This window comes from Meles meles, chromosome 4 (genome assembly GCF_922984935.1).
Source record: "Meles meles chromosome 4, mMelMel3.1 paternal haplotype, whole genome shotgun sequence".
NCBI lineage: Eukaryota > Metazoa > Chordata > Mammalia > Carnivora > Mustelidae > Meles > Meles meles.
In genome coordinates this window covers 116,330,998-116,396,182 of record NC_060069.1, presented here as the reverse complement: position 1 = coordinate 116,396,182, position 65,185 = coordinate 116,330,998, and the positions used below count along the sequence as shown (strand labels likewise).

The 65,185-nt window shown below is 37.2% G+C and overlaps 2 protein-coding genes and 2 pseudogenes across 2 annotated transcripts; 2 read left to right on the top strand and 2 right to left on the bottom strand.

Moving 5' to 3' along the window:
• Positions 1-5,013: 5,013 nt before the first annotated feature.
• On the bottom strand, positions 5,014-5,673 carry LOC123939921 (annotated as a pseudogene).
• A 2,985-nt stretch (positions 5,674-8,658) lies between these two features.
• LOC123940754 lies at positions 8,659-14,830 on the bottom strand (annotated as a pseudogene).
• Positions 14,831-19,380: 4,550 nt separating this feature from the next.
• LOC123940505 (olfactory receptor 5K4-like) lies at positions 19,381-20,310 on the top strand. Its single transcript, XM_046003361.1, has one exon. It carries the CDS (start codon positions 19,381-19,383, stop codon positions 20,308-20,310), a length of 930 nt encoding a protein of 309 aa, XP_045859317.1.
• A 10,924-nt stretch (positions 20,311-31,234) lies between these two features.
• Positions 31,235-32,164, top strand: LOC123940472 (olfactory receptor 5K1-like). The gene has a single exon (XM_046003317.1). The coding sequence runs from the start codon at positions 31,235-31,237 to the stop codon at positions 32,162-32,164; it is 930 nt and encodes a 309-aa protein (XP_045859273.1).
• The last annotated feature ends 33,021 nt before the right edge of the window (positions 32,165-65,185 follow it).

The following is a 65,185-nucleotide window of genomic DNA, read 5'->3' as shown; positions in this document are numbered from 1 at the left end:
CATCACCCTGATCCCCAAACCAGGCAAAGACCCTACCAAAAAGGAGAATTTCAGACCATTATCACTGATGAATATGGATGCTAAGATTCCCAACAAGATCCTAGCAAACAGGATCCAGCAGCACATTAAAAAGATTATCCACCATGACCAGGTGGGATTCATCCCTGGGTTACAAGGATGGTTCAGCATTTGCAAATCAATCAATGTGATAGAACAAATCAATAAGAGAAGAGAGAAGAGCCACATGGTCCTCTCAATTGATGCAGAAAAAGCCTTTGACAAAATCCAGCATCCATTCCTGATTAAAACGCTTCAAAGGATAGGGATAGAGGGAACATTCCTGAACTTCATAAAATCTATCTATGAAAGACCCACAGCAAATTTCATCCTCAATGGGAAAATGCTCACAGCCTTCCCGTTGAGATCAGGAACATAACAAGGATGCCCACTTTCACCACTCTTGTTCAACATAGTATTAGAAGTCCTAGCAATGGCAATCAGACAACAAAGAGAATAAAAGGTATCTAAATTGGTAATGAAGAAGTCAAACTCTCTCTCTTCACAGATTACATGATCCTTTATATGGAAAACCCCAAAGACTCCACTCCCAAACAACTACTACTCATATAGCAATTCAGTAACATGGCAGGATACAAAGTCAATGTACAGAAATCAGTGGCTTTCTTATACACTAACAATGAAAATACAGAAAGGGAAATTAGAGAATCAATTCCATTTACTATAGCACGGTAAGATACCTGGGAATAAACCTCACCAAAAAGGAAAAGGATCTGTACTCGAGGAACTACAGAACACTCATGAAAGAAATTGAAGAAGACACAAAAAGAAGGAAGACCATTCCATGCTCTTGGATCAGAAGAATAAAAATTGTTAAAATGTCTATACTGCCTAGAGCAATCTATACTTTTAATGCCAGTCCGATCAAAATTCCACCGGTATTTTTCAAAGAGCTGGAGCAAATAATCCTAAAATTTGTATGAAATCAGAAGAGACCCAAATTGCTAAGGAAATGTTGAAAAACAAAAACAAAACTGGTGGCATCATGTTACCTGATTTCAATCTTTACTACAAAGCTGTGATCAATGAGACAGCGTGGTACTGGCATAAAAACAGACACATAGACCAGTGGAACAGAGTAGAGAGCCCAGATATGGACCCTCAACTCTATGGTGAAATAATCTTCGACAAAACAGGAAAAAATATACAATAGAAAAAAGACAGTCTCTTCAATAAATCGTGCTGGGAAAACTGAACAGCTATATGTAGAAGAAGGAAACTCGACCATTCTCTTACACCGTACACAAAGATAAACTCAAAATGGATAAAAGACCTCAATGTGAGACAGGAATCCATCAGAATCCTAGAGGAGAACATAGGCAGTAACCTCTTCGATATCAGCCACAGCAACTTCTTTCAGATATGTCTCCAAAGGCAAAGGAAAGAAAAGTGAAAATGAACTTTTGGGACTTCATCAAGATCAAAAGCTTCTGCACAGCAAAGGAAACAGTCAACAAAACAAAAAGGCAACTCACGGAATGTGAGAAGATATTTGTAAATGACAGTACAGACAAAAGGTTGATATCCAGGATGTATAAAGAACTCCTCAAACTCAACACACACAAAACAGATAATCATATCAAGAAATGGACAGAAGATATGAACAGCCACTTCGCCAATGAAGACATACAAATGGCTATCAGACACATGAAAAAATGTTCATCATCACAAGACATCAGGGAGATTCAAATTAAAATCACATTGAGATACCACCTTACAACAGTTAGAATGCCCAAAATTAGCTACACAGGAAACAACATGTGTTGGAGAGGATGTGGAGAAAGGGGAACCCTCTTACACTTTTTGTTGGAATGCAAGTTGGTGCAGCCACTTTGGAGAACAGTGTGGAGATTCCTCAAGAAATTAAAAAGAGAGCTTCCCTATGACACTGCAATTGCAATAATGGGCATTGACCCCAAAGATACAGATGTAGTGAAAAGAAGGGCCATCTGTACCCCAATATTTATAGCAGCAATGGCCATGGTTGCCAAACTGTGGAGAGAACCAAGATGCTCTTCAACAGAAGAATGGATAAGGGAGACATGAAAAAATGCTCATCATCACTAGCCATCAGGTAGATTCAAATTAAAACCACATTGAGATATCACCTTACAGCAGTTAGAATGGCCAAAATTAGCAAGACAGGAAACATCGTGTGTTGGAGAGGATGTGGAGAAAGGGGAACCCTCTTACACTTTTTGTTGGAATGCAAGTTGGTGCAGCCACTTTGGAGAACAGTGTGAAGATTCCTCGAGAAATTAAAAATAGAGCTTCCCTATGACCCTGCAATTGCACTACTGGGCATTTACCCCAAAGATACAGACATAGTGAAAAGAAGAGCTATCTGTACCCCAATGTTTATAGCAGCAATGGCCACAGTTGCCAAACTGTGAAAAGAACCAAGATGCCCTTCAATGGATGAATGGATAAGGAAGATGTGGTCCATATACACAATGGAGTATTATGCCTCCATCAGAAAGGATGAATAGCCACCTTTTGTAGCAACATGGACAGGACTAGAAGAGATTATGCTGAGTGAAATAAGTCAAGCAGAGAGAGTCAAGTATCATATGGTTTCACTTATTTGTGGAGCATAACAAAGAACATGGAGGATATGGGGAGATGGAGAGGAGAAGGGTGTTGACAGAAATTCGAAGGGGAGATGAACCATGAGAGAGTATGGACTCTGAAAAACAACCAGAGGGTTTTGAAGCGGTGGGGGGTGGGAGGTTGGAGAACCAGGTGGTGGGTAATAGGGAGGGCACGTATTGCATGGAGCGGTGGGTGTGGTGCAAAAACAATGAATACTGTTATGCTGAAAAGAAATAAATAAAATTGGACAGGCACATGCAGAAAAATGAAATTGGACCACTTCCTTACACCACACACGAAAATAGAGTCAAAATGGATGAAGGACCTCAATGTGAGAAAGGAATCCATCAAAATCCTTGAGGAGAATGCAGGCAGCAACCTCTTCGACCTCAGCTGCAGCAACATCTTCCTAGGAACAACGGCAAAGGCAAGGGAAGCAAGGGCAAAAATGAACTATTGGGATTTCATCAAGATCAAAAGCTTTTGCACAGCAAAGGAAACAGTTAACAAAACCAAAAGACAACTGACAGAATGGGAGAAGATATTTGCAAACGACATATCAGATAAAGGGCTAGTATCCAAAATCTATAAGGAACTTAGCAAACTCAACACCCAAAGAACAAACAATCCAACCAAGAAATGGGCAGAGGACATGAACAGACATTTCTGCAAAGAAGACATCCAGATGGCCAACAGACACATGAAAAAGTGCTCCACGTCACTCGGCATCAGGGAAATACAAATCAAAACCACAATGAGATATCACCTCACACCAGTCAGAATGGCTAAAATCAACAAGTCAGGAAATGACAGATGCTGGCGAGGATGCAGAGAAAGGGGAACCCTCCTACACTGTTGGTGGGAATGCAAGCTGGTGCAACCACTCTGGAAAACAGCATGGAGGTTCCTCAAAATGTTGAAAATAGAACTACCCTATGACCCAGCAATTGCACTACTGGGTATTTACCCTAACGATACAAACATAGTGATCCGAAGGGGCACGTGTACCTGAATGTTTATAGCAGCAGTGTCTACAATAGCCAAACTATGGAAAGAACCTAGATGTCCATCAACAGATGAATGGATAAAGAAGAGGTGGTGTATATACACAATGGAATACTATGCAGCCATCAAAAGAAATGAAAGTTTGCCATTTGCAACGACGTGGATGGAACTAGAGGGTATCATGCTTAGTGAAATAAGTCAATCGGAGAAAGACAACTATCATATGATCTCCCTGAGATGAGGACATTGAGACGCAACATGGGGGGTTAAGTGGATTGGGGAAGAATAAATGAAACAGGATGGGATTGGGAGGGAGACAAACCATAAATGACTCTTAATCTCACAAAACAAACTGGGGGTTGCTGGGGGGAGGTGGGGTTGGGAGAGGGGGAGGGGGTTATGGACATTGGGGAGGGTATGTGCTATCGTGAGTGCTGTGAAGTGTGTAAACCTGGTGATTCACAGACCTGTACCCCTGGGGATAAAAATACATTATATGTTTATAAAAAAAAAAATTGGAAGGGGAGGCGAACCATAAGAGACTATGGACTCTAAAAAACAACCTGAGGGTTTTGAAGGGTCAGGGGTGGGAGGTTGGGGGAACAGGTGGTGGGTAATAGGGAGGGCACGTTTTGCGTGGAGCACTGGGTGTTGTGCAAAAACAATGAATACTGTTACGCTGAAAAAATAAATAAATTAAATTTTTTAAAAAAAGAAAGAAATTAAATAAATAAAAATTTAAAAAAGAAAACAAAAAAAAGTTTAAAAAAAAAGAAATATCTGAGACACAGCAATAATATGGATTTTCTGGGAAGAAAGCATTTGCTGTGATCCACTCCTCCCTTTCCTAGGGCTTGGGGATATCCCTCAGGAACTGATGATCTGGTTTAATCTTGTGATGTGTACTTCCAGACTATAGAATAATTAAAGTGTTTGAATAGTTAAACATCTTTTAAACAAATAGATGTTTAAACTAAACTAATTGAATAGCTTCTTCCTGCGATTTTGTCATAGCCCAACCCAGAAGCCAATCCTAGCAACAAGAACAAAAATAATTTACATTAAGTGTATATTTGCAACTGTCATATATATTATATAAATATATATTATATTTATTTATATTATTTATATTTGTGGGAGGCCGCAATAAGGCTTGAGATGAGAACCAAACCAGGCCCTGACTTGTGCTTCAATTATTCTAGTATGATATGAACACATGGAATAAATCATTAAACCCTAGGGAAAGTATAACTGGAAAATCTTTGCACACTTACGGCATATAATCTGCATAATTTGTGATACTTTTAATGAAAAACAGAACAGATAATAGTGTGAGATTTAAACACTTCTCTTTAACATTTTTCTCAGTGAATCTATGATTTTTTTTTTTTATTTCTCAGGCTATAGATCATTGGATTTAACAAAGGAATTATGACAGTGCAAAATAGAGCCCATCATATCTTGATCATCTGATTGTGCAGATCCAGGGCATACATATCATAAGAGAAGAGGGCCATAATATGAAGACACAGATAAAAGATGGGCTCCATAGGTGGAAAAGGCATTTTTATGCCTTGCAGAGACTTCTTTCTTCAGATTGTGAAGAGAATAAGTGTATAAGAGACTAGAACAATCAGAATGGTAAATACCTGTATTGACCCAGAGAAAATAAAAACCATCAGAACATTAAGTGAAGGGTCAGTACAGGAAATCTTAAACAATGGCATGATGTCACAGTAAAAGTGATATATTATGTTAGAATTACAAAAGGTTAATCTGAATTAGAAACCTATATGAATTAAAGAATGAACAAAGCCACCTACAAATGAGGAGACTAACAGCCAGGTGCAAAGTCTATAGATCTTAATCACTGGGTAAAGTAATGGTTTGCATATGGTTATATAGTGATCACATGCCATTGTTGCCAAGAGCAAACATGCTGTGCTTCCCTGATGCAAAGGAAAAAAACTGTATCATGCACTCAGAGAGAGAGATCATCTTCTCTTGGCTAGGAAGTTGACCAGCATATCGATTTGGGCAGAAAGCTCATGAGAATTGGCCAGCATTGTGCAGCAATTTGGGCATGCCTGCATGGTGTTTGGAACATGTTCTGCTAGGTGCTTGTTGTGACCCTTGGGGACCAGGGGATGGGCCCACGTGGCTCCCCTGAGGGCCCCGCTGAGTCAAGCTCCCTGGGAAAGAGTTGATCAAGGGGATCAGACTGAGAAACAGGCTCCAGTTTTGTGGCCTTGTGGCAGCCTAAGTGGGGGTGTCCTCTGTGGGTATGCAGGTTTCTCCCACTCTGAAGGTTCTGCATAGCTCCAAATGGCACAGATTCCTACTGGGTGGCAGGTGGAGCCCTGGGGTATGGCTCAGGGGTCCCCAATCTGGAGGGTTTAGGGGCCAGGGCTCTGGGGACAGAAACCTGAAAACCCAACTTAGATTTCATGTTAGGGCCTAGGGACATAGCAGGCCCGATCTGCCAGGGTTGAGGCGATTCCCAGGGGCAAAGTGGAGGACAGGGGCAGACAGGGCTTCAAGCTCTGGGTTTCTGCCCTGGGGGCAGCCAAACATGGGGGTGGCCTCCAGAAGCATTCTCCAACTCTGAGGGTTTTGTGCAGCTCCAAATGGCACAGTTTCCTCCTGGTAGCTGGCAGAATCCTAGGGTTTGGCTTAGGGGTCCCCAATCTGGAGGGCTTGAGTGCCAGGCCTCTGCAGACAGAAGCCTGAAACTCCAACCAAGGGTTAGGGTTAGGGCCTAGGTGCAGGTCAGGCTTGATCTCCCAGAGCTGAAATGGGCTCCCAGGGAGGCTGAGTAGAGAGAGGGGTTGGCCACACTTGCACCTGGTTCTTAATGTGCTTTCCTGCAGGGTTCCAGCCACGACCACTCAGGACCATGGGCCAGGCCTAAGTGTCTCCCCTGAAGGCCCATACCACCTGAAGCAAGATCGCCGGGGTTTCAGGCCAATTATCATGAGCTATCTGCCCAAATCTATATTGATTTGGACAGAATTGGTCCAGTGTTGACAATTGACCCAGTGTTGTACGGTGATTGGGGCTGCACACAGGCCTGGTGCTTAGAGCTCTTTCTCTCTAGGTGTGTGTTGTGATCATCTGCAACCACCAGCCGGGCCCACATGGCTCCACTGAGGTCCCACTCTGAGGCAAGATTTCCAGGGGCAGAATTGAGGGAAGGGCTCAACTGAGCTTTAGTCTCCAGGCTTGTGGTCTGGTGGGGATGCCAAAGGTGGGGGTGGTATCTCACTCTGGTCTTCATTGATTTCCCCACTGATCAATTATATTGAAAATATTTGTGTGCCCTACTTGACATCTATATATATGGTTTCCTGAAGTACCTGTTCAAGTATTTTCCTTTTTAAAATTCAGTTACATATTTATTATTCACTTTTGAGAATTCTTTACATACTCTTGGTGCAAAGCTCTCATCAGGTGTATGATTTGAAAATATGTTCTTAAGGATCTTGATCTTCTTTCCTCCCATAAGATCAGTGTCTTATTCTGATTTGACCTAATAAGCAAGAAGTAATAATTACTGTAGACTGTAGTATGTACCTAAGAAGAAAGAGTCCAGAAGGATTTCAGTAACTCATTTCAGCATAACACAAAATCCATTAGGAGTGTTTTAGGAGACTTCAGAGTTAAATCAAGGTTTTGGGGGGATGAATCTCCAGTAATGCAAGGGAGAACAAGTATATATGTGAATACATGTACACACATATTAAAGATGTGCATAAAATGACTTCGGGACTGAAGTCATTAACTCTAGGGCAATTATAACTGCAAAAATTATTTAAAATCAGTCAACACAGGGGTGCCAGAGTGACTCAGTCAGTTGGGTGTCTGACTCTTGCTCCCAGCTGGGGTCTTGATCTCAGGGTCATTAGATCAGGCCCTGTGTTGGGCCCCACACTAGGCACGGAGCCTACTTTAAGACAGCAACAACAACAGGGGAAGCTTGGTGGCTCAGTTGGTTAAGCTAAGTTGGTTCTGCCATTGGCTCAGGTCATTATCCCAGGGTCCTGGAATGTAGCTCCACATTGGGCTCCTTGCTGTTTCAGGAGTCTGCTTCTCCCTCTGCCCATCTCCTCTACACCTTTGTGCTCTCTAGCTCTCTCTCTCTCTCAAATAAATAAACAGAATCTATAAAAATTATTTATAACAACAACAAACTAATCAACACATAGCAAATATATAATCTGCCAGGGATATATACAATCTATATGTTTGAAGATATCTACTTACATCATTCATTTTGTACATATTCTATAAGAATAAATATATAGATATATAGAGTTCTAGATATGTATACCATTAGTAATCTGGTCAATATAACAATCCATGAAAAGATGCTGAAGTGAGATATTATTTAGTCAATGTTTTGGAAGTAAGAGAATATTAACAGGATGTAGAAAAAGTAACAAGATTACAACAAATGACAGAAGTGAGGAGACTTAGTGTGAAGACCTAAGTTATAACAATAGAATGCTGTAGGTAATCAGTGGTGAGAGAGGAAGGGCAGAGGTGAACCTGAAATCTGATCACTCATTAAACTTTTTGGTCTCTGTTCACTCAAATACAACCCTGACTCCAATGTGGGATAAATGGAATGTGAGTCTTTGGGGCACATGGCTGTATGTCAGTCAAATATACCATATTCAAAGTCTATTTAGAGAAATTACCCTATTTCAATGCTTAATGCATTTATGAAGCCACATTCAAACATGCAAACATGTAAAATATTTTATTTCCTTTTAAATTATTTTTATGTCATGAACACTTGATTAAAATTCCCTCTGTGTTTTGACTACATATACATATATTTGTTTTGTAATCTCACCTTAAGTCATTTAAACATTAGGACAATTATAACTGCAAAAACTGAACCCTAATCAACACAGAGCAAGTATGTAATCTGTACAGTTTGTCATTCTAGTGAAAAGAGAACAGATAATAATGTGAATTCTAAGAATTTCTCTTCAACATTTTCCTCAATGAATCTATGACTTTCTTATTTCTCAAATGGTAGATAATTGGATTTAACAAAGGAATTATGAGAGTATAAAATAGAGAGTCCTTCACATCTTGGTCTTCTGATTGTGTAGATACGGGACACACATTCAAGAAAATAAGAGCACCATAGTATAAGGAGACAGATAAGAGATGGGCTCCACAGGTAGAGAAGGCTTTGTTTATGCCTTGTAGAGACTTCTTTTTTTTTAAAGATTTTATTTATTTATGTGACAGAGAGAGATCATAAGTAGATAAAGAGGCAAGCACAGAGAGAGAGAGATGGAAGCAGGCTCCCTGCTGAGCAGAGAGCCCGATGTGGGACTTGATCCCAGGACCCTGAGATCATGACCTGAGCCGAAGGCAGCGGCTTAACCCACTGAGCCACCCAGGCACCCTAGAGACTTCTTTTTTAAGATTATAAAGAGAACTAGTGTGTAGCAGACAAGAACTATCAGAGTGGTGAACATCTGTATTGACCCAGCAAAAACAAATACTATCAGATAATTGATAGAAGGGTCAGTGTAAGAAATCTTAAGCAATGGTATAATGTCACAGTAAAAGTGATGTACTATGGGAATTGCCTAAGGCTAATCTGAATAAGAAAGAACTATGAATTATGGCATGAAAAAGGCTACCTAAAAGTGACAACACTAAGTGGATGCACAGTGCATTGGACATAATCACTGGATAATGTAATGGTTTGCATATGGCCACAGAGAGATCATATGCCATTGTTGCCAACAGAAGGCATTCTACTTTCATACTTACTGCAAAGGAAAAAAATTGTATCATGCATTCTGAAAGAGATATCATTTTGGTCTTGGCAAAAAAGTTGACCAGCATCTTGGGGGATACTGTGGATGATATCCAAGCATCCACAAGTGCCAAACTCCTGAGGAATAAGTACATGGGGATGTGAAGCTGAGGATCATCCCATCTGAGAGCAATTAGACCAAGGATCCCCACAATGGTGAGAAAATAGATAACCAAGAACACCAGGAACAGGGAGATTTGCCACTATGGTTCATATGTGAGTCCTGTGAGAATCAAATCTGTCAGCAATGTTGTAGTTCCAAGTCTTTTTCCACGTTCCTTTTCCAAATCCTCACTGAGTGTTGCTGAAATGAAATTTAGTAAATGGGAAAATGTCACTCAATTTCTAACATGAAAATATGGAAAGGAGATGTGAAATAGATTATGCACATTAGAATACCATCTCAATTTTGTGTATTGCCTCTCTGTTGACTGGACTCTATTTTGAGGGCTTCAGATACTGCAATTATTTCCATTTTTTAAATGTGCAGCTATGAAAAAAATTAGAAAAATGAAAAATATTGTAGTAAGTCCTAAATTTATTGGATAGGATTGGTGTGATTTGGAAATTGTATGTTTGGGACATGGATATAGGGTGAAGAGAAAAAGGAGCTTGATGGGTTTCAGTAACAAAATGAGCTAAATGCCATGTGAAGGATCATGAATATTATTCATCAGGGAATAAGCATGCACTGAAACTTAAAAGAAGGGAGTATTACTGGTAGATTCTTTTTTAAATGAATATACAGAGATGTAGAAAATAGGCTGCAGAGAGTTTGAAATTAAGGTCAGGAATACTAGTTAAAAAGTTACTACTATTCAGTGTTCTCAAACCAGAACCTATAGTAAAGCTTCAAATCTACATTTTGCATAAAAGGTTACCCAAAATGTGTAATACAGGGAACATTTTATACAAAATATATATTTGAGGTTTTATGGTAGACACTGATTTAGTGAAGCAAATACTAAGGCTAATAATCTGTATTCTACTTGAACTCTAAGTGACCCAAATATATGTGACATGACTGATTCATGTTTGAAATGACATTGAGATTGATGGGAAGATGAAGGGACAGATGGAAAAGTTCATAAGGTAGATGCAGTGCCAACTCACTGAAAAAGGTACAGAAGTTAGTCCCTTCTACCCAGGTACCAGACAGGATCACAATCTCCTCAATGTCTGGTAACAAGACTGCCAGTCATGGTCCCCGCTGCAGACTCAGCAAAAGCTACATAACTGGTTACAAATCAGCACTACTGTAGTTCTGTGGTAATCCTACTGACATGGGGAACCAGCAAGGAAAAGAAATTTTTACCTGTTAAAATAGTCAGTAAAGACTGGAAGAGGTGTTTGCTCCCTCAAATCAACAGACACCAATGCAAGGCTCTGCAGGTCATAAAGAACCACACAAACAGACCACCACCAAGGGAAACTAATTAAGCCAGTAATTGATCAAAGAAATAGAGATCTATAGTTTTTCTGACAAGGAATTCAAAATAATTATATAAAAGAAACTCAAAGAAATACAACAGAACGGGTAACTAAATGAAATGAGGAAACAATGCACAAATAAAATTAGAAGTTAAATAGAAAAACCATAGGGGCGCCTGGGTGACTCATTCAGTTGTGTCTGGCTTTGCCTCAGGTAATGATCTCATGGTCCTAGAGTGAAGTCACACATCATGCTCCCCACTCAGCAGGGAATCTGCTTGTTCCTCTCCTGCTCCCTTCCACACTTGTGTTCTCTCTCTCTCTCAAATGAATTAATAAAATATTTTTTAAAAATAGAAACCATAAAAAATAACCAAACAAATCCTGGATCTGAAGAATACAATGACAGAAGTAAAAATTCAATAAAGAGTTTTAACAAGAAATTTAATCACTCAGAAAAAATAATCAAAACAATCAAAGAGGGATTGTATGAAATAAGCCAGTTAAAGGAACAAAAACTAAAAATAGAGTGAAAAATCTATGTTAATTATAGGATATCACAAATTAAATGAAAATTTATTTCATTGGCGTTCCAGAAGGTGAAGAGAAAGAAAGGGGCTGAAAGCTTATTTAAAGAAATAATAACTGAAAACTTCCCAAATCTTGAGAGATATGGATATCCAGGCACAAGAGACTCAAAGGACCCTAACCAAGATCAACCCAAAGAAGACTACTCTGAGACACATTATAAACACAGTGTCAAAGTAATAGACAATAAGAGAATTTTGAAAGTAGTAAGAGCAAAATGACTTGTGACCTACCAAGAAACCCCCATAAGGTTAGAAGCAAATTTCTCTGCAGAAACCTAGTACAGCAGGAGGAGGTAAAATGATATAGTCAAAACACTGAAAGGAACAAAAAAAACAAAAACAAAAAAAAAAAAAAAACACCTCTACCAACTAAGAACCCCGTAACTGGTAAAATTACCCTTCAGAACTTAACGAGAAATAAAGACATTCTCAAACAAACAAAATCTAAGGGATTTCATCACCACTCAACTTGCCTTACAAGAAATGTTAAAGGGAGTTGTTCAGGAGGAAATGAAAGGACACCAAGAAACAACATGAAAACATATAGAAGTATAAACTCATCTTTAAGGGAAATGTGTAGGCAAATTTTGAATACTCCAATGCTGTAATGATGATGCATAAATCATTTCTCATTTCAAGTATAAAAGTCATAAAATAATAATATTAAAAATATCTACAGTCACAATAATTTCTTAATAGATACACTACAGAAAAAGATGCAAAGTGTTAACATTGCAACAGCATAAAAATGTGGAAACAAAAGAAACAAAAGTGCACTCTCATATGCATTTGAAGGTAAGTTTTACCATTTAAAATAGACTGTTAGATCTATAACATGTTTTACTTAATCCTCGTGGTAACAACAACAACAAAAAACCTATAATAGGTACTTAGAAGATAAAAAAGGATCAAAGCATACCCCTACAAAAAATAAATCACATAGGAAGACAACAAGAGAGGAAGAAAAGAATAAAGACACTAAAAAAAAATCAGAAAACAATTTACAAAATGGCAACAGTAAGCCCTTAGTTATCAATAATTACTTTAAATGTAAATGGACTAAATTCTATAATCTAAATACAGAGTGGCTGAGTGAATAAAAACCAAACAAAAAATAAGATCCAACAATATGCTACCTATAGGAAATTCATTTTAGCTTTAAAAACACATACAGAATCATGCAAACAATAACCAAAAGGTCTACTGTGATAACAGATAGGATAGGATTTCAAAATAAGATAGAATTTCACTTAAAATCAGTCATAGAAGGAGAGGGAGAGAGGTGAGGGGATAGGTGAGCCTGGTGGTGGGTATTAAGGAGGGCATGTATTGCATGGAGCACTGGGTGTGGTACATAAACAATGAATCTTGGAACACTGAAAAAATAAAATTAAATTTAAAAAATAAAAATAAAAATATAAAATCAGTCACAACATAAAGTCACTATATAGTGAGAAAGGGTTCAATTCATCGGGAGGATAAAATTGTAAATATATATGCACCTATCATTGGAGCACATGAATATGTAAAACAAATATTAACAGAAATGAAGGGAGAAACAGCCCTTATGAAATAGAAGAGAACTTCAATACCTCACATTGGATAGATCATCCAGACCAATAATCAACAAGTAAACAGCATACCTGAATAACACAACAGACAAAATGAATGTAAGAGCTATATACAGGACATTCCATTTAGTAGCACCAGAATATACCTGCTTCTCAAGTGCACATGGAGCATTCTGCAGGATAGATCATAGGCTGGGCCACAAAGAATCCCTGGCAAATTTAAGGATATTGGAATCATTTTAAAAAGAATATAGAATCATATGCATATCTTTTCCAACCACAATGGTAAGAAACAAGAATTAGTAATATTAATAAAACTAAAAAATTCAAAAATATGTGGAAACCAAAAACACACTATTGAACAATCAATGGATCAAAAAAGAAATCAAAAGCATCTTTAGAGAACAAAACTACAACATGCCAAAAATTACAGGATAATGCAAAAATAATTCTAAGAGGGAAGTTTATAGTAATAACAGTATACATTAAAAAAAACTCTACCCAACATTAAATTTCAAAGAAATAGGAAAAGAAAAAAATTAACCCCAAAGTTAGGAAAAGGAAGGAAATAGTAAAGATAAGAGCAGAAACAAGTAAAAGACGCTAAATGGCAATAGAAAAGGTCAATAAGACTGAGTTTGTTTTCTGAAAGATGAACCAGAGCAAAAAACCTTTAGCTCGGAGAGCCTGGGTGGCTCAGTGGGTTAGAGCCTCTGCCTTCGGCTCGGGTCATGATCCCAGGGTCCTGGGATCGAGCCCCATATCGGGCTCTCTGCTCTGCGGGGAGCCTGCTTCTTCCTCTCTCTCTGCCTGCCTCTCTGCCTAGTTGTGATTTCTCTCTATCAAATAAATAAAAATATTTAAAAAAAAAACCTTTAGCTCTATTAAAAAAAAGAGGAAGGACTTAAAGTTGTAAATGAAAGAGGAGACATTATGGCTGACACTACAAATATACAAAGAATCATAAGAAACTACAAGGAACAATTATAAGGAAGCAAACTGAATAACATAAACCGATGGATAAATTTCTAGAAATATACAATCTACCAAGCCTGAACCATTAAGAAACAGAAAATGTAGACAAACCAATAACAAGTAGGAAGATTGAATCAGTAATCAAAAATCTCCCAACAAAGGAAAGCTCAAGAATAGGTGGTTTCACTGGGGAAGTTTACCAAACATTTAATGAATTAATGTCAGTTCTCAAACACTTCCAAAAAGGAAAAGAATATGTTCAAACTCATATTTTAAAGAATTACCTTGATATCAAAATCAGATAATAATACTAGAAGAAAAGAAAACTACAAGATAATATCCCTAATGAATGTATATGTAAAAATATACAACAAAATTCTAGCAAACTTAACAGGATCCATTAAAAGGATAATATATCATGATCAAGTAGGATTTATCCCTTGTATACAAGGATGGTTCAACATACATAAATCAATAAATGTGATATATCACATTAAAAGAATGAAAGATAAAGATCATATGATTATTCAATAGATGCAGAAAAAGCATTTGACAAAATTCAACATCCTTTCATGATAACAGCTCTCAACACATTGAATATAGAAGTAGCATATCTCAACATAATAAAAGCTGTATACGACAACCTCACAGCTAACATTCTATGCAACAGTGAAGAGCTGAAATTTACCTTCAAAAATCAGGAAAAACATAAAGTTGCCATTCCAATCACTTCTATTCAACATAGTACTAGAAATTAGAAATCCTTGCACAGTAATTAGATTAAAAGGAAAAAATGAATAAATAGGAAAGGAGGAAGTAAAATTGTCCTTGTTTGCAGATAGCATAATCTCATATGTAGAAAACTCTTAAGAACTCCACCAAAACAGTTAGAAGTAATCAACAAATTACAGTTGCAGGATAACAAGAATCAACATACAAATAACAGTTGTGTTTCTATTCACCAACAACAAAATAGCTGATAGAGAAAGAAAATAATACTATTTACAATATCATTGAAAACTACTTTGATATAAATGTGATATTTAAGTAGAAAGCAATTGTTTTTCAAAAGGAAATCAAGCACTACAGATAGAATTTTGAAGACATATTTGGGATGTGTCCACATATCTTGATATGATTTTCTAGGTAAAAATTATATGAGAAGCATGTTAATTTTTTCATGTCTGCATATATTATTTTAAAATCTTGGAAACAGAATTTTATCACCTACATGAAAATATTCCAAAGAAGCTCAGTGAGGTTTGATTTATCTTAAACATAAAGAAAAATTGAGCACATTCTCTTAGTTTGCAAGAGCAGATGATTACAAGGGAATATGGTAACTTACTAGGTAAATATTGGGAAAATCCTTTTAAAAATTAGCATTCAGTTTTCAAAACAGAAATCCATCATTTTTTAAATATATTCAAGAATGCACTCTTTACAACAAATGTGTATTTATGAGGAAATGAGGATCTAATACAAAACATGGGAGGGGGGGAGACAGTAATGTAGAAATAGAAAATGTTATCACAGAAGCCTGATGAGAGAGTTTGAGTGTGGTCAACTGTTCCATATAATATAGTTAGTTAATTAAGATAATAATAATTGACAAATGTGCTTTGGATTGGGTGACTAGGAAATGAGTTTGATCTTGATGAGAGAGCAGTGTCATCAAAATAGAGGGGGAAGATGTAGAACCAGTTACCACCTGAACCTCCTAACTCCTCTTCTTATCCTAGCATGCACCTAGACTCTGGTTACTTGTCCTGTCTCATTCTTCATTCCTTAAATATGCCTATACATTGAAACTCCCATGATTTTACCTTTAATTATGCTCTCCTTTCAGCCTATAAATCCTTACCACACATTTTCTGCTTATTGAAATCTAATTTATCTCACAAGAAACATAGGAAATGTCATCTCTTTGTAATGTTTTCTCTTAGTTCTCTAAGTTACTTCCTCTTTTGTATTCCCATATACCTTGCTTATAGTTCTTTGTGTTTTTATAATATTTAACTCAGCCTCAGCTGCTCTATATACATTTGTGTAAGTGATTTTACTCTCTGAATTAGCAGCTCCATGAGGGCAGGATTATTTCTTACTTATCTATGATGGTTTCTTCCCAACCCTACCCCTACTGTGGGTTTCTCTCTAATCAATGCTAACTCAGTGACTTGTTTATTGTAAGTATCACTCGATAAGTGTTGAATTTAATTGAAATTCTGTAAACATTTTAATAAACACTCTTTGAAGGCCGCTATTATCTGTTATATATACTAAGATATGTGTAGTGTGAAAAGTCAGAAAGAAAATTAATCCACCTAAGAATAAACAAGATTTTCATATGAAGAAGAGCTGGCCAAACATACAAGGGAAGCACAGGTAAGAACTCTTTGTGTTACAAAGACAGTAAGCATTTTGCAAATCAGGAAGTTGAGGATGTCTTCATGGAGGGAATCAGACCTCCTATAAAGACAAAATGAGACTTGGGTGGAGGAATAAGTCAAAGAGGGCATTTTAGATAAGAAGTAGATTCTGAGTAAATATTCTAAATTAGGATGTAGCTCTAGTGCATCAATGAATTGAGAAGTGATTGGTATGTTTCTGGAGATAGATTCTTAAAGGTGAATGGTAGAAAATAAAGTCATGGGTATTATAAACCCAGTGTATGAAGTCCTTGAAATACTGAGATAAGGGACAAAAATTTGGTTTGAGAGTAATGAAGAGTTAAAAACATTTCCAGTCCATAAGAGCATATGTACAATAGAAAAAGATGTTTCTAGAAAAATGAATTAAAAAGTTCTCTTATACTGTAAGAGGGAAATGAAACAGTACAATATCAGAGTTGTTTCAGAGGATGAATCTATAGGATTCGGTCAGATTAATCAAAAGGAATGAAGAAGACTGCAACTCTGGTAGATATCACATTTTTGTCTCTTTTCCATAAATCCTAATCCCTCTTCTAACCTTGGTTTAACTCCCACTTCTTCTATTATTAATCAACATGATTTTTCTTTCTCTTCACTATTGTTTTCAAATAAAGAACACTTGAGAGAGAGACAGAGGAAGAGGTTGAGCAAAAAAATCTAAAATATACTTAGGCTGACTTAAGTAAAAGCCATTTGATCTAACTTCAGAATGCCAAAGGATATCCATCTTTAATTGACGCCTTTTGGTTTACCTCTATTTTGGGAACCATATCTCTCAGGCTAAGAGTCCTTACAGAAATACCCAGATGCTAGTGCCAAGGAATCCCTCTAGAATCAATGGAAAACTTTAACTTTACTCTAAGGCTAACATAATTATTGTCACTGACCTGCTGGTAGAGTGTGCTAGATCATAATTTATTCCCAAATGTTTTAAAGACCAAGATATTTATTCTTAATTTCTCTAATAACAAATATCACATGGCCAGTCAGCTACTATAAAATGTTTTGTCAGTGAACTCAAAAATATGAGAATTGATTTCTAATTTATTTAGGTTAAAATGCAGAAATACACATTTCACTAAAAAACATCAGCATTTAATTGGTAATACATTTTATCTATTTAATAACTAAATTTTTGGTTTGTCTCTAAATTGAAGATACTATGGAAAGCCATAATGAGACACAGTACAGTGGATCATTCTGACCTATTCTGAGTTCAAAAGTACCATTGTGTTATCAATAAATATACAGGTAAGGGTATAAATGATTCTGTAATATAATCCTGAGAGATAGAATAAAATTTGTTTTTTATTTCAGCTGAATAATTTACATTTTAAATTAAGGGAGAGAAAATGAACTTTCATTCATTATTATTCTAATTCAGTATCTTCTATATAAAATAGTGATTATAGAAAACTAACCTAGATTCCACACATTTTTTCAGTTGATTCACCATTAGGTGTTACTAAAACAATCACAAAAAGCTGTCTTTGAATACTTTTACTGTTTTTCCAAAACATTATAATTCTGAAAGATTTTTTACAGTGTTATAGACCTAGAATATCAAAGGCAAGCTTATTTTATTCATTTGAGTACAATCCTCTAGTGATAAAACTCCAGAAAGCCTTTCCATACTATGAGTAAATAGAAAAAATAGTATATTAAATTCATTGTAGAGAAGGATAAGAAATAGAAAAAAGACTAACCAAAATGTGGTTTTGGAACAATATACTTTGAAGAACTTACAGGCTCTTCTCCAAAATTGTCTAATTGAAAAATGGTGAGGCCAAAGCTTTTTAGCAATTTTTGGAAGAAAAGAAAAGTCATTTTAGCATTCTTTAAAACCCAAGTTTCTTGTTATATTGTGGTTGCTAACCTATACTAAATATAAATTTAGTGATCATTGAATTTTAATAAATCTGTAGTGGATTAGGAGTAAATAATGAGTTTATAAACACAAATAATCATATAATAAATGTAAAATCTTCATGGGATTCACAAAAACAAGAACATTGTTTTCTACAGAAGTATAAAGGAATACAAAATTGGTATTTATCATGAGGAAGATAAACATTCTGAAGGGGGACTTGGTAGCCAAATCTCATAATATTAGATACGCACGTAAGACACTTAAAACTAGAAAGTATTAGTAATAATTAAGAATAATAATTTATTGGTGGAGTGCGTCATAACCTCTATAGGAGTAGGATCTAGAATGTATTGAAATAAATACAAAAACAGTATCAACAGTATCAAAATTAACTTACTAAAAAATTTTTAAATGTTCTATATTTTACCCCATTTTAGGGACTGAATAGGTATTAAAATATCCCTTGGTAAGCTTCTCTGTGAAGGAATACTAAGCTGGAGAAATCATTTTTAAAACCCACTGTGATTCTGTTAAATTTTTAAAATAATACACTTAGACATTTCAAATGTCTAAAATAATTTATTTCCAAACATTACATCAACCCAATAGGATAGTAGTTAAAATGTGTCTATTATTTTATTTTCTTGGAGAAAAAGACACCATAAGAAAATGTCTTCTAATTTTGGAAATGCCAAATTATATATACTGACCAGGAATTTGTACATTAACACTGGATAATTTATGCAGAAAACACCTTTCTGTCCTGAAAATTCACACAGTCATTTTTAGATGATCACTGTGTATATGATCTCTGATACTTTTCTTCTTGTAGTCTAGACCTACTGTTTGTGTGCTAGTTTGTTAAAACAGCACAGGATGATTTAAAAACGCTTCTTTCTTTTTGTAAATGCAAAATTAGAGGGGAGAATAAACACACTCTAATTTAGAATTTCATTTCTCTATAATTTCTGTCTCAGTTGAGAAGCCAGGAATGGCTAAGGAAAATCAATCCTTGACAACAGAGTTTATCCTCATAGGGTTTACAGATCAGCCAGTGCTGAAGATTCTTCTGTTTTTAGTGTTTGTTGCCATTTATTTGATCACCATGGTGGGAAATCTTGGCCTGGTGGTATTGATTTTTATGGAGCGTCGTCTTCACACACCAATGTACATCTTTCTGGGCAATCTGGCTCTGATGGATTCCTGTTGTTCCTGTGCCATTACCCCCAAAATGCTGGAGGACTTCTTTTTGAAGGACAGAATGATTTCCCTTTATGAATGCATGGCACAATTTTATTTTCTCTGCTTTGCTGAAACTTCAGATTGCTTTCTCCTGGCAGCAATGGCCTATGATCGCTATGTGGCCATATGCAGTCCACTGCAGTACTACACCATGATGTCAAAGAAACTCTGCATTCAGATGGCTACAGGGATCTTCATAGCTAGTAATCTGCATTCCATGATCCATGTAGGGCTTCTACTAAGGTTAACGTTCTGCAGGTCTAATCAAATTGATCACTTTTTTTGTGATATTCTTCCACTCTATAGACTCTCCTGTACTGACCCTTATATCAATGAACTAATGATCTATATTTTTTCAATGCCAATTCAAATCTTAACCATTGCCATTGTCTTTGTCTCTTATATCTGCATCCTTTTCACCATTTTCAAAATGAAGTCCAAAGAAGGGAGAGGTAAAGCTTTTTCTACCTGTGCATCCCACTTTCTATCTGTTTCAATATTTTACATTTGTCTTCTCATGTATATTCGACCATTTGAAGAAGGGGATAAAGATATTCCAGTGGCAGTTTTTTATACAATAGTAATTCCTTTATTAAACCCTTTTATTTATAGTCTAAGAAACAAGGAGGTTCTAAGTTTTCTTAAAAAATGTATGAAGAATAATAATATTGTTAAATAAACTTCATCTTCTATGGAAAATTTATTTTAATTTATAAAAATGTTTTATAGAGAAGGGACAAAGAAAAAGAAAACTGTTTTTATATAAAATATTAATCTCTAAATCATTAGACTGTTTTTCTCAAAGATATATGAATATAATTTCAAAATTGTTTGGCAAGTCTTACTGCACATTCCACCATTACCAGAGCAAATCAGGAGAACACTCAATAGTAACTTCCATTACCAACTCTTTCTTTTTAATTTAATTTTATTTTTTTATTTGATTATTTACAGCATAACAGTGTTCATTGTTTTGGCATCACACCCAGTGCTCCATGCAGTACGTGCCCTCCCTGTTACCCACCACCTGGTTCCTCAACCTCCCACCCCCCGCCCGCCCCTTCAAAACCCTCTGGTTGTTTTTCAGAGTCCATAGTCTCTCATGGTTCATCTCCCCTTCCAGTTTCCCTCAACTTCCTCTCCTCTCCATCTCCCCATTTCCTCCATGTTATTTGTTATGCTCCACAAATAAGTGAAACCATATGATACTTGACTCTCTCTGCTTGACTTATTTCGCTCAGCATAATCTCTTCCAGTCCCGTCCATGTTGCTACAAAAGTTGGGTATTCATCCTTTCTGATGGAGGCATAATACTCCATTGTGTATATGGACCACATCTTCCTTATCCATTCATCCGCTGAAGGGCATCTTGTTTTTTTCCACAGTTTGGCGACCGTAGCCATTGCTGCAATAAACATTGGGGTACAGATGGCCCTTCTTTTCACTACATCTGTATCTTTGGGGTAAATACCCAGCAGTGCAATTGCAGGGTCATAGGGAAGCTCTATTCTTAATTTCTTCAGGAATCTCCACACTGTTCTCCAAAGTGGCTGCACCAACTTGCATTCCCACCAACAGTGTAAGAGGGTTCCCCGTTCTCCATATCCTCTCCAACACACGTTGTTTCCTGTCTTGCTAATTTTGGCCATTCTAACTGGTGTCAGGTGGTATCTCAATGTAGTTTTAATTTGAATCTCCCTGATGGCTAGTGATGATGAACATTTTTTCATGTGTCTGATAGTCCATTACCAACTCTTATTACCATCACTGAATTGTGTCAGGCTGTTATTCCAAACCTTAATAAACCAACATAGCATCAAATTTAAATGTCTAAATGTGTAGAAAAGTCACCCTGATTTATCTTGTCTAATTAATGGAAGATATTATATCTGATCCTATTACAATGTTTGAAACATTTAAAATTTCCTGGCAGGGAAAAAAAATGATAATTTTCTTTCAAAAACTGACATGGGAGACACACGTCAGTTAGTCTGGGAGAGAGGTTAAAATAATGAAGTCTGATCTAGATAAGATTCAAAGAATGGGGAAAAATGGAATGAGAAGGAACACTCACATAGTCACACACACATTTTGTAGGATAGTTAACAATGAATTATAACAAATTGGCTATAGTAGGTTAAGATCTACTTTAATCCATAGTATAACTAAGGTTCTTTTTTTTAAAAGGGGTCAATCATATTATGTATTACAGAATATAGAACAGCAACATACATAGTAAATACTCAATAAGCATTTAAAAACATTTTAATGAAGGTACTGCTGTGTTTTTTAATATGTTTGAGTAATTGTAAAATGTATTACTATTTTATGTGTTTATTGGTCATTTTTACTTCTACAAATTATCTGATCATGTTTTCTTTAAGTCTCGATTTTCCTCATTTATTTGTACCACTCATTACAGACAAAGATATTAAAATATAACTATTTGTGGCTAGTAATTTCTCCATGTGTTAATATTATTTTAATATATGTGTTATTTATAAATGATAAATATAATCTTATATACTCACGCTTATTAATTTTTATCTTATGTGATCCCTTACATGCTTTCTTTAGAATTTTTCTTAATCTGACATCTACTATTAACCAATATTTTTTTTCTTCTAACTCCTACCCTTTTTCCACTTCTTCCTCCTCATCGTTCATTTTTTTAATAGTTAAATTTTTTGCACTAGGCTCTTAATTCTTCCTGGAGTTTATTTAGTATATAGCATGAATTGAGGATATAACTTTATTTGACTTCTTCTTTCAAAAATAATACACAGATTAAGTTACTCAAATAAATATCCAAGGAAGACTTCTTTAGAAACCTCGCAAAATAATTCAAAAAGTTTTCTAGAAAACTAATAATCAATAAACAGGCTTGGTGTATTATGTATTAAATATATAATGAACTTCCAATAATTAAAACAATTTGGTTTTAAATCGAGAATCAGTGGCTAGATCAATGGAAAATGATTATCCAAAAGTAAACTTTCATGTAAAATAAGAACATCATAGATCAATCAGTAAATTATTTAATGAATAGTCCCAGATTAATTGATTAACCATTTATCTCTTCCATTGTGTTAACTGTATAAGTTCTATCTCATTCAGAGATATTATATAAACATAATTAATATTATTTTTCTTTTTCATACCTTAAATTTTTATACATAGTACTTTTACTCAACTGGGATTCACTTCATAATGTTGTGAAGTGAGAATTAAAGTTTTATTTTTTATGGCTAACCAGTACTTCTAAAAGTATTTATTAACTAACTCTTCCTCACTCACTGATTTTTTTATGCCTCCTTCTTTGTTCCTACACTCACATGCACGTACATACACTAAGTCTATTTCTAGTCTACCTAGTTTGCACAACAAAAACAAGAGAGCTCCGGCCCCTATATTTATATTGCAGAAGGGAAGACAGGCTTTTTTTTTTTTTAAGAGTAATTAAACTAAATTGCAATAAGTAGCAGGATTAGGGCTCTTCTGCCTCTACCCATAGTTGAAATGATAGGATTGAATAAGACTCACCCATAAGATTCTTTATTCTAGTATTTCTATTATTTTTATATGATTTCATCTATTTTTATGGATTTTTTTCCGATTTTATTTATTTTTTTCAGCGTAACAGTATTCATTGTTTTTGCACAACACCCAGTGCTCCATGCAAAACGTGCCCTCCCTATTGCCCACCACCTGTTCCCCCAACCTCCCACCCCTGACCCTTCAAAACCCTCAGGTTGTTTTTCAGAGTCCATAGTCTCTTATGGTTCGCCTCCCCTCCCCAATGTCCATAGCCCCCTCCCTCTCTCCCAATCCCACCTCCCCCCAGCAACCCCCAGTTTGTTTTGTGGGATTAAGAGTCATTTATGGTTTGTCTCCCTCCCAATCCCATCTTGTTTCATTTATTCTTCTCCTATCCCCCTAACCCCCCATGTTGCTTCTCCATGTCCTCATATCAGGGAGATCATATGATAGTTGTCTTTCTCCGATTGACTTATTTCACTAAGCATGATACGCTCTAGTTCCATCCACGTCGTCGCAAATGGCAAGATTTTTAAAAAGATTTATGTATGTATGTATGTATGTATGTTTATTTGTATGTATGTTTGTATGTATGTATTTATTTGACAGAGAGAGAGCACAGTGGCGGGAGCAGCAGAGGGAGAGAGAAAATCATTTCCCCGCTGAGCAGGGAGCCTGATGCAGGGCTCCATCCCAGAACCCAGAGATCATGAGCCAAAGGCAGATGCTTAATCCACTGGCCCACCCAGGTACCCCTATTTTTACGGCTTTAATTTCATTAATATGAAGGTGACCCAAAATGCATATTCCCAGCCCAACATCGTCCCTAATTTCCAAACTTAGTTATTCAATTGCCAAGCAGGACATAGTAATTTGAATGTTTCAAAGACATCTCAAATTTAAATGATCAAAAAGCCACTCTAATTTGCCTATAAACATGGATATCCCTGGTCTTCTCTATCTTGATGGAGCATCCTCCAACTAGTTTGGCAAAGAAGAAATTAGCAGAAATCTTGCATCTCTCTCTGCTTTCACATTGAACATTTCACATAATCTATCAGTTCTATCTCAGAAATATACCTGACATGTGTCCACATCCTTCCATTTATAGTAATTCTCACACACTATGCTTCTATCATCTCTCACTGAATAATATCAGTGGCTTCAACTCTCACTGCTGTTAGTCCTTTTATTTCATTTTAATTTTCATTCAGGAACCAATATTTAAAATAGTATCACAAAATGCATTCCAAAGACTACAGTCTTCTGCCCACATGACCTTGTGATTTTCTTTCTTTTCTTTTTTTTTTTTTTTGCTCAACACCTTTTTCATTTTATTTATTTTTTCAATGTAACAGTATTCATTGTTTTTGCACAACACCCAGTGCTCCATGCAAAACGTGCCCTCCCCATTACCCACCACCTGTTCCCCCAACCTCCCACCCCTGACCCTTCAAAACCCTCAGGTTGCCCCAACCTCCCACCCCTGACCCTTCAAAACCCTCAGGTTGTTTTTCAGAGTACATAGTCTCTTATGGTTCGCCTCCCCTCCCCAATGTCCATAGCCCGCTCCCCCTCTCCCAATCCCACCTCCCCCCAGCAACCCCCAGTTTGTTTTGTGAGATTAAGAGTCATTTATGGTTTGTCTCCCTCCTGTAGCAACTGGTTTGAGATATTAAAACAAAACAAAACCCAGACTCTCAGATGGAGATATGCGTGTAGAAATTTGTTGAAGAATGCTCTCAGGCTCCATAATTATTGATGTATTGAAGGAAGTAACATTGGACAGAAAGTTGAGTTGACTATAGTCACAAAAAAGACCTTAGCCAATCTGGTAAAGAAGTGGGGATTTGGGTTCTCCCATCAAAGTTTCCAAGTCTAAGGCAGAGACCTGGAATTTACACTTTCCATGGAACAGTCATTAACAGTATTTAGCAGCAATACATCTTGGCTTGCCCCAATATACCAAGCTAATTATCTAAGAACCAACATGGCCTTTGAGGTCAGACATGTGAGATGAGGGCAAGAGGTCAGTGCAATGGTGGAGGATGACGCAGAGGTCTGGGTTACCTATTTGGGCAACCTACTGTATTCTCAGGCTCTGTTCATGACAGATCCTTGCATGTGCTTTTTTATCTTCTAGTGAATTTCTCCTGGGCCCGCTCAATCTTATACTTATTTGTCTGACAAAGTCCAGCTCATGAAGGCAATTCTGGCCTCTTGGTCATGTGATGTCCCAAGGTTAGAATCTCTTCCTCTAGCAAGGTTCATAGCACAACAGGAAGTTATTTTTTGAATATTTTATAATTCTCTCCTAAAGAGAATAAAGTCTTGTTCTGAAACCAAAAGGGTGTATGTTATGGTTCTCTTATCAGTTTCCCCTAAACTCTAACATTGGATATTCTTTTTTTTTTTTTTTTTTAGATTTTATTTATTTGACAGAGATCACAAGTAGGCAGAGAGGCAGGCAGAGAGAGAGAGGAAGGGAAGCAGGCTCCCTGCTGAGCAAAGAGCCCGATGCAGGGCTCGATCCCAGGACCCTGAGATCATGACCTGAGCCGAAGGCAGAGGCTTTAACCCACTGAGCCACCCAGGTGCCTAATATTGGATATTCTAAACCAGTTTATTTCCATAAACTCCAACTCAGATATTTCTAATATTATTGGTCTGCTCAGTCAGTGTGAACCTGCTGAAAAAAGCTTTCTTGTTCTGAGACCCACTCAAATCTTGCACTCTTCTCCCACTTGAGCAGATCTATCTGTGTGTAGTAACTTTTCAACTTTGTAAGACATTAAGAGATGTTTGGAAACAAATTCAAACAAGTGTTTGAATTGCTGTATCACAGTGCTAAGCTATAATTTAAATAATCCATAAGTCACATTTTTCTGAATAGGATTATTAATTAATAATAGTGTTAGTGGGGAGTAAACAATGTTTTAAATCTATGAATACATAAAACTAAACATTTTAATACCATTTCTTTAGTCCATTTTTTAAATTCCTTTTCTCGTGTTTTATAGTACATAATAATTTAGTATAGTGGTACATCTATGTAATTTGTAGGTAAGAATATATATATTTAGAACATACTACCAGTGATCTTATTAATACGAATGTACACCAAATGGTTTCAAATATCTTCTCTTGTGAAGCCATCAGCAGATGAAAGATAGGTGAAAACACAAAAAAAGATGAGATAATATGGGGAAAACTCTAGAATGAAAGCAGAGGGAGGTCAAGGATACAATCAAAAAGAAGCATCATTCAGGGCAAAGAGGGAACATGACTGAGTGTAAACACTGAACTGGAACAATCAAAAGAAGACAAAAGCAGAGAGGATTACCAAAAGAAGACATAGAAGACTTCATAGTACCAACCACTGTATTTGGTTAGGAATATAATTAAATATTGTTCAGGGTTGACATTTAAAGTTGGTTGTGGCCTTGGAGAGAGAAGGGTTTAGTGAATTGGTAGGGCAGAGAAAATAAATGGGAAGGATTCAAATAAGACAATTTCCAATCTATTTTCCTATTCTTTTTATATTACCTGTTGTGTCTCCTTGTATCATGTATGAATAAACTTCAGCCACTCTAGTTTACTGTCCTTTTTATAAAAATTAGATCTGACTCCTCTTAAAGTCCAGGCTTTTATACATGGTTCCCCCAGTCTACTGCTTTTCCTCATGTTCTTCCCCAATTCTTAACCTGCCTATCCTGTAAAGTTATCTGAAATTATACTTCCACTGGGAAGCATTCCTTTCTTCTTCCAGGTCACCATTCATTTCCCTCACTATATTTTTACATAACATGTTTACACTTCTTTTATATTACAGCCTAAATTTCAAACTAGTTAACAATGTAAGTGCCTTTCTTTCTGCCCACTAGATGATGACCTTCTTGTCAGGAGTCATATATAAAAACTAAGAACTTATCTCCACCATTTTCACATCCTGTGCACATATTTCTCATAGTCTTTTCCAATACCCTTCATGTTGAAAGTACTTGATAAAAGTTACACAGAATGGAAATGTTAGCAGATAATGCAGCAAGATCTAGCTCAGTTTGTTGTCAGTTTCTCAAAAAGATGCATGACATGATTGGTGATTTAATATGTAGTCAAGACTATTACAGTCAAGACACATATGAGTCACACTTGATACAGTGGTGAAAGCATTATAAAAGCAGCTAGATATCATGTAAATCAAGAAAAGAAAATATCAATTCTGTTTAAGGACCTAGGAAAGTCCTCATGAAGGAGATCTGATTTGAGATCAAGGACAAGTAGTTTTGATAAGGAAGGAAAGAAAGAAGGAGATTTAGATGAGGGAAGTATAATAAGTGAATTAGCTGAAGCACAAAAGAGCAGTGAAGAGATGCACATGACCAAGTGCCCTGACCTAAGAGGAAGAAAGGAAGGGGATAGATAAGATGGCTGACTGTGGAGCATCTGGAATATCAAAATAAGAAAAAATGAATTTGGTTTAAAAACCATAAGAGACCATTGCAAATTCCTGAGCAGTAGAGTATCATTTTTTTAATTCATTCAACAAATATGTGTTAAGCACTACAAAGTACCACTGTTGAAGGCATTAGAAATGAAGGAATGATAATTGTCTTTCTCTGACTTATTTCACTTAGCATAATACCTTCTAGTTCCATCCACATCATTGCAAATGGCAAGTTTTCAGGGTTTTTATGGCTGCATAGTATTCCATATGATCTTTCTGATATGAGGAATTTGAGAGACAGGTGGGGGGTTGTTGGGGGAGGGGAGGGGGAAAAATGAGACAAGATGGGACAGGAGATAGAGACAAACCTTAAGAGACTCTTAATCTCAGGAAAAAAACTGAGGGTTGCTGGGGGTTGGGGGGGATAGGGTGAATGGTTTATGACATTGGGGAGAATATGTGCTATGGTGAGTGCTGTGAATTGTGTAAAATTGATGATTCACAGACCTGTACCCCTGAAGCAAATAATACATTATATGATAATAAAATAAAAAAAGAAAAGAAAAGAAAAAGAAATTAAGGAATGAACATCCCAGAGAAATCCCTTCCATGTTATGTCTATAGCAAATGGAACAAGTGACTGCTTATAGACATGATCTACGTATGGTATTTTTATTAAATATACACTATATTTATATTATTAGTAGAGTGAAGGCGGAAAAGAGGGTAAGAAAGATAAAGGAATTGGGGTGAACTGAAAAGAACAGAGAACAACTCAGTAAATCATATGTGGGGCTAAAGGGTAACAGCAACGTTTCCAAGGGTTTTGCAATACATGGGGAAAAATTCAACTCAGAGTGAAGGTGTTGATGAGCCAGCTAACCCTACTACAACTTTTGGTCTCCTCTCTAAATGCTCATCATCTTTCATAAACCCTATTAATCTCTCCAGTAACTGTCCAAACTGACCTGAGACTCTCTTTTGCTCATTTTATGTTTATATGCACAGGATAATGAATAGAATTCTAAAAATGATGTCAGTTACATAAGAAATCAGGAAGATAGGGGCGCCTGGGTGGCTCAGTGGGTTAAGCCTCTGCCTTCAGCTCAGGTCATGATCTCAGGGTTCTGGGATCGAGCCCCGCATCGGGCTCTCTGCTCAGCGGGGAGCCTGCTTCCTCCTGTCTCTCTGCCTGCCTCTCTGCCTATTTGTGACTTCTGTCTGTCAAATAAATAAATAAAATCTTTTAAAAAAAGAAATCAGGAAGATAATATCAAATGACCTAGTGACTTTAACTAAGGTCATTTATTTTAACCTCATTGTCTCACAGGTTATCTTTAATATGTCACAGAGTTAATATGCTTTGGGTACTGTATCTCCCCATAGAAATCCACTGTCATTGTAGAGAAGTCCCATAAGCATTTGATTGAAAATTTAAGTTTGCATTGTAAGGAACATAATTATTGACACTGAACTATTAGTAGTCTTCCAGATTTACATTCTTTTAATCCCAAATATTTTTGAGACCGGAATTTATATCCTGAAATTTTACAAGACTTAACACCATTAAAAAAAAGGCAATGTGATGTTATAAAACTCTTCAACATTCAGGTAAAGGAAGTATTCAAATTTATCTTTACCTTTACTATTAGCACCCATAATTATTTATTTATCTGAATTAAGTAGCATTTTTTCATTGTTCTCAGATTTCAAATTCTCACCTAAGTCTTCCCACAACTGAAGGCTATGGTAAATTAGCATGAGATTTAAACTGAGTTCATGCTGATCTTTTCTGATTATAAAGTAAAATTTCAAAATGTACAGGTAAGAATACAGCTTAATTCTGTTAAATAATCCAGAAAGTACATTGAAAGTTACTTCTAACATAGCTGAATAATTAAATGGTTTATATTTAATATTTTAAGACAAGAAAATAAAACATTCAACCTGTGCCTTCATTTTGATGTTTCAATTACAGAAAAATAAACATATTTTGACCATAGAATCTACATAATTAGATTGGTCAGTATATCCTAATGGATCACTAAGTAATGATAGAAGATAGACTTTGAAAGAAAACAAAATTTGTTCTCAAAAATAATATTTTTAACTTTTTTTTTGTATACTCATTTGACAGAGAGAGAGACAGAGAGTGAAAGGAAGGGGAGAGGTAGTGGGAAAGGAAGAAGCAGACTCCCCACTGAGCTGGGAGCCAGACATGGGGCTCAATCCCAGGATCTGGATGTCATGACTTGACCCAAAGGCAGATGCTTAATCATCTGAGCCACCCAGGAGTCCCATCTCAAAAATCATATTAAGATTAAAGGTTTTTCCCCTTTGCTAAGTGTTACAAAACTAAAATATACAGGCAAGCAGGCAAGCTTATTTTTTTAGCTTTTAAACTACTGTGATATACTTCAGAAAATCTTATATAAGTTTCTTAGGAAATAAGAAAATAGTAGATGGGTTAATTCGGATTAGAGAATGATACATAATGTTTTTAATGATAAATTTTGAAGAATTTCCTTTGTAGGCTATTCTTCAAGATAAGCAGTCTCAATTTTCAGAAACCAAAGCAGTCACTAAGGATCAGTGGTAGTATACTGACAAGTTCACCTATCTCAGGTGTTTGAAGCTAGGACTGGAATCAATACTTTTTTCTCTATAGCATTAAATAACTTATAATAAGTATAGGTCACAGCTTAACTCAAATGTCTACAATTCTAATAAGGAAACTGTATATGCATATATGAGGGAAAAAAGCCATGTAGATTATGCACAAGCAACTCTAGATTGTGTTGGGTATATAGGATATGCTTGAGAATCAATGAAATGATTGAATCATTGAAGTGAAAATCAATGTGGTCTGGAGAATTTAGTTTAAACTTTCTTAAGTAGCATTATATGTAAACATTATATGTATGCATAAACATATATGTAAGCATTACATGTATGCTTTACATAAAGAAAGAAGGGATTTAGAAATCTGGGCAAAAATCAACAGGAATGATGGCATGGACAGAGCTAATACTAGGGAAAGGGATGAGAAGAGGTGAAAATATATAGATATTTATTTCCTTGGATATTCCAAGTGATTTTCTCTGAAGGTGAGGATCCTATTTTTAATCCTTTGTGATCTTCATACAATTCCTAAGATATAAATTTAATATCTGTTTAATGTTATTTTCAAGCATTCACTCCACTGGAAGAGTACATGAAAGCTTTTTGCTCAGTTAAAAAATGTGAAATGTGAAAATGGATTGTAAATTTAAGGATCTTTAATACAAAAACTGACACTGAAATATTTTCCAACAATGGACCAAATATAGGAATGATAGATTTACACTACTTATGCATGAATTCATAAAGATAAACCTTATCCACTGTAAGCATTCTTCTTGGAATTACAAAAATATTCATGGGAATACTGATTTACAGAGTAGAGGTTATAAAGTTGGCATTTTAGGGGAATGTGTGTGCCTGTATCCAGAGATACTAAGGGAAGTTTAAAGAAGCTCCTCTCTTTTTTGTAAAAAGAAAAATTTGGAAGGAAAGTCATACACACTTTAAATTAGAATCTTATATCTCCAGAATTCCTATCTCAACAGAGAAGGTGAATATGACTGAGGATAACTACTCCTTGATCACTGAATTTATCCTCATAGGATTTACAGATCACCCAGAGTTGAAGAGCCTCCTATTTGTGGTGTTTCTCACTATCTATGTGATCACTATGGTGGGGAATCTTGGCCTGGTGACATTGATTTTTATGGAGGGTCGTCTTCACACACCAATGTACATCTTCCTGGGCAACCTGGCACTGATGGATTCCTGTTGTTCCTGTGCCATTACCCCCAAAATGTTAGAGAACTTCTTTTCTAAGGACAGAATGATTTCCCTTTATGAATGTATTGCACAGTTTTATTTTTTCTCCCTTGCTGAAACTGTAGACTGCTTTCTCCTGGCAGCAATGGCCTATGATCGCTATGTGGCCATATGCAACCCACTGCAGTACCACACCATGATGTCAAAGAAACTCTGCATTCAGATGACCACAGGGGTCTACATAGCTGGAAACCTTCATTCCATGATTCATATAGGATTCCTCTTTAGGTTAACTTTCTGTGGGTCAAATCAAATTAATCACTTTTTTTGTGATGTTTTTCCATTATACAGACTTTCCTGTGTTGACCCTTATGTCAATGAAATGGTACTATTTATCTTTTCAGGCTCAATTCAAGTCTTCACCATTGCCAGTGTCTTAATATCTTACCTCTACATTCTCTCTACTATTTTCAAAATGAAATCTAAAGAGGGAAGAGGCAAAGCCTTATCTACTTGTGCATCTCACTTTCTCTCTGTCTCAATATTCTATGGTTCTCTTCTCTTTGTGTACCTTCGCCCACATTCAGTTAAAGAAGAGGATGAAGATATACCTGGTGCTGTTTTTTATACTCTAGTGATCCCTTTATTAAATCCTCTTATTTATAGTCTAAGAAATAAGGAAGTAATAAAAGCTATGAAAAAAATTATAAAGAATATTTTATAACATTCTAAAAGAAATATCCACCTCTGTGGAAAATTAATTTAAATTTGAAAAAATGTTTTTTAAATCATGGAATGTTGGGAAAGTAGAAGAGAGCCACTTTGTACCTAAAATATTCAATTACTAAAACATGATAGTATAGGAGTCAAATTAGTAAGTTCAGCAAGGAGAGATTCTGCTACAATGTTTTCCAAAATCTAAGCCACTACCTTCCAGTAACAATGAACTAAATAATTTTTCTTCAGGTTATAAACTGTTTCACAAAGAAATTAGTTAAACTATTAACTTTGTTTCAAAGAGTATTGAGTTATAATTTTCAATAAATATAACACTAGGAATAGAAGTCAGTGTGTATAAAGATCACCTCCATATAATATTGTTGACAAATTTCTGGAATTCCAAAGCAAACTCTGGCATATCCCAGGTTCTCAAGAATTAATCCCTGATCAAGCAATACCATCTGTCAGAAGTAAACTGTATATATTTGATTCTTAATTTTCTTTGAGTTTATTCAAGAGAATGTATTTGAATATTAGTATACACAGAATATTCTCAAATCAATATTTTCTCAAATCAAAATCTCAAATCAAATCCTTGAAAGTGGAAATTTTGTTATATATCTTTTACCACCATTAAAAAATATTAAAAACAAGAATATTAATAAAATGTATAATAAAAAAGACTATTTTCATCTTTAGTGTTAGTTAATTTTATTCTCAAGTTCTCTGAAATACCATATCTGTACACTGGTGATTTATCAATCTGTAATTAAAATAGTTGATACTTATGGATTTTATATCCACATGGATTTGGATATTTTCACATACTTTGATGAGGTGTTTCAAAAATGAAATGTAATCTTGAATACATTAAATTAAAAGTTTTTTTCCTCTGATATTACTTATCTTGTTTGTTATCAGGAATTCCACCAACTTAACTCCAGTGTAAGTTACTGATACATTCACAACATTAACAAAAAGTTGGAGATGGTGTAAAGCATAAATAAGGCACAAATTAGTGAAAATTGTAAATACCTAAACAAAAATATTTATTGGTCATTTAAATATGCAAATATGACAGAAAAAATTAATTTACTGAGGACATGTTATTTGCTAGGAACGAAACTAGAACTTCCATATATATTACCTACCAATTGGTATATGATTTTGTATGGATTTTCTCAGTAAAAACCTCATACTTTGAAACAATGAGTGGCTTGCTCAAGTTCAATCAGGTAATTCAGATTGAGCTAGAATTTGTATCAATGCTGCTTGGGAGCTTAGGAAATGGAGATCCTTGTCACCTAGGGTATTTAGTCCCTATGCAGAATCAGAAGTAAGATGTACCTTAAAAATAATTTTTAAAAAATGATGTTTGGAGGAAAAAAGATATAACAGTCAATGTTTATGGAAATAAGTGTGACACTGGGAACTGGGACGAAGGAGGTGAACCATGGACAGAGTCAGAAAGCTGACAAAACTCTTGTTAAAAGCTGTTGTGGAAAGAAGAGCCATCTGTACCCCAATGTTATAGCAGCAATGGCCACGGTGGCCAAACTGTGGAAAGAACCAAGATGCCCTTCAGCGGATGAATGGATAAGGAATATGTGGTCCATATACACAATGGAGTATTATGCCTCCATCAGAAAGGATGAATACCCAACTTTTGTAGCAACTTGGACAGGACTGGAAGAGATTATACTGAGTGAAATAAGTCAAGCAAAGATAGTCAAGTATCATATGGTCTCACTTATTTGTGGAGCATAACAAAGAACATGGAGGACATGGGGAGATAGAGAGGAGAAGAGAGTTGAAGGAAATTGGAAGGGGAGATGAACCATGAGAGACTATGGACTCTGAAAAACAACCTGCGGGTTTTGAAGGGGCGGGGGGTGGGAGGTTGGGGAACCAGGTGGTAGGTAATAGGGAGGGCACGTATTGCATGGAGCACTGGGTGTGGTGCAAAAACAATGAATACCGGGGTGCCTGGGTGGCTCAGTGGGCTAAAGCCTCTGCCTTCAGCTCAGGTCATGATCCCAGGGTCTTGGGATCAAGCCCCACATCAGGCTCTCTGCTCAGCAGGGAGCCTGCTTCCCTTCCTCTCTCTCTGCCTGCCTCTCTGACTGCTTGTGGTCTCTGTCTGTCAAATAAATAAATAAAATCTTTAAAAAAAAAAAAAAAACAATGAATACTGTTGCACTGAAAAAAAATAAAATAAAATAAATAAATAAATAAATAAATAAATAAATAAATAAAAGCTGTTGTGGAATATGGGAAATAAGGGTGGAAAGGGATAAGGTTACTGAGAGTTTTAAATGCCACCCTTAAGAATCGGACTTTATCTCAAGAGGCATCAGACATTGAATACTTCCTAGAACCAGATAATAAGATTGTATTTTTTAGAAAACGAATCCGGCAATTGATTGGAATGAAGCTAGAAGCAATGAGGCTAACTGTAAGAATTCATATATTAGATGATGAGAGCTGACACTGGAGGATAAAAGGAGATGAGGGCACAGATAGAAGCAACATTTTAAAGAAAAAATAGGAAACTGTAACTACTGGATAATAAAATGAAGGCCTATCTTCTTCCTGTGAGTACCAACCTACTTATTACTAATTTCCTGTCATTAATACTTAAAAAGGTATCTAACACATCTGGCCATTTACTACCATTTCCTTTAATATATTTTAATATAATCATTTATGTTAATATGTAATGGGTTTGTTATTTTTATTTTTAAAAACAAGTCAATAAATAATTTTAATTTCATGGTTTTAATCTCTAATATTGTAAGTAGTATTAGATATAACCCACAGACATAAAGCTCTACAGGGTCCTTAACACTTTTTTAAGGGTGTAAAGGAATCTGGAAACCTGAGTTCTATGAATGCTGTTCCTTTGTAGCCACTCTCTATTTTAGGGGATATTTTTAGTTGTCAAATTCACATGCTTTGATCTCTTTCCTTTTTCCAAGCATATGACAAATTCTGTTTTTGTATTTCTGCACCACCCACTTCTAACCCTTACCAACACTGAAGCCTAGAGGTCTGTTAAAGGAAGAATCCATGACTTATTTGGGGCCAATGAGACAAAAGAGGTAATTTTCTGGAAGTTTCTGGGATATAGGCTTCCTTTGTTTTAAAAGAGATTCACCAAAAAATGTAGTCTTTCTTCCTCTGAATGCCATGTTTTGTGGATATGAAATCTGGCACAGTCTACAACCATTTTGCCTCCAAAAGAGATACCAGCCAGGAGATGAAGTCAACACACAAATGAGGGCATAGCTGAGGGAATCACAGAGAGGAAGACTTAGGGTCCTTGGAATTAACCATCTCTTTTCACTTTAAAATCCAATAGATTTTCTTACTGTTAATCTTGTTTGGAAAAAATGTTTTTATTAAAATTAGATAAATATTAATAGATATATTCATGTCTCTTGCCTCATCTCTCATTTTCTGCTTTATTTTAAATTAACTCTAAGACACTCTTTAAGCTTGCAAATAACTTTTCATCACTATCCATTTAACTACTCAGCTTTTCTATTATATTTTTTACTTTGACTTCTGTATTTTAATTTCCTATAGCCCCAATGAAAAAATGGGGAACAAAGAGGTTTCCTAATTTATCTACAGAAATATTAAGGTGGAGCACAGGGATCATATTGAGGGATCCATTCCAAATTCCATGTTCTTAACCACTAAGTCATATTGTACACAACATAGAGAAGTGAAAGTAGCAGGAGTGGAAAACTTCCAAGAAACTAAGCTGTTAAGTGGATAGAGAAACAGGGCAATGAGTCAAGAAAAATGTGAATCAATGACATTTTCCTTCAGATTTATTTTGAAAAATTTCAAACCTACAGAAAAGTTGGGAAAATGCCCATGAATTTTCTTAAGTTAAAATGATTAATTGTTAACACTGCACCACATTTGCCCAATAATCCATCTGAAAATGTATATGTGACTATACATAGCAATGAAATTATGACAGTTTACCCATAAATTCTTCAATATATACCTCAAAAGAACAAAGACATTTCCTACACTGTCATATTTTTTTTTAAAGATTTTGTTTATTAGAGAAAGAGCGAGAGAGAGAGAGCAAGCACTAGTGGGAGGGTGTAGGGTGAGGACAGGAGAGGGAGAAGCAGGCTCCCTGCTGCGCAGGGAGCCCTAGGTGAATGCAGCTTGATTCCAGGACCCCAGGATCATGACCTGAGCTAAAGGCAGACACTTAACTGACTGAGCCATCCAGGCACCCTATCATATCATTATTAACCCCAAGAAATTTAACATCACCTGTTATGGTGTTTACATTAAAATTTTTCCTAGTTTTCCCCAAATTGTCCTTCTTAGCAATTTATTTTTCATTGAGAATTCAATTAAAGGCCACTATTTGTTTTATTATCATTCCCTAACTTCCTGTAATTTAGAACAAACTTCTTGCTTTTTTTTTTCTTTTCATGACATTTAAAATTTTTAAATATTTGTGTCAGACATCATGTAAAATATCCAACCATATCTATTTTTGTGATGTTTCCTCATGATAACATTAAATTAAAAAATTTGTAAATCTATTCAAGATGGGATTGGGAGGGAGACAAACCATAAATGACTCTTAATCTCACAAAACAAACTGGGGGTTGCTGGGGGGAGGTGGGATTGGGAGAGGGGGAGGGGGCTATGGACATTGGGGAGGGTATGTGCTATCGTGAGTGCTGTGAAGTGTGTAAACCTGGCGATTCACAGACCTGTACCCCTGGGGATAAAAATACCTTATATGTTTATTAAAAAAAAAAAATTGGAAGGGGAGGCGAACCATAAGAGACTATGGACTCTGAAAAACAACCTGAGGGTTTTGAAGGGTCAGGGGTGGGAGGTTGGGGGAACAGGTGGTGGGTAATGGGGAGGGCACGTTTTGCATGGAGCACTGGGTGTTGTGCAAAAAGAATGAATACTGTTACGCTGAAAAAATAAATAAAATGGGAAAAAAAATCAAAAAAAAAATTTATAAATCACAAGTGTGTTGCTTTTTTTAATCTCATCATGAAGCCTATCATATTAGCTTGTCTTGTTAACTGAAGCTCTTCAAGATTACTTCATTAAGGTGGTACCATCAGCTCTATGATAAAGATAACATATTTCTTTGTTACAAAAATCTAATTTGTAGGGTGGTACATTGACACCATGTGAACTTCTTGTTCCCTAATAATTTTTCATCAACAGTTTTGGCATCCTATGACAATAACTTTTGAATCAATTATTATCATTGGAAGCAGAAATCTGGTGATTGTTTTTCCCCAAGTGTTCTCTGGCTGCATTTTGAGAAATAAGAACTTTACCTCAAAGAATTTTTAGCAAATTTTTAAAAAAATTTTCAAACAGTTTTGGATTTATAGAAAATAATAAAGATAGCATAGAGAATTCCCATATCTGACACACCCATTTTCCCATGTCATTAACCTCCTACCTTAGTACTTTTGTTATAATTAATGAACCAATATTGATACATTATGAAGTAAAATTCATATTTGATTCAGATTTCTATAGTTTAATCTAGTGTCCTTGCATCCAGAATCCCATTCAGTATATCACTTTATATTTAGTCATCATGTCCCTTTAGTCATCAGGCGTCTGTGATAGTTTTTTTTTGGGGGGGGGGATTCCAGCTTTTTTTATTTTTCCCCTTTTACACAAAACAAAGTAGAAGAAATAATACAAGATTAAAACTGCAAAAGTAGTTAATTGGTAGATCACATATACACAAAAAAATCCAGAGAGCAAGATAGGCTTATCTACAGTGAGGAAACACATGTAAAAATTAAGGTAGTTTGTAGTTTTCATATGAAACATTAAAAAAAAAATCAAACAAACGCTACAATGGGTGCTACTGTTTACAGCAGATTGAAGGGGAGCAAACACTTATTTAGGGACAGACACACCACAAGGTCCAGCATCAGTGCAGTAACTTCACAAAACTATATTATAGCTAGTTAATCAGAGTTTAAGAACTGTTCCCAAATGTCACATTTTCGGCCCTCAGAGGTTCATTCCTACAGATTTTAGCTATTCTAAATTTCTAGCTACCGAGAGGGAGAATGATTCTAAGACATGTTCCAAGCAGTTACAAACTCTCTGCAGACCAGAGGTCACCTATCGTCACCAAAAGTCCGCTTTCCCCAGCAGCCCTTGCGTTCTTCAGAGAGAGAGATCAAGGAAGAAAGTCAGATACCAGTCCACCAACTCCTATGCCAATCTCTGGGGACAAAAGCAGCCAGCAATTACCTTCAAATGAGAATCTGTAGAAATTCAGACTTGCCAAGTAAGGCTTTATGTCTTCATGTGAAGCGTAGCAGATGCTTTCTCATCAGTTGGCCTTTTATGGACAACTCATTCGTGAGTACTTGTTTTGATTTTTCTCACCCAGGTTAATTGAATTCTTACTTTTAGGCAACTTCCTTTAAAATAATATAGTGGTGAACTTCACCTTTTAGTACAGTTAACTGTGACTTTGGATAATTGTTCCAGTTGATCTTTGCTTTAGCTAGATACAGGCTAGTGGTCTGTGGCTACAGGAAGCTGGTTCTACTCTCTGCTTCCACAGTCTGCTTACACTGTCTGGCTTCATGAATACAGAGACCAAGTTTACCACTTCCAATTAAGAGACCAGTTAAGATTCATTCCTCATGCTGTTTCTAAACTGTAGAAGAAGAATCCTCTGGAATAAAATGAAACCAATTCCATGCCCTAGTATACATTGGTTTCTGCCTTGTGCAAAACTTAGTAATTTGTAAGAAACATTGTTCTTTCCTCCCAAATGCGGAACAGGATAGGCTTCGAGCTCGTCTCTCCTTGCTCTTAGACTTCAAGTTAGTAGATCCTTAGAAGCTTTTTAACAGCAGGCTTCTGGAAACTTGTGTTTAGGATTTTTAGCATATTTTTAATTTCAGATTTTCAGCTGACTGAAGCTAACGTATGTAATAGGTTAAGACTCAGGTCTATGACCTTCACTCCAACACCAGCCAATAAAGGACAGAAGTCTTCCTGTACTTAGTCAAGACTTACTTCAGTAGAAAATAATCTTAGCTTACTAATTTTTCAAGACCAGACTAAGCCTTTAAAGGTAAGCCTCAAGATTCTCATTGTGATAGTTTTTCTAACATTCCTTGTTTTTGAAGTCCTTGGTAAGTTTTGAGAAATATTAATCAGGCATTTTGTAGAATATTCCTCAATTGTGATTATTCTGATACTTTTTTCTCATGATTAGGTTGGGGGGATAGCTTTTTTGGGGAAAGGTCCCCGAGGTAAATCACCATTTTCATTACATCCTGTCAGTGACAAATACTGTCCTCACAACTTGTAAATCTTGATGTTGACCTTGACCACCTGGTTGAGGTAGTGTTGTTAGTTTCCTCTGCAGTGAAGCTGCTTTTCCTCCACCCTCTCTTACTGTGTTCTGTGTAAGGAAGTAGCTACCCACAGTCCACATTTACAGAGAAGAAAGAAATGGACCACCTCCCTGGGGCAAAGTATCTATACAAACTGGAATTCTTCTGCATGGAAGATTTATCTAGTCACCTCACTTACTTATATATGCAAACCTCTATTTACATCAATATAGAATCATAGATGTTTAAGATTTTATTTATTTATTTGACAGAGATCACAAGTAGACAGAGAGGCAGGCAGAGAGGGAGAGAGAGGAAACAGGCTCTCTGCTGAGCAGAGAGCCGGATGCAGGGATTGATCCCAGGACCCTGAGATCATGACCTGAGCAGAAGGCAGAGGCTTTAACCCACTGAGCCACCCAGGTGCCCCAGACGTTTATTTTATACTTTGATAAAATTAAACGCTACTTTATTAATTTTGCTGCTCAAATCATGCTAGCTTTGGCCACAGGGAGCTATTTCCATTGGCTCCTGTGTCCCTTTGACACACACCCATCATTGTGTATGTAGGGTGGGTTTGTGTTTGTTGTTTTGCTTTTTTTTTTTTTCTATTTTCTGGCATTACAAGATGCTCCAGGTTCATCCTGCATATTTATTTCCTACCCTAGTCACCAAATCTGCTATTTCTTCAAGTAGATCTAATTTCTTTGACTGGAAAATGGTATTAAGAACCAAAATCTGGGCCATAGGTATGCAAACTGTTTCTGCAATGTCATTGCTTCTGGGCTCTGACAGTAGGCACAGTGTGTGTGTGTTCCTGTCATTCCCTATTCTTGCCAACAACTGGTATTGTTTTTCTTAATTTTAGCTGTTCCTTTACATATGCCATTATTGCTTTAATTTACAATTCTCTATGGCAAATAATGTAGAGCAGCTTTTCATATCCTTATCATCTGTATGTCTTCTTTGGTAAAATGCTTGTTCAGTCTTTTTACCCAATGTTTATTGGATTGTGTGCTTTTTGTTAATTTTTTATCAACAAATAACTTGAATCTTTTTATGCAAGTCTTTCATCAGAAATGTGTTTTCCTGGTACTCACAAAAGCACATGTTGATGCATTTAGTGCTGGCCTTATCTCTCTGAGGGGCTGTGCATTTCTTTTCATTCTTTTTTTCCTTCTTCCTTTGGATTGCATACTCTCTGATGATATAACTTCAAATTCACTGATCTTCCTTCTGTCAGTTTAAATCTACAGTTGAACTTCTGTAGTGATTTTTTTGAGTTGTACTTTTCAATTACAGAATTTCCACTTGTTTTTTTATACTTTCTCTTTATTGATAGTGTCTGTTTCACATAATATTGCATTCACACCTTCCTTTACTTAATACTTGTTTCCTTTAGTTCTGATCTGAACATATCTATCATGATTATTTTTAAGTTTTTTCTGTTGAATCCAACGTTCTCACAGTCAATTTATATTTTCTGCTGATTTTCTGCTGGATGGGTTACATTTTTGCCTATCTCATGACTTTTTTGTTGTTGTTGAGAACTAGGCATTTAAGATAATACATTGTATTAAGATAATACATGTAAGATGATACATTGATATTCATCCTTGAGTCTTGTTATATTTTTGTTTAGTGACTTGGAGAGTGTGTGTGTGTGTGTGTGTGTGTGTGTGTGTGTGTGTGTTTGTATGAGGTCCATTTCCCCTGCAGTGTAAAGCCTCTGAAGTTGCTCTCCAGAGGATGCAGCATACACACAGTCCCTTGGGATGACCATGACTTTATCAGAGGTCCTCTTACCTCTTTCTTTGACCATATGCAGCTCTTATGCCACATTAACTCCCAGCAATAGCATAAGCATGCTCTCTCCCTCTCTATCTTTCTTTTTAATGCCTTGGGGAATAAATTGTACCACATTCATAAGCAATTAAATTTGGGCCCCTTTGAAGCATAGTTTTTGAGGATAATGTTTGAGACTCTTTCTGACTTGAGGCAAGCTCTTCGTTATTTTCTCCCATCCAGTATTTTTCTTGGCAAACCAGCTGGATGTTTCACCAATAGTTCCACCAAACTCCTCCTAATCATCTTCTGCTAATAAAGTCACTTTCTTTGGAGGACACTTTTGGAAGTCCCAGTTCTTAAGGGCTTTCTTCCCTTTTGGGTAAAATCTCTAAGACTCAACTTTCAGACTTGTGAGTAGTGATAGTGACCCATGTCTCTCCATGTGATAACCCTGCTACAGAAGGGAGTCACTGGGTAGGTACAGCAAGCAGCCTCTGATCTCAGCTTACCCCTCCCAGTTTGGAACAAGTGCCTTACAAATAAATGATCTGGGCTCAAGGGTGATCTGGTCCTGGTATTTATGTTGTGTCACAATCTCTACCTTATGAGTGAGGACTGGGTAGAAGGGATCCCCAAACACTAGATCACAGTCACCCAGAATTAAACTTCCACAATACATACCTGGAAGGAGATGAGAAAAGCTATAGGTGTGGGCCTCCTGGGAGGTAACACAGTCAACTACTAGGAGGTAGACGAGATGTTGGGGGGAATTTTTGTGTTCTTGGCTACACATGAGTGGAGTGGAACTTTAGTCACACTGAACTGGGAAGGCACAGTTTATGATTCAAATGCTGTAGATTCTCATTGTTCTTACCAAATTTTAATACATTTTCTTGAATGAATGTTTCATTTTCTGCATACCCAGCACAATTTCCAGATATTTTTTTTCTTTTTCTTTTATTATTTTTTTTAAGAGGACATAAATACCTGCAGCCAGGAACATCATATACTTGGTGCCAAAAAAACCTGTGGGCAGTGGGAGGGGTTCTGACCATGAGCTTACCCAGACTGCTATGGCCTGAAAGCAGAGTGGCCACAGTTCCAGGTCCCAGCTCATGAGGAAGCGTGAGATTTGCAGCAATCCCTGATCTGGGAGTCATGGGCCCTAAGATGGAGTAGCAAAGATATGGACTCACTGGTGCTCTCAAGTGAGTCCTGTCCTCACAACACTTCAGCTTTCACAGCTTAATGTGGACACAGAGCCCAAAGCACAAGGCTTTCAAGGCCTCTGATGAGCACAGGTGTGTAGAGCAAAGCAGAGGTGGGCGCCATATTGATCTCCATCCTCACCTTGCTGTCTATGTCAGGCAGCCCCATGTTGCCATACTTCACCTGGTGGTAGTTCTCATCATAGTGCATGCTCACCTGCATCTTCAGGGGGCCCAGGGGGAAATTCAGAGGTCAGCACGCCCCGTGCACTGGATGCAAGCATGTTCTTGAGTACGCAGAGGCGCTTGCAGCTGTAGTAGCTGCTCTCTTCCTCCTCCTCCTCGTACATGGGAGAATGCGCCCACCAGCTCATCCAGGCCTGTGGGGGACGCCAAGCCAGTCCTCCTCACCACCCTTTGGCGCCCTGGCCCCTGTCTCAGGGTCCTGTGGCAGCACCGCCTCCCGGACAGGAACCAGCCAGAGCACTAGCACAGCTGCCCCCACTTCCCAAAGATTTTTAAATCATGTTTTTTAACATAAAATTGTCACCATTTATGCTGTTCTGTTGGAAATTGGGCCACAGAACTTTTCATACTGCCATTCAGAAGTCGACTTATGCTATGGCTTTTTCAGAAATGTTCTTCATCAAGTTGAAAAAGTTCCCCTTCTAGCCCTAGGTTACTGACAGGTTTTTACTCTGCTCTAGTTCTCCCAACCTTTCAATGCGTCTCAATCCAGGTTCTGTCACTTAAGAACTGTGGCATATTGGGCAAGCTCATCCTTGCTCTTAATTATAAGTATTCATTAAATATTTCATCTACTTATTCAAGCTCACTTTATTCCCCTACAACTTCAAAGTTTCTAATGAAGAAATATCAGTTCCCACACCACTTTCCAATCTTCGACCTGTCCTTTTGTTAGACATGTTTGTATTTTTAAATCATATGCTTATGTCACTATTTGTTGATTTTTTTAAATGATTTTATTTATTTGACAGAGAGAGATCATACACAAGTAGGGGAGAGGGGTAGAGGGAGAGGGAGAAGCAGACTCTTGCTGAGCAGTGAGGCTCATGCCAGGTTCAATTCCAGGACCTGAGCCAAAGGCAGACACCCAACTAACTGAGTCACCCAGGCTCCCCACTATTTGTTGATTTTGTAGTTTTAAAAATTATTAAATTCCTACGTTGAAATATGTGAATTTCCACACTTAATTCTTCATATCCCCTCACCCTTTCAATATAGCTATATTAGAATTATAAGTTTATCAATATTCAATATTAACATTATAACTGTATAAATTACAAATTATATACATAGGAAAAACACATAGGGTACTATGATGATGTTTCCTTTCTTCCACATAATTTTCCTTTCTTTAGGGTTAATAATCCCCTTGTTGTTGTTTTTTTCCTTTGAATATTTTATCACCAATTCAGATGTCAAATAGCCTATCAATTCCAGGTTTTTCTTGTGAATGTTTCACCCAGGGACCCTGCCTTTCTTCCACAGTCTGTACTGGTGGTTCCTTAGGACTGTGATCAGTGACCATGAAACCTAAGTGAGTAGCAACATTGGGTAACAACATTGCAGTTTTGCTATATAGGTCTTTAAACTTTCATATGCTTTTCTGTGGTTGATTCAAAAAGCATAAGCAGGAAGAAGAATGTCCTTTGGATAATTAATGTATATACCTAAGCCTTTCCAATTCTTTTAATTCTCATATTCTCTCTTAATTATACAAAATAATCTTAAGAATCATGTGGAAGAATAAATGTTTGTCACAAACTTTTAGAATACAAGGCAATATGGTAGACTATCAAAATATACAAAGAGATATATAGAACTAAATAAAAGTACAGAAGTAAACCTAAATTGCTTTAAATTTTCAGAAGATGTTAAAGGTGTAATTTTAAATCAATGGAGAAATGATGGTGATGAGAAAATGAGCCTGTCATTTAGAAATAAGGTTGGATTTCTATTCACATCTTTTATCAAAATATGTAAGAACCAAAACTGAATACAAGTAGTACAAGAAGAAATCTTGAGGAAGAACTTTATTACCAGAACACCAAATCTAGAAATCATAAAGAGAATAGCTGAAGTATGAGATTTGTCTGATCATTTGCCTGTTTGCCCTCAATTCATTTCCCAATTTCTCCTATGTTTTGTTTCACAGTCAAATGGCTTCTCCAAATTCTGTTTCCCAGATTCCCTTTCCAGTAACTTCAGGCTAGATTTGGACAATGAGAGGTACTAGTAAGAAATTCAAGAGTCTAGAAAAAGAAACCACAATATTTCTTCCCTCTTGCTGTGCTATAAGCAGTGTCTCCAGCATAAGCTGCCCCTCTTTATCAATTCCAGCTCCCGAAGGAAAACTCTGCATGTCACTGAAATCATGGATTCTGTTAATACCACTCCTCCCCATAGGAACATCCCACCATTCGTCATCTCTGGGTACCTTACTACTCCATGTTTGACTTGTTGGTTTTGTAACTCTTTGAAACTGTTTACTGAATTTTTTTTTTCCTTCTAACTAGTGGGCAAGAACACAGTTCTCCTGGGTAGACCATCTTACAGTGACTATGTAAAACTTTAGAACTTCTATACAATTAAGAAAAAGAGAGTTAACAGCCAAATAATAATATAAGAAAAATATCTAAGACTTTTACAAAAGAAAAAGATTAACACCTTTAATATATAAGAAGCTCTTGCAATTGGTATGAAAAAGGCAAACATCTAAATAGAAAGAAGTACCAACGGACATACAAAAAAAGAAGAAATACAAATAGCCACTAAATTTAAGAAACTATGTTTAATTTATTTAAATTTAAATTAAGCATATTAAGGGGCACCTGGTTGTCTCAATTGGTAGAGCCTGTGACTTTTGATCCCAGGCTTATAAGTTTGAGCTCCTCGTTGGCTGTAGAGACTACTTAAAAATAAAATCTTAAAAAAGAGACTATGGACTCTGAAAAACAACCTGAGGGTTTTGAAGGGTCAGGGGTGGGAGGTTGGGGCAACCTGAGGGTTTTGAAGGGTCAAGGGTGGGAGGTTGGGGGAACAGGTGGTGGGTAATGGGGAGGGCACATTTTGCATGGAGCACTGGGTGTTGTGCAAAAAGAATGAATACTGTTACACTGAAAAAATAAATAAAATGGAAAAAAAAAAAGAAACAAACAAAAAATAATAATAATAATTAGGGTGCCTGGGTGGCTTAGTTGGTTAAGCTACTGCCTTCAGCTTGGGTCATGATCCTGGAGTCCCGGGATTGAGTCCTGCAGCGGGCTTCCTGCTCAGCAGGGAGTCTGCTTCTCCCTCTGACCCTCTTCCCTCTCATGCTCTCTTTCTCACTTTCTCTCTCTCAAGTAAATAAATAAAATCTTTAAATTTTTTTAAATAAATTAAGGAAATTAAAACATCCTTGAGGTTTTGTTTATTTTACTTTTGGAGGTGAGGGGAAAGAGCTGTCAGTTTGGCAGAAATTAAAAGGGATGATGATAGCCAAATTGTTGGGAGTATCATGGAACGACACTTTTCCCAGATTGATACAATTTTTCTGGATGGCAAATAGGCAAAAAAAGATTTAAAACCTCTGAAATATTCATGCACTTTGATCCAGACATTTTACTTTTAATGGCTCAGAGAGCAAGGATGTATTTAAATAGATGTTACTTAGTAGCCTGTTCATGACAGGTGAAAACAGAATTAAGCAAGATATCCATTAAAAGGAAATGAAATTAAAATGGTACCTAAAGCCTCATGGTAATCACAAAGCCCAAAACTACAATAGGTACACTAACAATTAAAAGAAGGGAATCAAAGTGTACCACTACAGAAAATCATCAATTCACAGCAAGAGAGAAAGAATGGAACAAAAAGACTACAAAACAGCCAGAAAGCAATAAGATGGCATTAATAATTCCTTACCTGCATTCAGTTACCCTGCACTATATAGCAGACAGAAAAACAGAAAACCCTGCAAGCCATGGATTTATAGGTCTAAGCTGCAAAGATCATGCATTTTTAATTACACCAATTAACTATCTAGAAGGCAACAAAGAAATCAACATCCAATCTTTATTAAAGGAATTTATCATTATTACAAAAATCCTGGGCATTGAAAGAAAAATTGCCTAAAACTCAAAAGACATATAAAGACCAAAACACCTAAAGATAATTTTCTCTTTCAGAAAATTGGAAAACAAAACAAAACAAAATTCCACTTTTTGTTCACATGACAGAATAGGGAGGCTTCAAAGATAAAAGAAACCTCCCCCCACTACTAACCAACACCTTAGGAGAAGATCTTATCATTGGAAATAGGTACCATGAACTCTTAAACACATAGGAGCAACATTATCAGTTCTTAACTCCACCAGCCTCTCTTTCCCCCTTCCTCAAAGTACAATTCAAATGATGGGAGTTTACAATACTCTGGTTCTTTTTAAATCCTTGTTTATTCCTATTTTATTGGGACCATTGCTGGGCACCCACTCATTCTCATTCCCACAGCTCCTGTTCATTCCCTGGGATGTGATCCTCTCAAGACTTATCAGTACCATATTTCTTTCTCTCAAAAGCAAGAAATATCTCTAGAAATAACAGACCAACAAATCATAAAAGAATCTACAACAAACGGGTCAGTACTAATACCTGTCTTTCCCATAATTCAAATTACACAGCATCGAGTTCTTAACACTGTCCCTGAAATCCTTTGGTCTAAATGTTCTCCTGACATTGGATACACACACTCTGCTCCTTCTGTAACAGTTCACATTGACTCTTCTGAACCCCTTCCCAGTATTAAGCAATACCCATTGAATGCTTCAGCCATTAAAGGGATTAAACTCACAATCAAGGGATATTAAATAAGGGTTTAATTATTCCATGCACCAGCCCTTATAACATCCCAATTCATCCCATCCAAAAACGTCAAGGAAGAGGACAGAGATTCATGCAGACCAAAGAGCAATAAATAATGGTTATACCTTGGCACTCTGTTATGCCCAATCCTCAAATTTTAGACTGTGCTATTTCCCTCACTACTAACAGTAAGGGATCTCGGTAGTACCTTTTGCAGTATACCAATGGATCCCAGAAAGTCAATTTTTATTTTCTTCCACTTAGGAAAAACAATATAATACTTGGACAGTCATGCCACAGGGCTACATTGAAATCTCTATTTGTTTTTCTCAGATTTTAAAAGCCAACATAGCTGATGTAATTTTTCCCAAAGACTCTACTTTGTTACAACATGAGGGTAACTTAATCCTTCAGAAGAAGCTTGAGAAACCAACAATATCCATTTACTAATGAAATTGGCTACAAATAGACATAAGATATCCAAGAAAAAAACAATTTAAGAAGCCAGAAGTCACATTTGGGACATGTCATTGGTAACCAAAAGCTTCTCCTAGGTCCAGAAAAAAACAAACAAACAAATTTGTTCCTTCCCCATTTCCTAAACTAAAGTTACTTGGATTTTACTGGAATTGGATCCCTAATTTCTCTGCTATTGTTCAACCCTTATGTACCCTGCTTAAAGCTAATCAATCTGAGCCACTTCAGTGGACTGAACTAAACCAAAAGGGATTTGAAGTAACACAGTTTACAAAGACCCTCCAGCATTGGGGACATCCAAATTTTTAAATTACCTTTCTTTTTCTTTATGAACATGAAGGCAATGCCTTAGGCATTTTAAAGGTATAGAGGCCTTTAGGATATTATGGTCAGCAGTTAGACTCTGTTGCCAAAGGACTGTCACCCAATGTAAGAGCCATAGCAGTAACTGCTTGCCTGCTGGAAAGTGTGGAAGAATTAGTCTTGTACTTTCTTTCTACTATCGATGTTCCTCATTCTGTAGAACCTCTGTTAACTCTCACCATGCTTAATACCTGTCTGCTGGCAGATTAATTTCCTGTGAAATCCTCCTGCTTTCACCTCCAAATGTGACTATCACCAAGTGCTATCCCTGACCCCAGCTAATCTTCTCCTTCTTCCTACTGATAAGACTCTTCATGACTGTATTGCAATGACTGACCAATTACTAACCTCTGGCCTGGGTCTTCAAAAAACTCTTATTGGCAATGCTGAGTTATTTTGGTTCCCAAAGATTCTACTTCATTGCAGTATGAGGGTTGGTTATTTCCTTGTTCTTCTTCAGAAGAAGCTTGAGAAACCAACTGTATCCTTTCACTACCCATTTAAGAGATGGTTCATATTTGAAAGAGGAAATGAGGGTGTATCAGCCAGGCCATGTTCTAACTTCAACTACTGAAGTTACTGAAGCAAGCCCCATACCAGAGGCTTCTCTGGCCCAAGAGACTGAACTTTTTGCTTTAACACAGGCCTGCCTTTTGGCAAAGGATGAAATAATTAACATGTACAGTAGACAGGTGATATGTATTTAGGACTGCACAGTATTTCAGAATGCTTCAGAAACAGAGGATATCTAACTTCTGCTGGAGAACAAATTAAAAATAGTTTTCATGTCCTGAAATTACTTGATCATCTCAGCAACCCAAACAACTACCTATAATTAAAGTTCCCGGTCATTATGCAGCAAAAGTAGAGGAAAATTAGGACAATCACATGGCAGATGCTACAGCAAAAATTGCAATTTTAGAAAATCATTTCACATTAAAATTAATGTCAACCTTAACTCCTTTTGAGACCTTAAATGAATTCCTTTTGGGTGACCTGAAACAATTAATTAAGGACACTCAACAGAATGTCACTACTAATGAAATAAAGAAGTAGATAGAATCAGATTATAAATTTGACCCCAACGCCCAGCTTTGGTATAGCCCAAATAGGCAGGCTGCCCTTCATGACTGCTTACAGAAAGTGATTTTAAAATTTGTCCATGAAATGACCCATTGGAACATGGATAAAATGACAGATTGGTGAAAACAGTATTTTTGGAACCCATCTCATAAAACTGCAGCAGAAAATTACCATTGCTGTTTTGTTTGCAACACACATAATCCTGGTCATAGTTCCATGAGGCATTTCCCATTACCCTCAAGGCCCTTTGAATTTTGGCAATTGGATTTTACCCATATGCCCTCCTCACAGGATACAAATAGGTACTGGTAATAGTATGCATGCACTCTCATTGGGGGAAAGCTGTCACTGCCTCAGCATTAATCCCAGTATCATTATTAGAGAAAATCATACCTAACTAGGGAATTCCATCTGAATTACATAGTGATGGAAGAATTCATTTCACAGAACAAATAATCAAGGCATTGTGTGAAATTTAATCTATTCTACAGCATTTTCACTGTACCTACCATCTTCAATCAATGGGGTCAGCAGAAGGGAAAAAATGGCATAATTAAAACACACAGCTAAAATTATAGAAACTTTTGATTTACCCTGGCCTAAAGCTCTGCCATGTACATTATTAAACTGAAAAGACACGCCTTTTGGAAAATATATACTATCTCTCTTCATCACAGGTGGAAGACCTATGATACTCTGGAGCCTATGAACCCAAAGGTTAAATGCTTGAATACTATAAAGAACTGGTAAAGGCATAAAAGAAAAATACATTCTTGGTAGGAAAAAACCTTCTCACAGCATACTCCCATGAAGACCTCCTCTGCCATAATCTACAGCCTAGAGATTTTGTCTAACAAAAAAGACATTGCCACAAATTTACCCTACAACCCTGATGGAAAGGACCCAACAGGATACTGTTAACCAACCCTTGCACAGCTAAACTCAAAGGCATTGACTTTTGGATTCATGTTTCTCATTTAAAGAAAGCTCCAGCCCTTCAGTGGACATCAGAACTAACTGCAGACCTAAAATTCCTATTGACTCAGGGTTGAAGCAGAGGACATCTGCATACACAGCTGTCCCAAGACACTGCAACAAGGTCTGTTTACTTTCAAATCCTTTTTTGTTCTTTATACCAATAACTTGCTATTTAATTCATTAACTTTTTCAAAATCATCTTATTGGGGAAACTCCTTTATCTATTTTTCTATGAAGGGATGTGACACCATCTGTAACATGTATCCTGTACTCCGTCGTATGGACCTAGTCACACAAAGTGAAGAATTCCAAGAATGGATTTATACTTGGCATTTAAACTTGGAGAGCACCCCTTAGATTCTTTGGGGGATTCGTTCTGAAGGACTATTGAAACATTTGGGGTATTTGTCCTAATAAATATTCTAATGCATTTTGCTATGTAACACAGTAGGATTTTTTCATTGGTGGTAAAAACCCTATAGTATCAGGAAAAAGCACTATTTTCATATTGCCCTACAGATTTAATCTCTTGCCTATTAATTGCTCTAGCCTGCCTGGTACTCATATACTAGCCAACATATCTTTAAGTTCTCCTTACAATGGCCTTTGTTATTTGGAATAATTCTAGCCCCTAGCCTAACATTTTATTTTTTTCTTATGATCCTCATTGCTGATGGTCAAGCTTTACCACATTCTTTTGATCTTACCCTGCAAAAACTTTCTTATTCTGAAAACCTGTTGGATTTATGCCAAAGCAAACCATCCTTATAATGTGCCTGAATTAATAGCTTGACCTCTATCCTTAGAGTGATGGAAACACTTCACTGGTAAAAATGTAGGATTCTCTTTTTGTGTCTTGGAACATATTCATCAACTACTATCTGGAAAACATGCCCCAAATATAAATACCTTCTTTTGGATTCCCCCTGATCATAATGGAATACCTCTAACTCAGATTTAGGCATTGACAAATAATCTTTTCTTATGTTTTGAAAATATAAATGGTATGGGTAAAACATCAGGTTTTCTTTTACTGCATATTTGTAACCATGCACTTTTATATGACTCAGATGATCATTAACTTGCTCCACATTGGAGTCTATACAACTACAAAATGCTTCCTTGTAATGTATCCTTGTGATGGGGAAATGAGATCTGTAATGGGACTGGATATTAGGAAGCAATATCCCCCTTAATGACAATGGGACAATATGGGACATTGATGAAAAATCTGGAGAAATGTAGAAACTTAATTGTTCCTATCCTTATTCCAGAAGTTTCCCATATCTTAACCTGAATCTGACTTGCAATAATAAAACTCATTTATTACTTCAAGTATATAGAAATATAAGAAGCTCTAAAGAACCTTGATGGAATTCTAATAAACCAGATTACCATGTACTCTGTGAAGATGATTACATTTTGATCACAAGATTTCATCCTTTGAAAGTAATAAAAGAGTCAGAGCAAAGGGACCCACTTATGCCTCACCCCTAGAAGGATTTCGATGTTTTTAAAAAAATAGAAAAGCAAAAGAAAAACATGGGTTTATGTATCAAAAAGTTCAGGTTAGAAGGTTATTAAAGAATTTGATGTACTGGACATCTCAGTGTGGTGGTAAATAGGTTAAAAAATTATCTGTATGTATAAAAAACAAAGAACCAGAATATTGGTAAAGAGTTAAAAATAAAAGTTGTGTTTATGAAGTAGTGGTGGTTGTTCTCTTGTAGTCTTTTTTTTTTTTTTTCTTCCTTCCTGGTTGGTTTTCTGGGGGAGGGGCCTGCCACGTGGGTTTTCAGACAATGATGTTCCCTGAGTTAGGTCCTCCCACTCCCCTCAAGGGGGTGAGCTCTGAGGAAACTGTTTTTTTTCAGCCTTTTGTTCTCTGGGGGTTTTTATGTTCTTTCATCTGCTTTCTCTTGCCTTGACAGCTTTTGATGGTTTTTGGAGGTTTAGAGGAGAGCAAACTGCACCCCAACCTCCCTCTCAGAGAGAAGCCCTAGAATGTTTTGGAAAAGCTGCTGGCTGAGTTGGTTCTGAGTCACTGTCCCTGGGGATGCAGGAGCTCCTCATTGTACCCAAAACCAGGGCAGCGGTGGCTGTCTAGGCAGCTCCAGACTGCCAGAGAGGTTCCGAGCAGAGATCGCACACTGAGATTTTCCCGCTGTCCCGGGCTGGGAATGTCTGGTTTTTCCAGATGCCAGAGCTCCAGGCTAGCGCCTATGAGCACGTATCCTAAGGGAGGGTGTGGGACGCCCGCGTTTCAGGATTGCCATCTGGCCAGGCTCCCAGCTCCTCAAGGGAGCCAGACCCCACTTGTTCTCAGGCACGCTGGCGTTCAGGCACACTGGGGGCTCAGGGACGGAGACCTGATTTCTCCGCAGCACTCTCTCTGGCTCAGCACCAGGGGAGGCTGTCCTGGGTCGGGGGACTTAGGTCCCTGACCCTAACCGCCCAGGTTCCCACTATTACCCCCCGCGATCCTTTGCTCTTTGTTTTTTGAGTGCTTTAAACCAGACTCCAAGTTAATGCTGGTCCCCAGACACAGAGCACTCTCGTGTTGGGGTATTACTTTCCAATCGGTCACCACTGGTGGCTCCCTCCCCCTTTGGTTTATCTTCCGATATCAGTCCGATGCTCCCAGTCTGCTTTACCTGCCACTGGCGTCTTCTGCTCCTGTAGAGATCCAGACGTGTATAATTCTGATCTCAGGCTGATTTCATGGGTGGTCGGAGTTCTTTGGTAGGTAATCAGCTCACTTTAGGGTACAGGTTCAAATGGTGCCTCCTCCTACTTCCCCGCCATCTTGACTCCCCCACCAGTTTTCGATGTTTTTAATTATGTGGCACCAATATGTACTCTTCCCATTAAATGGAAAGAATTTGTACGATTATTGTTCTTGCCCCTGATGCCACCATTAGAAAAATTCTTCCTTCCACTGCTCATGTGCCAAATCTGAGACCCTTATCATATCAGTTAAAAAAACCTCAGTGAAACCAGGAAGGATACAATTTTGGATTGACACAAAGCAATTAGAGACACAAAGGGCCTTCGTCATATCTTTGCATGAGCATTCTTTCCTTGGATTAGAGTAACAGACTTGAAAAAGACAATACATAAGCTATCCATACTCATGGTGACCACCACCTTCAGTGCTTGAGGTTCAAGTATTTGAGTATCAACAAAACCAAGTTGGTAGCCTTGTAGAAACTATCCTACAGAATAAAACTGCACTTAGTATCTTAACAGCCCAAAAAGGAGGCATTTATGCCCTATTAGAAGAATGTTGTTTTCATGTTAACTGAACTGGCAGAATAACACAAGAACAAAAATTTGTAAAGGATAATAGCCTATTAGCTGATAGGACACATACCAGGAATTGAATATTATACTAACTTCTTTAGTTGGTTACCATCAGGAATAGTATCATGGTTAAGAACAATAACACAGAGGGGGAGGAGTCAAGATGGCAGAGAAGTAGCAGGCTGAGACTACATCAGGTAGCAGGAGATCAGCTAGATAGCTTATCTAAACATTGCAAACACCTACAAATCCAATGGGAGATCGAAGAGAAGAAGAACAGCAATTCTAGAAATAGAAAATCAACCACTTTCTGAAAGGTAGGACTGGCAGAGAAGTGAATCCAAAATGACCGGTAGATAGACCACACAGGGAGGGGCTGGATCCTGGCAAGTGGTGGAGCAATGGAGCAAAAAATCAGGACTTTTAAAAGTCTGTTCCCCTGAGGGACATTGCTCCAGAGGCTAAACCGGGGTGAAGCCCATGCAGGGTCAGCATGGCCCCAGGTCCCACAGGGTCACAGAAGGATCGGGGGTGTCGGGGTGTCACAGAGCTTGCAGGTATTAGAACAGGGAAGCCAGCGACAGAGACAGAACCGAGGACTGAGCTCTCAGCACGGGGTTACCTTGAACCGGTCGCAGGCTGGGTGAACTCAGAGCGCAGATGGAGGCCGGGGATACAGGAGTGATTGGGCGCTGTTCTTTGGGGGCACAGTGAGGAGTGGGGCCCCGGGCTCTCGGCTGCTCCGGGCCGGAGACTAGGAGGCCGCCATTTTCATTCCCGTCCACCAGAACTCTACGGAAAGCGTTCAGGGAACAAAAGCTCCCGAAAGCGAACCCGAGCGGATTACTTAGTCCAGCCTCCGGTAAGGGGGGTGCAATTCCGCCTCGGGCAAAGACACTTGAGAGTCACTACAACAGGCCCCTCCCCCAGAAGATCAACAAAAAATCCAGCCAGGATGAAGTTCACCTACCAAGGAAAGCAGGTTCAATACCTAGGATAGCAGCGGAATTCCAGAGGAGGAGAAAGCAAAGCATGGAACTCATGGCTTTCTCCCCATGATTCTTTACTCTTGCGGTTAATTTAATTTTTTTTCAATTTTTTTTCTTTCATTTTCTTCTTATGCTAAATTTTTTAAACTTTTACCCTTTTCTTTTTTAACCTTTTTTAACTAGCTTATCTAATATATATTTTTTTCTTTCTTTTTCATATTTTTATTTGTTTTCTTTTTCTAATTTTTTTTATTCTTTTTTCTGAACTTCTTTTTATTCCCTTTCTCCCCCCCCCCCCACAATTTGGGGTCTCTTCTGATTTGGTTAAAACACATTTTTGGGGGTCTTTGCCATCCTTTTAGTATTTTATTTGATCCTTCATATCCTCTTATCTGGACAAAATGACAAGGAGGAAAAATTCACCACAAAAAAAAAGAACAAGAGGCAGTACCGAAGACTAGGGACCTAATCAATACAGACATTGGTAATATGTCAGATCTAGAGTTCAGAATGACAATTCTGAATGTTCTAGCCGGACTCGAAAAAGGCATGGAAGATATTAGAGAAACCTCTCTGGAGATATAAAAGCCCTTTCTGGAGAAATAAAAGAACTAAAATCTAACCAAGATGAAATAAAAAAAAACCATTAATGAGGTGCAATAAAAAATGGAGGCTCTCACTGCTAGGATAAATGAGGCAGAAGAAAGAATTAGTGATATAGAAGACCAAATGACAGAGAATAAAGAAGCTGAGCAAAAGAGAGACAAACAGCTACTAGAACACGAGGGGAGAATCGAGAGATAAGTGACACCATAAGATGAAACAACATTAGAATAATTGGGATTCCAGAAGAAGAAGAAAGAGAGAGGGGAACAGAAGGTATATTGGAGAGAATTATTGGAGAGAATTTCCCTAATATGGCAAAGAAAACAAGCATCAAAATCCAGGAGGTGCAGAGAACCCCCCTCAAAATCAACAAGAATAGTCCACACCCTGTCACCTAATAGTAAAATTTACAAGTCTTAGTGACAAAGAGAAAATCCTGAAAGCAGCCCGGGAAAAGAAGTCTGTAACATACAATGGTAAAAATATTAGATTGGCAGCAGACTTCTCCACGGAGACCTGGCAGGCCAGAAAGAGCTGGCATGATATATTCAGAGCACTAAACAAGAAAAACATGCAGCCAAGAATACTCTATCCAGCTAGGCTATCATTGAAGATAGAAGGGGAGATCAAAAGCTTCCAGGACAAACAAAAACTGAAAGAATTTGCAAACACCAAACCAGCTCTACAGGAAATATTGAAAGGGGTCCTCTAAGCAAAGAGAGGGCCTAAAGTAGTAGATCAGAAAGGTACAGAGACAATATACAGTAACAGTCACCTTACAGGCAATATAATGGCACTAAATTCCTATCTCTCAATAGTTACCCTGAATGTTAATGGATTAATGGCCCCAATCAAAAGACACAGGGTATCAGAATGGATAAAAAAACAGAACCCATCAGTATGTTGCCTATAAGAAACTCATTTTAGACGCGAAGACACCTCCAGATTTAAAGTAAGGGGTTGGAGAACAATTTACCATGCTAATGGGCATCAGAAGAAAGCTGGGGTGGCAATCCTTATATCAGATCAATTAGATTTTAAGCCAAAGACTATAATAAGAGATGAGGAAGGACACAATATCATACTCAAAGGGTCTGTCCAAAAAGAAGATCTAACAATTTTAAATATCTATGCCCCTAATGTGGGAGCAGCCAACTATATAAACCAATTAATAACAAAATCAAAGAAACACATCAATAATAATACAATAATAGTAGGGAACTTTAATACTCCCCTCACTGAAATGGACAGATCATCTAAGCAAAAGATCAACAAGGAAATAAAGGCCTTAAATGACACACTGGACCAGATGGACATCACAGATATATACAGAAGATTTCATCCCAAAGCAACAGAATACACATTCTTCTCAAGTGCACATGGAACATTCTCCAGAATAGATCACATCCTGGATACTAAATCAGTTCTCAACTGGTATCAAAAGATAGGGAGGATTCCCTGCATATTTTCAGACCACAATGCTCTGAAGCTAGAACTCAGTCACAAGAGGAAATTTGGAAAAAACCCAAATACATGGAGACTAAACAGCATCCTTCTAAAGAATGAATGGGTCAACCAGGAAATTAAAGAAGAATCGAAAAAATTCATGAAAACAAATGATAATGAAAACACAACAATTCAAAATCTGTGGGACACAACAAAGGCAGTCCTGAGAGGAAAATATATAGCGGTACAAGCCTTTCTCAAGAAACAAGAAAGGTCTCAAATACACAACCTAACCCTACACCTAAAGGAGCTGGAGAAAGAACAAGAAAGAAACGCTAAACCCAGCAGGAGAAGAGAAATCATAAAGATCAGAGCAGAAATCAATGAAATAGAAACCAAAAAACAATAAAACAAATCAACGAAACTAGGAGGTGGTTCTTTGAAAGAATTAATAAGATTGATAAACCCCTGGCCTGATTTATCAAAAAGAAAAGAGAAAGGACCCAAATAAATAAAATCATGAATGAAAGAGGAGAGATCACAACACCAAAGAAATACAGACAATTATAAGAACATACTATGAGGAACTCTACGCCAACAAATTTGACAATCTGGAAGAAATCGATGCATCCCTAGAGATATATAAACTACCACAACTGAACCAGGAAGAAATAGAAAACCTGAACAGGCCCATAACCAGTAAGGAGATTGAAACAGTCATCAAAAATCTCCAAACAAACAGAAGCCCAGGGCCAGACGGCTTCCCACAGGAATTCTACCAAACATTTAAAGAAGAACTAATTCCTATTCTCCTGAAACTCTTCCAAAAAATAGAAATGGAAAGAAAACTTCCAAACTCATTTTATGAGGCCAGCATCACCTTGATCCCAAAACCAGACAACGTTCTCATCAAAAAAGATATTTACAGACCAATATCCTTGATGAGCACAGATGTGAAAATTCTCGCCAAAATACTAGCCAATAGGATTCAACAGTACATTAAAAGGATTATTCACCACGACCAAGTGGGATTTATTCCAGGGCTGAAAGGTTGGTTCAACATCCGCAAATCAATCAATGTGATACAACACATTAATAAAAGAAAGAACAAGAACCATATGATACTCTCAATAGATTCTGAAAAAGCATTTGACAAAGTACAGCATCCCTTCCTGATCAAAACTCTTCAAAGTGTAGGGATAGAGGGCATATACCTCAATATTTTCAAAGCCATCTATGAAAAACCCACTGCAAATACCATTCTCAATGGAGAAAAACTGAAAGCTTTTCTGTTAAGGTCAGGAACATGGCAGGCATGTCCATTATCACCACTACTATTCAACATAGTACTAGAAGTCCTAGCCTCAGCAATCAGACAACACAAAGAAATTAAAGGCATCCAAATCAGCAAAGAAGAAGTCAAACTATCACTCTTTGCAGATGATATGATACTATATGTGGAAAACCCAAAAGACTCCACTCCAAAACTGCTAGAACTTGTACAGGAATTCAGCAAAGTGTCAGGATATAAAATCAATGCACAGAAATCAGTTGCATTTCTGTACACCAACAACAAAACAGAAGAAAGAGAAATTATGGTGTCAATCCCATTTACAATGGCACCCAAAACTATAAGATACCTAGGAATAAAACTAACCAAAGAGGCTAAGAATCTATATGCAGAAAACTATAAAGTACTCATGAAAGAAATTGAGGAAGACACAAAGAAATGGAAAAATGTTCCATACTCCTGGATTGGAAGAAGAAATATTGTGAAAATGTCTATGCTACCTAAACCAATCTACACATTTAATGCAATCCCTATCAAAATACCATCCATTTTTTTCAAAGAAATGAAACAAATAATCCTAATATTTACATGGAACCAGAAAAGACCTCGAATAGCCAAAGGAATATTGAAAAAGAAAGCCAAAGTTGGTGGCATCACAATTCCAGACTTCAAGCTCTATTACAAAGCTGTCATCATCAAGACAGCATGGTACTGGCACAAAAACAGACACATAGATCAATGGAACAGAATAGAAACCCAGAAATAAACCCTCAACTCTGTGGTCAACTAATCTTCGACAAAGCAGGACTGAATGTCCAATGGAAAAAAGAGCCTCTTCAATAAATGGTGCTGGGAAAATTGGACAGCCACATGCAGAAAAATGAAATTGGACTATTTTCTTACACCACACACGAAAATAGACTCAAAATGGATGAAGGACCTCAATGTGAGAAAGGAATCCATCAAAATCCTTGAGGAGAACGCAGGCAGCAACCTCTTCGACCTCAGCCGCAGCAACATCTTCCTAGGAACACCGCCAAAGGCCAGGGAAGCAAGGGCAAAAATGAACTCTGGGTGGGGCGCCTGCGTGGCTCAGTGGGTTAAAGCCTCTGCCTTCGGCTCAGGTCATGATCCCAGGGTCCTGGGATCAAGCCCCGCATCGGGCTCTCTGCTCAGCAGGGAGCCCGCTTTCTCCTCTCTCTCTGCCTGCCTCTGCCTACTTGTGATCTCTGTCTGTCAAATAAATAAATAAATAAATCTTAAAAAAAAAAAGAAAAAAAATGAACTCTGGGATTTCATCAAGGTCAAAAGGTTTTGCACAGCAAAGGAAACAGTTAACAAAACCAAAAGACAACTGACAGAATGGGAGAAGATATTTGCAAATGACATATCAGATAACAGGCTAGTGTCCAAAATCTATAAGGAACTTAGCAAACTCAACACCCAAAGAACAAACAATCCAATCAAGAAATGAGCAGAGGACATGAACAGACATTTCGGCAAAGAAGACATCCAGATGGCCAACAGACACATGAAAAAGTGCTCCACATCACTCGGCATCAGGGAAATACAAGTCAAAACCACAATAAGATATCTCCTCACACCAGTCAGAATGGCTAAAATTAACAAGTCAGGAAATGACAGTTGCTGGAGAGGATGCGGAGAAAGGGGAACCCTCCTCCACTGTTGGTGGGAATGCAAGCTGGTGCAACCACTCTGGAAAACAGCATGGAGGTTCCTCAAAGTGTTGAAAATAGAACTACCCTATGACCCAGCAATTGCACTACTGGGTATTTACCCTAAGGATACAAACGTGGTGATCCGAAGGGGCACGTGTACCCGAATGTTTATAGCAGCAATGTCTACAATAGCCAGACTATGGAAAGAACCTAGATGTCCATCAACAGATGAATGGATAAAGAAGATGTGGTATATATACACAATGGAATACTATGCAGCCATCAAAAGAAATGAAATCTTGCCATTTGCGACGACGTGGATGGAACTAGAGGGTATCATGCTTAGTGAAATAAGTCAATCAGAGAAAGACAACTAGCATATGATCTCCCTGATATGAGGATGTGGAGATGCAACATAGAGGGTTAGGGGGATAGGAGAAGAATAAATGAAACGAGATGGGATTGGGAGGGAGACAAACCATAAGTGACTCTTAATCTCACAAAACAAACTGAGGGTTGCTGGGGGGAGGGGGGGTTGGGAGAGGGGGAGGGGGGTTATGGACATTGGGGAGGGTATGTGCTATGGAGAGTGCTGTGAAGTGTGTAAACCTGGCGATTCACAGACCTGTACCCCTGGGGATAAAAATACATTATATGTTTATAAAAAAATAAGAAATAAATAAAAAAAATTTTAAAAAAGAACAATAACACAAACTGGTTTATTAACTATTATTCTTAATAACATCCATATTATGTTGACCAAATGCTTTCTAAAAATTGTAACTTCTGCTGTAACTCACTCAACAATGCAGCTTATGTTTGCTCAGATGACCTTATTAGATGCTTTTTATCAGGATGGATTTTATGGACTGGACAAGTTGGAGTGAAATTAAACCACTCAGGCCTCAAGGGACTAATATTACTCTATTTATTTTTTTCTCCAGGAAAGTATGAGCACAAGGTTGGGGGGGGGGATGTGAAAAGAGTTGTTAGCAATTATTACATTTTTGTACTTTGGACTTGATCTTGTTAAAATATGAAGCTGTACTAGCCTATCTAGCTTGCCAACAATTTATTTTAAGAGTTTACTTACTTAGATTTGCTGTATCACACTAAATAGCTTATAGAGCCCTTAGATACCTAGTAATTTAACATTCTTAATAATTTCCTAGATTAATGTGTAGTATCCATGAGGCTTTTAAAATATTGCTAATTGCTCTTCTTATGCTCGTCGCCTTGCTTAGAAAGATCCACCTAAAACTTCTACAAGAGCCTAATTATGGTTAGTCCATAGGTTGGTTATTCTGAGCCGCCATGTGGCTTAATAAAGCCCTCAGGTGAGGGAACTAAGAACCATTTCCTGATTGCTTCCTTGTTGCTCAAAGACTCCTTGAAATAATCATTAAAGATTAAAAACTCCCCCCTCCCCCTGATCCCAACGTGGGACAATGGCTTTCTGGGTAAATCTAAGGATGAGCAGCAATGCTTTCAGAAAAAGATCTGGATGCAAAGGGGAAAACATGAAAGGTAAAATTGAAACCATATTGGATGAAAGAGGTTAAAACCGTCACCAGCAAGATCCCCACCGACCTCCCATTCCTCACAGGAATGTTAACTTTATCTTTTAGAGGCAAACAACAGGCCAGCCTAGGCCAGTTTGAGCTTGATCACTGAATCACACCTGCAAAGGTGGACCTTGGAATATCCCACACCTACCTCTACCTCATTATAATGTCAAAAATCTCTGCCCAAGGAGGAGCACAAGCTTTATAACATACACTTGGTATAGTCTCTATCTGTAACTCACCAAGGAGTGAACTCACTTGGTTACAAAATGAGTTGGAGTAACTCATCTCAAGGAGTTTTAAAATGGAGTCAGGAGGTGAGTAAGGAAGTAGATGAACCATGACCGATGAACTGGGACAATGTAAAAATTCTAAGAACTCAGTCTGCAATCTGGTACAATGAGATATTAGATGAATGATCAGCTTAGCAACCAATTTAGCCAAGATTTCTGCCATCAATACCAATCAAAATTCTTTGTAAACTACACATATGGACAAGCATTCCTTTTTGTCTTTTAACATCTTTGATGTTTGTTCCCTCTGAGGACAGATTTGGATTGCAACCTGAATCGGTGCTCCCCAAATTGCAGTCCTGAAACCTCACATAAATGCTTTCATTTCAGCTCTTTTTTCTCAGTTGACAATACACTTGAGAGTTGCTAAGAATAAATTTGAAAAGTTCTCACCATGCACACAAAAATGGTAATTATGTGAGGTGACAGAGGTGTTAACTAACCTACTGTCACACTCAGTTCACAATATATACATGTATCAAATCATCATGTTGTACAGCTTCAACTCACACACTGCCATATGCAAACAGATCTCAATAAACGTGGAAATAAATAATGGTGCCAATCCAATATATATGTACCTGAGGCTGTTCTTCAGGGGAAAGTCTCCAGACCAAGCACCGTGGTCTCCTGAGTCGAATTCTTAGCTTGCTGTTACCAGGAGGAACAGGCTCCAAGCATGTGCCATGGGATGAGGCATTGAGGTTGCTTTGACCCTGAACCTTGGCAGACCTCATAGTGGTGTCGCCTCATGCCAGGCCAGAAGCCCACATAGCTGACCCATCACCTTCAGCCTCCTGGAAGGAAATACAGAGACTGGCAGTCTGGCGCATGCATAGTGCACTCCCGCAAGTTCCTCTCAGGGAATCCCGCCCTTGCATAGCTTTTGGGCTAGAGCCTGGTTCACCCACACCTGGCAGGGCCTCTGGATTGAGGGGCTTTTGCATTGTGACTCTGACTGGGGCTTCGGATGCGGCTTCAACAAGGACTGTGGTTTGCTTGGTAGGTGGCATGAGCCAGACTGATAACATATTAGAAAGAAGGAAGAAGCTTCTAGCATCTGAGCACTTGGGTGTTTCTCATCCCAAGAGTTGAATTATGACATAGATTGTTTGTTGCTGGAAGCAGGGTTCTTTTTAATCCCGTCAAGTTGGGGGCACCTGGATGGCCCAGTCCAGTCAGCATCCAACTCTCGGTTTCACTCAGGTCACGATCTTCTGGTGGTAGGATCAAGCCCCACCTCTGGCTCAGTGTGGAGTCTGCTTCAGATTCTCTCTCCCTCTCCTGCTAACTCTCTCTGTCAAATACAAAAAAAAATCTTTAAAAAAATATACTGTTAAGCTAAAACACTGTTTCCATTATGATTCCACCTTCCTAAACAAATATGAAAAATAACTCTGAAAAGATACATATAAATGGCAATAGTAATTTCACATAACCACCATGTGTGTATTTTATTTTAATTTCCTTTTATATATTTCTCATTTTTGGTCTCTTTTCATTCTTTCTGAGCATAGATAAAAGTAATAATTTTATAATAAAAACTTTTCATTTTGATAAATATAAACTCACAAAGAAATAGAGAATATTGATGTTGTTTTCTATCCATGGAATTACCTTTACTTAATGTTTTCATGTCAGCATCATATGGACATATTGAAACAAGTCAGGTTGGCTTGATTCAGCTCCTGATCCTGGGTTCAAAAAGCAGCTTGAGTCAATGTGGTGGAGTGAGTGTATTGCTCGTTCACTAAAAGAGGAGCCATCCTCTGTCTCTCAAACATGGCTTGAAGTGGCTAGTCATAATCATCCCACTTCACCTTCACTGGAAGTGTTTTGATTCTGGGTCTAGTCAGAACTCCAGCAGGAACCTAGATAGTGAGAGATGGGGTTAGTGACAAGCTTTAATGAGCCTAGGAACATTCACATACACTCACACAAGTGGAAGGGAGTCTAGGTAGGAGAACAAAGGACAGAATAGAACTGTTATTATTATTCTATTTTATTCTACACCCAATGTGTGGAGCTCAAATTTATAACCCCAAGATCAGCAGTTGTGTACTCTACCGACTGAGCCAGCCATGTGCCCCAGACTGTTATTACTCTTATTTTTTTTGTTGTTGGAAGCTCTCATAATATTTCACAAGAGAAGGAGATCATGAAATATTTGTTCACTAAGTTATTGTCATTGATGATGCCAGGAGAAATTCAGACCAATAACACTTCAAGGTCCTTTACTGGAGAAGTCATTATCAGTTTAAAGCTAAAAAAGTGTAGAGGTCATTTATGAAAAAAACTTTAATATATACTGGGGTCAGGTCCCTAGTGTGGTTTTCCTGACATTGGATCATTGTCATTTTTTCTTTAATAAAAAGATTATCAGCCTTTAAGATATTTTCTAGGTTTTTTTTTAATAGAATGAAAGTGTGATCTTTGAAAAATGAACTCAGCCCTTCTTGCTAATGATGTCTCTGGCCTAAAGGGCTGCCTCAACACAAACTCTCTTCTCATTCTGTCACACTAATGTACCTTTCCTGGAAATCCCTATCTATTTCCTAATAATGTCCATTGTGCATTGTTTGAAAACAAAGCAAAACCTATTTGCAATTATGGAACTTATCCAATTCCCAGTCTCTAAGGGCGAAACTTTTAATAAAATCTCTAGTGAGGACATTCGGGTTTACTAAAAATTTCACTGGGTATTATTAATTCATGCAAATATTCTCAGCTAGTCAGTTAAAATTAAAATGAACTAATTTGTATAAAGACATTAATGATTTTAGCAGCATGCTCTAAAAAATGAAAAGACACAAAAGCATTCAACCAGACAACAATAATTACAACAAAATTAGTATACTAGTACAATAAGGTTTCAGAGAGTCTATAAAAGTACCCACTAGTAATGAAAAGTTTTCCTGGTTGTCCTTCATATAGTACTTCTATCTAGAAAGAACTGTTCACTGGAGTGGCCAAACTCTCCCACATATTCATGAGATAAAATTTTAACATTTTTCTATAGTACCAGCTCAGTGTTACATTTCATTTCTGAACACCTATTTGCTGTATGCAACACCCCGCTTTACAATGCCACAAACCCAATTAATTAATATCTGATGGATAGTACCAGATCATAACGTATGGTCAGTTGTACAGAAAGTTGATTTTGTAAATTAAGCAAAATATGAAAAAAGAATTTTATTAATATTGATCTTATTGCTCTCAGGTTGTGACCCCCTGTATGGAGTCTGAAGCACATGAACTGAGAAACATGGGACATGGTACTGAGTGACATAACAGACCTTTTAAGAAACCATGGAATTTGTTGACAACTTGATGACAAATTGGATACGGGAAGTGAAGACAATAGCAGTGTGATAGATGATCCTGAAGATTTGAACCTAGGAATACTGAATGTCTCCCTTTTCCTCTTAGAATACACTTGAGAATCTTGACCCTGGACTATGAGGTCCTCTGATATCTAACACCTGACTCCCATTCTAGCCTCATTTACCAATGTTACCCCCCTAATTTATTGTGTTATACATGCACTGGTTTCTCAATTCCCAGAATACACCGGGACAATTTCCCAATTCAGAGCCTGCAAATGTTATCTATGACATAAATGCCATTTGTCTCACTTCTTCCCCTATTATCTGGTTAAATCACATGTTGCCAAGCCTTCAGTTTACATGCTATTTT

Excerpts from the sequence above, each read along its gene's own strand:
- LOC123940472 (XM_046003317.1), top strand. The coding sequence starts at position 31,235 with ATGACTGAGGATAACTACTCCTTGATCACTGAATTTATCCTCATAGGA.
- LOC123940505 (XM_046003361.1), top strand. The coding sequence starts at position 19,381 with ATGGCTAAGGAAAATCAATCCTTGACAACAGAGTTTATCCTCATAGGG.